This window comes from Papaver somniferum, unplaced genomic scaffold (assembly GCF_003573695.1).
Source record: "Papaver somniferum cultivar HN1 unplaced genomic scaffold, ASM357369v1 unplaced-scaffold_76, whole genome shotgun sequence".
Taxonomy (NCBI): domain Eukaryota; kingdom Viridiplantae; phylum Streptophyta; class Magnoliopsida; order Ranunculales; family Papaveraceae; genus Papaver; species Papaver somniferum.
The window spans coordinates 3,364,393-3,436,481 of record NW_020650526.1 but is presented as its reverse complement, the minus strand read 5'-3'; the positions used below and the strand labels follow the sequence as shown (position 1 = coordinate 3,436,481).

Genomic DNA, 72,089 nt, shown 5'->3' with positions numbered 1-72,089 from the left:
ATGCAATTTTCCCGCATTAACCAACATTTTTAATGGAACAACTTGTGCAATTCAACACATTAAATCTTATGTGAGGTGCATGCTACAATGGGAAAATCATGATGCGATATTGTGCAAATATTTCGCATCCAGCTTAACAGGAGAGGCGTTAAAATGGTTTGAAGGTATACCAAAGAACACAATAACCTCCTTCAATCATTTGCAGACCACATTCTTGGGAGCATATATAAGTAATAATTCCTTACGACCTAGTGTAGAAGATGTGTTTGGATTAAAACAAAGAATTGGTGAAAGCTTGAAAAACTTGACTAAAAGATGGAGAACCATGTGTGGAGAAATGGCTGGCCGTGTAGATGAGAGATATCTCATATTATCATTTATCAATGCTATGTTTGCAACAAACCTGTTGTATGTCCAAATTTTCAGAGTCAATAATACAATTACAATGACTGAATTGCGAGAACTTCAAGAAGAATACATTGCTTTGGAGGAAAGACAAAATGAAATGGAATCATATCCAGTTGCGAATACCAGCTGACAAGCAGTGAATGAAAGCTTATTTCCAAGCTAATAAATACGGTGGCGAATACTTCGCAAGTACAACAAGAAAAGGTGACAGGTGACAATCAGCAGAAGTTGGTAGATATGGGAAGTCGAGATCAAGAAGAGTATGAAAGAGAAATAAATTTCTACAGTCGTGGAAGAAATAACAAGATTCAAAGACTCGATCAACCGCAAGAAACTTATGGAGGTCAAAGACCAAACTTTAATAGAGGACAAGGAGGTCATAAGGTAGTATGGGAAGAAATCAAGATGCCACCTCTAAATGCAAGTGTGGAGAAGATATGGGAAGCTATAATCTTGATGGAAAATATACCAACACCGTGGAACATGGGAACGGAACCACCTCCAAATCATAGAAGTCGTGAATTTTGTTCTTATCATCATTTTCATGGGAATACCACAAACGATTGCAGAAATATAAAGAGGATTATTTTGAGAATGATAGATCAGGGGAAATTAAACGAATTTCTGGTAGGGCATCCACAACCTCAACCATTACCACCACCACCAGAACATCACAAAGTGAATACAATTAAAAAGAAAGAAAAAAATTTCATAGAAGTGGGTGCAAAAGCAAAAAATCTATTCTGTCACTCTATCGTACATTCATACAAGACAATTGAAGACTTTCATGATAATGTTTTAAGTCGAGTGTTCGCAAGAGATAATAATGGAAAAGAAATTATGAATATTGCGAAAATTTCGAAACTAGAGGAATGGCAGAAACAGATAATTTCCTTTACCGCAGAAGAAGTTCCCGAAGGAGAAGAGATGCATGAAAATCCATTGGTAATAAAATTAGAGATTAATCCAAAACCAAAAGAAGATGAGGATGATGAAACTGAAGATTCATGGGCAATCAATAGAATCCTAGTCGATACTGGAAGCTTTGTGAACATCTTATTTTATCATACTTATAAAACCATGGGTGGAAGAGATGATGATCTTATACCATCAACATATAATATATATGGTTTTAATGGTACTGCAAGCAAGCCTAAAGGGTAGGTTAATATGCAAATTCCAATGAAGGGAATATCTTCAGAAATCTCATTATGTGTTGTTGATGTAGAATCACCCTACAATGCATTAATTGGTCGACCTTGGATACATGGGATTCTGGGTGTAGCTTCAACTTTCCATAAATGCATCAAATTCCCTCACCCCAATGGTGTAGGAATCATAAATGGAGACTGGGTTGAAGGAAATAAATATTACGAACCTGAGATAGAATCTTGTGAAGGAAGAGCAAATAAGAAGGAAAACTGGCGACATAAAGTCAAGGATGTACAAAGAAGTGAGAAGTTGATGGTGGATACAATAGAAAAGAAAGGAGAAGAAATGTTACAAAATCAATGCTAGCTCAGGGTAAAAGGATAAACATACCATCACCAAGGAAGCAGTAGCAGAAAATCATAAAGAAGCAGAGGAGGGCAAAAATAATTAAAGCAAGAAATGTATGAATGATTAAGTTGTTGCGATAATCTCGCAATAAGTAAAATTCTCAAAAATACATTTGATTGAACAACAAAATTGAGATTGTGAAATTCAGATACAATGTTATGAATTGCGAGACTCTCGCAGAGATAATGAATGACAAAAGAGAAAGAGGCGAACCTTTATGGCGTACACCCTAGTTCGCGAATAAAATTTCGCAAGAGGCAAATGTAAGACCTAAAGTACGTCATATTAGGGGGTACCTATTGCATGACTCAGGGAAAGGCTACACCGCCACCGGAACCTGAGTCATGGAGATTTGGGGTCAATAAAGCCCATCCGGGAGAGGCACCTTGGATTCTCAACTTAAGCATATGACATAGGTTGGGCGACTAAGGTAATAAGAACTCTCCCAAGGAGTGCATATATGATCAAGGAGCCGAGGTACACGGTTGAGTCAAGAGTGTCGAGGGCGTTTGAAGCGTCCTTGCCATTCTTGACAAGTCTTGGCTTATACTGCACTCGTCCCGAAGAAAACCCCACTTAGGGTGCAGTCTCGTAACCATAAGCCCTATAGGTAAAAGGGATAAGAGTCTGCGAAAACAACTGGTTGTTGTTAAGACTGGATGGGAGGAGCTAACCTTGTATGGTAGAAGTACGCCTCCTTGAAGGAGAAACCAGGGGGAAGATAAGGGCGGCACCCTCTGTTAGGGAGATGATAAGTGTCTTAAGACGCAAATGTCATGAGGCTTATTATTCGCAAGGATAATTAAGGCTTGTCATATTTGTGCAACATTCCTGAAGAGGCAATAATACAAAAGAAAAAGATAAGATGAGATCAATGGGTTTTCTCATGAAAGTGCGAATACGTCCTGCGATTTCATCGCAAGACGGCAATGTCATGGGGCTTTATTTTTGCAAGAATATTTAGGCCTGTCATATTGTCGCAATATTCCTGAAGTGGCCATAATACAGAAGAAAAAGTTAAGGCAAGATCAATGGGTTATTGCATGAAAGTGCAAGGACGTCCTGCGATTTTGTCGCAATGACAAGAGGTGGCATAATAAGACCTTTAATTAGGAAGGCAAAATAAGACCACACAGGAATGAGATTTTGAAAAGAAACAAAATTCACTTCGCAAGAACTTGCGAAATTGTACAATAAGAAAAAGTTTATGAAATCTCTCATTTGGATTCAAATAACAGAGGCAAGTATGGGAATGTATGAAATTAGAAAATGCTATTTGTCTCCATATAAGAGATTTACTCAAAAAATTCAAGAATTAATGATTATATTGATTAACTGTATTGCAAAGAAGAATTTTTTTAGTTTACGCAGGCCAAAAATGAAAGAAACTCAAATATACAGAAAGAAGAAATAAATATACAAGTGCTACAAAGAATCAAAGAAGAAATAAAGACTATTTCTTGGTTAATCCTTCATTATCTTCATCAGACTTATTTCCTTCTTCATCTGCGTCAGAATCCTCATCACTATCAGAACTTCCATCACTATCAGATTCTTCATCGTCAGCATCACTATCAGAGATAATCAGATTAGGAGTATTCTGTGGGATTTCCTCTAAAAGACAAGGGTAATCAGAATGTGGGATATTATGATCATCACAAACCATCTGGATGGTTTGATTGCGAAAATGCGTAGCATCATTCTTAAAATTTTCAATGGTGATTTTGATTTGATTCTTAAATCTAGAATACTTGTCGTTGCGAGAAGAAAGATTCTTTGCGAGTTCCTCCTTTTCAGCTTCAAGTTCTTCAATCTTTTCACGATATCTATTTTCAGAATCTGCAAACAAAAGACAACCAATTATTAACTTGATGAAAATCTATAAGAAGCAAAAGATTAGTAAAGAAGAGCAATTAGAAACCTTCTCTGTCAGAAATCATGTCTCTAGTCAAGGCTGTATGTTCATCTTGGAGACTAACATTTACACATAAATCTTTTCTAGCATCATCTAAAATTTTCGCAGCCCATACAAATTCTTCCTCACTACTTATGAGAAGACGAGAACGAATTTGATTTTCCCTTTCGCAGAGTTCAATATTCTTGTGGTTAGCTTCATCTCGCTCAAGTTGACTTCAAGGAGAGTCTCTTGGAATTTCGCCAGAGCCTTGGCACCTTAATCAGAGATACGATATTTATCATCTATGAGACCGCTAATCTTGGTTCTCAACTCATTGGTTTTCTTTTTGGAATCAATAAGGAGACGTTTAAATCTTTTAGCTAAGCCTAAACTGGATCGATGATCAATTTCTAAGAGGCGAAATTGTGATCTAAGTTCATTTAGAGAAAGAGATGAAATTCTATCATTAGAAAAGCTATTTAAGGAATTGTTAAGACGTTCAAGAAGGGTATCATTATCCAAGGGATTAGGAAATGAACGAAGAAGGGTAGCTTCATCATAAAGACAATAAATGTCAGCAAAAAGGATCATTTAAATAAGATAAAACAACAAGATGAATGAATAAAGAGAAAAGAGAAAAGTAATATACCATAAAGTTGATTATTAGCTTGTTGAAGACTAGAAATTTTGTTCTTATAAGAGAAAGAATCAATTTCTAATTGTATATTCTTCTCGCGAAGACCTTTAACTTCAACTTCCAATTCTTCATTCCTTTTGCGAAATTGAAGATTCTTCTTTTCAAGAATTTCGCGTCTTCTCTTTAGATCTGAGGCAACCGCAAAAGAAGCTTTTCCAGCCTGCGAAAAGAAATAAAAAATATTAATATAGAAAGAGATTTTGAGTTATAACAATGAAGAAGTAAAAAGATGAAAGTATACCAAACTATTGATAGAATGCAAGAAGTCGGGAGTCACTTATCTAGAAACTCCGCGAAGAGAGCTATCACCATCTAGTAAAGGGACATCACAGAGGGTAGCAAGAGCTTTGCAGGTATTTGCGAACTGGCTATCTCCCATTCCTTGTAGAGAATCAGAAAAGAGGCCAGAAAGCTTAGCCATAGAAGATTCGGGAGGAGAATTTTCAGTTCCAGCGAGATCATCATTATCCTCATCATCCTTGTCACTTTCAGAATTCTCGTTAGGAAGAAAATTTGACGGAGAATAAGAACACACTTTTCTTTTCTTTGGAGGAGGACCAGTTGATTTTTCTCTACGAAGAGCACCTTTACCTTTATCGCTAATCTTCGCAGCATCAAAAAATTCTTCTACTTCAGCAATAATCTTCGCATAGAGATAGAAGTAAGAAATGGGAGCATGGGAATGACAGTACTATTTAAAGTCATAAGAGAAAATTTCTTACCTCATCTGTATATGAGCGAAGAGCCAACAGAGTACTAGATTTTCCAGTCCTGTTATAACTATCTTTTAGTTTTTGGATCTGCGGAATATCGCAAGAGTTAGCGAACATAATAGTAAAAATCAATGAAGAAGTATAAAATGAGTTAAAGGGGATAAATATACCTCCTTCTCCTTTTCGGGCCAGGAGAAAACCCAAGGTTGATATGCTGCGAGATTCACATGAAGGACGTTTGATCCAGCAATGTAAGTACCCTTTAGCATTAAAGGAAACACACACCTTTGTCATCTTTGGATTGGCGAGGAGTTTTGTTTTTACCAGAATGCCAGTCAATATCTTGCATAAGAATTTTAGATTCATCAATATTATCTTTTCCTCTTAATCGAATACCCCAGCGAGTATTTTCTTTCTTCATGGAGATAATGATTTGTTTTTAATTGTTGTAGAAAAAGTGGTAATAAGATTCGTTCAACTCGAATTTGTGAAGGGTTTTCGAAAATTAAATAAAGTTGTTTCAAAGATAATAAGAAAATACCGAGACCCTGGATTCCACCATTAACCAATTAAGTGAAAATTCTAATCAATATTCATGCAATTCTTTCTTTTAAAGTGATTTAATATTTTGCCTCTAATAGATTTTTGAAGTAATAGTTGTAATCACAAAGCATGAAACATCAAAAGTTTTAGAACCAAGCATGCTCCATCAAAACGATTCACAACTACTCAATAAAAATCAATTTTCTATAATAGTTCTATGCAAATAATCATGTAAAATAATTGCAATAAATAATTAAAATAGAATTATACCACTTTTCATGGAACAATGGCTTCCTCCGTTGCCTCGGATAAGGGATTTAGCTCCTCATATTAATCACTTGCTCAAAATACATGCTTATAGCCCAAAAGTGTTTACAAGAGGTGAAACAATAAAACAGAAAAATTGCAACAGAAATAACTGTTCCAAAGGCGCTGTTAAATTGTTACAGTGAAAGAAAAGAAGACAGTTCAGATGTTACAGAGAAGTGATGTTGCGAATTTGAGACGTTGTTCTTCCTTGCGACGTTTGTTCTTCAGCAGCAGCAGAAAACGGACAGTTCAGCTGTAACTTCCTGCAACTCGATCTTCTCAGCTTTGTGGTGCTCTAAACTACTCCAAACTATTTGTCATCCTTATAGGGGACCTAAGAATCCTATTTATACACAAAAGGGTCATTAAATCTTTCCCAAATCGCTTCGAAATCTCTTCTTTCCTTCCTTGGCAGTCACGACAATAATCTCTTCCCTAATTCGTTTCACGCGTTTCTGAGCTCTCCCAATTAAATCAAACTCTTCCTTAGATAGAATATGTATCTTTGGAATGAATTTCTTGCCTTTAATCTCTCTGAATGTCCAAAAACAAACTCGACAGGGGCCGTATTTCTTTTTTTTACTCTGTTTCCTTTTTCCGGCAATTCCAGCCCAATTAGATCGATCCAATTGCTTCTAATGAACTTGTTAAGTCACACCAAGTCCAGACCAATCAATTTCCAGTGTTTAATCTCCTTGAAAATGTTTCAGAAATCATTTCAAATCTTAACAGCGTAAACGAGTGCTTTCCCGCCAAATTCTATAATTCAAATCGTGAAGAAGGTGTCCCCCTATCCTGTGTTGTTCTCCCTTTAGCAGTTGCCTGGAAATAGGTTACCCCTTATCCAAAGCGAGAGTCCGAATAGCAAATGTCCTCCCAGGTGCCTTTAACAACTTTTCGAGCCAATTTCGCCGCAAAAGCTTGTTTCTCCAAAAACACCTACAAAGAGATAAAATGCCGAAATAAATACAAAAATGGGTACTAACAATATACACAATAGAGATGAAAATAGACACATAAATGCGTCTATCAGATAAGTTCGTAATTTTCAAAGAAATTCTCCACTGTATACTTCTCAGCAACTATTTCTAGGTTTGCGAATTTTGGATCCCTAAGTTCACTAGAGTAAAGAGATCCTCGACCAGCACCACGATTAGTGAACTCTAGCATTAAACGGATACAATCCCCACTTAGTTGGAAAATGGCTCGCGAAAATCCCGGATGAGCGAGAATTTCATAAAATAAAGGAATGTCTAGGTTATAAAGAGGAAGAGGGAGACCTGCGAGAATTTGACCTAGCGAAATTATGATTGATTGATCATCACAATTTTGTAAAGCTTGACAGAAAGAATTGATTTGGCATTCACATCAGGAATGGGGGAGAGTGTAAGACCTTTATTAGCAAGATCTTTTTGGACATCTTGAAGATTCTTCTCATATCTATGACCACTTGGATCCATGATTGAATAAAGGATATGGGAATGTATGGAAAGTAAAAAAATTGAAGGAAGAAAAAATTAGAGCAGAAGAATTTGCAGAAGAATGACAAAGTTGCAGAGATAAGAGAATAAAAATATAAGAGAAAGTAAAAAGAAAAATGGAAAGAGGGAGGGAGGGAGAAGAGTATATAAAGAAAATTTACTTCTCGAAGAAATAAACGCCATTAAGACGAAGAGACGTGATCGGTTGAAAAGTAGCGGTTACAGAAGACGTGTCAAGAAATAAGTGGAAGAGAGAGAGTACGTGTGATAAATGTGGAATATGAAAAGATAAAGAGTTGCGACATTTCTCAAATCATTCTCTACTTTGCAGAGAAGATTTGAGAAGAGGCAAGATGTAGGATCAGATTCTCGCAACAATTGTGTCTCAGCGAAATTATCAATGGAATTGCACAATAGCGTCGCAGAACAGTTTCAGAAAACAACGTCAGCAAATATCATGGGAAAGATGTGATAGTCTTTCGAAAATAAGAAAGCTTGCGAAGTCAACATTTGTAAGGTTGCGAGAATGTCGCAAACCATATCCGAAAATAAAGGATAGATTAGTTGTCATCCATTATGTATTTCCTTTATAGATAGTCATTAGAATTGTAAAGGAGAGAGAGATCTTTTTTGAGTGAGAGATAAGTAAATAGGAGAGAGAAAGTTGAGAGAAGTAATCATTCTTGATTTCTTTATTTTCCTTGTAAGAATATTCAGAAATTAATCAATAAAATTAAGAGTGTCAACCTAAAAATAGGCTGATCAACGATAAAATTATACGAGGGGTGTATTGTAGGATTTCCTGCAACTACATACATGGTCAATCTTATAATAAAGAATAATGAAACTAATACTGAATGGTTTCTTACTTGTTTGTATAGCTATTCTTATGACAATGAAAGATAGGTACAATGGAGGTTTATTCATGAAATGGGAGAAAATATGAATTTACCATGGGTCATTATAGGGAATTTTAACTCAACTCTCTATAGGTATGAAAGACAGAGCTACTCAATTCATCCAACTCAATCACACCCAGTTTTCACTAACAATGTCTCTGATTTGGGTCTCATAGACATCTCATTTACAGGCAGTCCTTTTACTTGGTCAAATTACAGAGACCAACTCAACCAAGTCAGAACTAGATTAGATATATCCTTATGTCTTTCTTCATGGATGAACATCTTCCCTAATGCAATCCTAAATAACCTCATCCCTTGTGGTTCAGATCATTCCCCCATTCTTTTAAATACCAATCCACAAAGTGAAAACCTCGATAAACCTTTTAGATTCTATGAACATTGGCTCTCAAAAAGTACCTGCAAAGAGGAGGTCAAAAGAAGATGGATTTGTTCTAATTAAGAAGGGCAGTGAAGCTTTCAAATTCACAAATAAGCTGAGAGAAACAAAGATGGGATTAAAAGTCCGGAGAATCAAAGAGTATGGAGATACTGATAAGAAAATCAAGGATACTCAAGCTCAACTCCAACAAGTTATCAGTCAACCTCAAATAAACATGGAAGAACATCACATATGGAAACAACAATTAAAGAATTTATATGAAGTGAAAAACGGAATTGTTTTCCAATAGTTAAGAGAGGACATTATAAAATACCAAGACAGAAACTCAAAAATCTTCCATGCTCAAGCCAACTATAAAAGAAGATGTAATAAAATCACTCTCTAAAGATGCAAGTGGAGAATGGAAGACTACAAGAGAAAAAATATCAAAAATTTTGCTGGATCATTTTCAATAGATAGCTTTAACCTCCAACCCTGATTAAAATGAAGAAATAATGAACCTCATAATATCTTGCATCTATGAAGAGGAAAATTACAAGCTCACAGAAGTTCCAACTACACAAGAGATAAAGAAAAGTTTTTCAGATAAAGTCTTGGTCAGCTCCAGGGCCAGATGGCTTCCAAGCAGTACTCTACCAGCAAAATTAGGAGATTGTAGGTAATGATGTAATCAAGATGGTGCAGGAATTCTTCAAAAATGGTAAAATCCTAAAAGAGCTGAATCACACTTTCCAAACCCTCATACCAAAGAATAACTATATTCAAACATCATCTGACTTCATACTAATAAGTTTATGCAATATCTCCTACAAAATTATCTCAAAAATCATGACAAACATACTAAAATCTATTCTTCACAAAATCATCTCCCCTTGGCAAGTAGCCTATATTCCTGGTAGAAATATAATGGATAATACGATCATTGCCCATGAAATTGTGCATTATATGAAAAACACAAGAGCTCACCATAGTGTTATTGCAGTGAAGCTGGATATGGCAAAAGTATTTGATAGAATGGAATGGAACTTCATCACTAAAATACTACAAAGGTTTGGATTTTGTGGAAAATGGTGCCAGCTGGTGAATCAATGCATCTCAACTGCCTCCGTATCTATTCTCCTAAATGGTTCTCCAATTGAAACAATGGTTCCAACAAGAGGGCTAAGACAAGGTGACAGTCTATCTCCATAGCTCTTCATAATTTGTATGGAAAGTTTAAGCAGAATGATTCAATCTGAAGTGGAAAGAAAGAGCATATGTCCCATCTATCCTGCAAGAAATAGCCCTCCAGTATCCCATTTATTCTTTGAAGATGAATGCATTTTGTTTTCTACAGCTAGAAGATCCTCTATAGAGAATATTAAAAATGTTATTCACAATTTTTTGCAAGGTCTATGGCCAAATGGTTAACCTCAACAAGTCAAGTCTGAACTTCAGCAAAAGATTAAGTGGAGAAATCAAAATAGACATCTGTGAAATAATGGGCATGAATATTATGTCTTTAGATGAGAAGTATTTGGGAATTAACCTCTTCATAGGCAGAGGAAAAGACTAAATACTTCAGTAATATTCAAGAAAAGATGCAGAAAAGACTTCAAAAATGTCAAGCTGGGATGGTAAATCAAGCAGGAAGAAGTACACAAATTCAGGTCAGTTACAAATTCAATGTCTCAGTTTCAGATGGGGTGTTTTATCCTTCCACAACAGACAATAAATCAGTTAGAAGCAACTCAAAGGAAGTACTGGTAGTACAAAAGAAATGGAAAAGGCTTTTACTTCATATCATGTAGTGCTGTCTCAATTCCTAAAAGATGCGGAGGCTTAGTTTTAAAAACTTTAGAATTTTCAATGAAGCAATTATCACAAAGATGGCTTGGAGATTAATACAGGAAAAGGATAAGAAATGGGCTCTTCTTTTAGAAGCAAAATACTTCAAACAAGACAATATTCTTCAAGATGACATCTCTCACAAAGGCACTGCTATATGGAAGAGTATATATAAAGGCATTGAATGGGTTAGAAAATTTCATATCTGGTTAATTGGAGATGGAAAAATAATCTATGCTTTTAGAGACAATTGGATTCAAGGTTACACCGCTCAGCAAATTCAATAAAACTTCAATGAGAATGAGGTGGTTGATAGGTGCCTAAAACACCTTGATATTTATCTATTGTTTATGCATTCTTTGGGAGTTTTCTTGTAAATTATGTATCTTATGTTTGCTTTTGAGTTTATTAGGTGCAATGGAGTCGTTTGAAGCAAAAGAAGGAGAAATTACTCATTTGGAGTAAAAAGGAAAAAAGATCAATTCGCAGACGAGCTATACTTGGAGTTGGCTAGGATGCGCATAAAAGAGGTGATGAAAGAACTGTCATTTTCCCAGAACTTGTAGGACCCAAATATCGCACAATAATAAGATCTCGCGAGAATGTAAGGAAGCTTGCTAGAGAACGTAGCATGTGTGCAAATTAAGATCCAACGTGAGCCTGCGAGAACATCGCACGGTGATTCCGAAATTAGGGAAAATGTTAGCTGTATCCCACCACATATGAGTTGTCATCCACTATGTAAATATCTATATAAAGAGAAAGGTATGAGAGAGAAAAGGAACGGGTATTATTATTATCTTTTTATTCTTTCCCAAAAACCAGAGAGAGAGAGAGAGCTCCAAATACTCATTAATGGAGTCTCAATTGTAATCCATATGTAATTACAAACAATCATAGTGAAACCTAACTCCATGGATGTAGATCAAATTGATCGAACCACGTAAATCTTGTGTCTTATTTTCTATTTTCATTATTTTTATCTTTATTTTCATATCAAATAAGTTTAGATCTAGAAATTATAGTCATGATAATACAAGGGGTGTGTTGTGGGATTTCCTGCAACTACATAATGGCGCTAGAAACAGGGATTCGAGTAAAGGATTTATCCTTCCTGTAACTTGTTGATTCAAGAAATTTTCATGAAGATTAGCTACTGTTCATATTTTTCTAGATCTACAAAATTTAGGTTCAAAAATGGAAATTTTATGGAAGAAATCACACTTTCAGGGAGTAAACATCATCAACAATTCAAAGACATGAAAAGAGTGAGAGAAAAAATTAGTTGTTGTGGTGAAATTTAAGGAGAAAATGGAAGTTTCAGTGGAAGATTTTCATGTTCAGGAGAAGAAGGAAAATGTGAAAGAAGTTAAGGAATGACGAAAAAAAGATAAGAGGCAGATGCTGCAATTTCTATTACAAACAGAAATTCGCATAGATGGTTTGAGCTGGAGCGAGAAAGCGATAGGTCACGGGTTCAAATTTCGCAGAGACACATATTTTTCATTTTCTTCTCATTTGCATGGGAGAATAAAAGAATAAGAGAAAAACATTGTGCGTTTATTTCGCAAAGAGATTCTTGAACAGTTGGTCAAGAGAACAATATGTACGTTCGTGGTCGCAAGTTCGAACTTCCCTGCGAGCATAGTTTTCTTCTTTCTACAAATGGCGAAAAAATGAATAATTTCGCAATATTGTTTCATTAGTTCGCAAACAAGAGGTAGCACAGTTGGTCAAGCTTCGCTAGAGTGAGTTGTAAGACTCGAGTTCGAATCCCTCATCAAGCTTAATTTTTCGCACATTTTTGAAATCCTAAAGGCGAAGAAATGGAATAAAGTACATCATTGTATGTTTCTTTCGCAAGCAACAAGTAGCGCAATTGGTCAGAGAAGGAGTATGCAAACTAGAGGACATGGGTTCAATTCTCCCTGCGACCAAATAATTTTTGCTTCGCAAATATTCATTTCGCAGAGTTGATATTTGATTACTTCGCACAGTCTTTGATTATTTCGCAAGAGAAGTTGGAATTTGATTACTTCGCAAGAACTTTGATTATTTCGCAAAAGAGGCTTAGCATAGTTGGTATGGTGCGAGAAAATACAAGAAGAAGATCAAGGGTTCAAGTCTCACTTCTCACACTTCTTTTTGTTGCGCGAAATTCATACATTTCAAGGCATTTATTCACTTCTTTGACAACAACAGCGACTCACATGAAAGATAAGTACCACTTCCTTGAACATTTTACTTTATACTAAGAACGAATAAAAATATTTTTGATTTGATTTACAAAATAAAGCGATTCAATCGCATGATTACAAAGATTTCAAGATTTCAAAGATTATAAAGATTACTAAGATTTCAAGATTACAAAGACTTCAAAATTACAAAGATTGCGAGATTTCAAAATTACAGAAAACTGAGAAAATTTAATTTATATGTTTCTCTAGAATATTTCTTTTATAGAGAATAAAAAGATTTTTGATTTGATTTACAAAATGCGAAACAATCGCAGAATTACAAAGATTTCAGAATTATAATGTATTAGAACTTCTCTTGAATATCTACTTTGCTTCAAATGACATGATATTATGAGAATGAAAGAATGAGTGAAAGAATAAAAGAACAAAAAAACGCGAAAATTTCGCAAGAGACAATCTAAGATCCATAAAAATCTAAGATTAGAATGGGGAGAACCTTTATGGCGTACACCCTAGTTCGCGAATAAAATTTCGCAAGAGGCAAATATAAGACCTAAATTACATCATAGAAGGGGGTACATGTAGCATGACTCAGGGAAAAGGCTACACCGCCCCTGGAACCTGAGTCATGGAGATTTGGGGTCAATAAAGCCCATCCGGGAGAGGCACCTTGGATTCTCAGCCTAAGCATATGACTTAGGTTGGGCGACTAAGGTAATAAGGACTCTCCTAAAGAGTGCAGAATATGATCAAGGCGCCGAGGTACACGGTTGAGTCAAGAGTGCCAGGGGCGTTTGAAGCGTCCTTGCCATTCTTGACAAGTCTTGGCTTATACTGCACTCGGCCCGAAGAAAACCCCACTTAGGGTGCAGTCTCGTAACCATAAGACATATAGGTAAAAGGGATAAGAGGATTCGAAAACAACTGGTTGTTGTTAAGACCGGATGGGAGGAGCTAAACTTGTATGGTAGAAGTACGCCTCCTTGAAGGGGCAACCAGGGGGAGATAAGGGCGGCACCCTCCATTAGGGAGCTGATAAGTGTCTTAAAACGCAAATGTCATGAAGCTTTTTACTCGCAAGGGTATTAAGGCTTGACATATTTGTGTAACAATCCTGAAGAGGCAATAATACTAGAGAAAAAGATAAGACGAGATCAATGGGTAATTACATGAAAATGTGAAGACGTCCTGCGATTTCGTCGCAAGACGACAATGTCATGTGGCTTTATTTTCGCAAGAAGATTTAGGCCTGTCATATTGTCGTAACAATCCTGAAGAGGAAATAATACAAAAGAAAAAGTTAAGGCAAGATCAATGGGTTTTTGCATGAAAGTGCAAAGACGTCCTGCGATTTTGTCGTAATGATAAGAGGTGGCAAAATAAGACCTTTAACTAGGAAGGCAAAATAAGATCACATAAGAAAATGAGTAAGCAAGTAAGCTTGCGAGAATGATTATATGTAAGCAAACAAGCTTGCGAATATGTACATGGAAATGAAACTGAGGCAGTGAAAATGCCGCAGACTTGATATTATGATCATACTGTTATGAGATATTAATAGTGCAGGAAAAAGGAAAGATGAAACACAAGTAAGAACTTGTGAGGAACAATAACTACACGAAGAGGAATGCATACACTAAAGAAAAAGCCAGAGAAATGAAGAATGAAGGAAATTTAAAGCTACATCAATTTTAGCGTGCAAAATGAGCTAAGTAACGCAAACATTAGCTATACATTGCAATAGATAAGCATTCTCATCATACAAACATCATACTCGCATCATAAAAGCATTACATAAGCATTTCATAGCATAAACATCGCATACACATTTCATAACATAATCATCACATAAGCATTATATTCGCACAAGTACTTTACAAAACTGTACGGAATAATATTACAGAACTTCGCACTAATATCGCAGAATTATTCAGAATTTCGCAGAATTTTTCAGAATTTCGTAAAATGTGTCAGAATTTCGTAGGATTATTTAGAGTTTCATAGGATTATTCAGGATGTGTCAGAATTTCGCAGAATGTGTCAGAATTTTGCAGAATGTGATTATTTCGCAGAATGTGATTATTCCGAACGATATGATCATTTTGCTCAATTATTTCGCACAATTATAAGCAACTTGAAGAGATTATACTATCGCATGAGCACAAAACATGAGACAGAGGAAAGATGAGAATGAAGAAACAATTCGCACATTCAACATTTTCTCAAAGATTCTACCCTCATAGATAAAGAACAGAGGCAACTATGGATTACCAAGAAAACATTTTATGTTCTTTATCTTCTCGGCAAGAATCACCAAAAATGGAGTAATAATTTTGCATGAATAGAGGCAATACTTATTATTCTCATTCAAGGACGGATACTTCTTACATTTCGAGAATTGAATATTTCTTATACTTCATCAAGGATACTTCATGCTTCTTATACTTCTTCAAGGATACTTCATACTTCGCATACTTCAAAAGATGATACTTCTTATTTACTTCGCAACATTCCGGAACTTCACAAAAGAATAGAGGCAAGTACGTACTTTTCAAATCCAGTATTCTTTCGCTCGTTCCTTCATCAACAAAGATTAAAGACTACTCCAACAACTTCAACAAGACGGATTTTTCCTTAAAGATTGTTCTTCAAGCAATATTCAAGAAAAAAGAGGCAAGATGTAGGCCCAAATATCGCACAATAATAAGATCTCGCGAGAATGTAGGGAAGCTTGCGAGAGAACGTAGCATGTGTGTAAATTAAGATCCAACGTGAGCCTGCGAGAACATCGCACGGTGATTCCGAAATTAGGGAAAATGTTAGCTGTATCCCACCACATATGAGTTGTCATCCACTATGTAAATATCTATATAAAGAGAAAGGTATGAGAGAGAAAAGGAACGGGTATTATTATTATTATCTTTTTATTCTTTCCCAAAAACCAGAGAGAGAGAGAGCTCCAAATACTCATTAATGGAGTCTCAATTGTAATCCATATGTAATTACAAACAATCATAGTGAAACCTAACTCCGTGGATGTAGATCAAATTGATCGAACCACGTAAATCTTGTGTCTTATTTTCTATTTTCATTATTTTTATCTTTGTTTTCATATCAAATAAGTTTAGATCTAGAAATTATAGTCATGATAATACAAGGGTTGTGTTGTGGGATTTCCTGCAACTATAGAACTGACAGTTAAATAAGAAAACATGCAGTCATTTCAAAAATGATAGTTGGTGGCCCTTATCCAACTGCTCGGCGCCTATAGTAATCTCATTCATTAGCCTGCAATCTAGACCTTCTCTTCTCATTATTGTGTCGGTCTGAGAGTTAGAAATGAGAAAAAGCCATGGCGGCTGCTTTAAGAAAGAAGAAGAGAAGATGGTGATGAAATTGAGCAATCTGGTGATGATGATTGCTTCATACTGATGGAGTTGGTAGGGTTTGAATCAGATCGAGAAGAAATTAAATGGGTCTTGAATCTGGTAGCCGTTGTAACGAGATCGAGGGGAAGATGTTGATTTTCATGGGTTGAGCTGTAGTAAAAGATCGATGGAGGTCGAGAGGGGTTTAACCTAAAACTTATCGAGAAGAAGAAAGGTGATGTTGTTCTGTTGATTATCATGTTAACAGGGAAGAACTGAGGCTTGAGCTTGTGAATTGAGATCAGAAAGGGGATCTGGAGTTGAATGGTTTTTAAATTAAGGGAGATGAGTTCGAGTTGGGTTCTGTGAGTTGTTGGATTAGAAAAGAGGGAGCTTGGTGGTGAATTAGGGTTCTGAAATAAGGTCTAATTGAAATGAATTTGCAGATGGATAGGATTCAGATGGTGTTTGATGGTTTGAGGAGGAAACTGAAGTTAGGGTTCGATCTGTGAAGAGTTGGTGATGACCTGATGTTGAAATGGCAGTGGATTCTAGTGTGTATCTATGAGATTTGTATGGACCGAATCAGGAATTGTAGTTGTTGGTGATGGCTAAGCAGTTAAGCTGGAGTTGCAGCTGCAATGGTTATGCAAGGCAGAAACCGATATGGTATGGGTCAATGGAGTTACCAGTAAGCATGTTATGGAGTTGTGATGGACGAGAAGACCTTGATGTTGTATGAACAAAGGAGAAGACAAGAGTAGATGATATTGCTACTGAGAAGTAGGTACTGGTGCAGTTGGAAGAAGGAATGGGATTGTTTTGGTCTTGAATTAATTTTTGAAGCTGATACAACTGGTGGCAGAAGCTTGAGGTTGTGGAATGGAGATGATGGACCTGACAGATGAAGGTGGTCTAATGCTGCATTGCAGTGAGCGGGTTTTGCAGCTGCAGTTTGTGTTGGTGTTTTGAACACTGAAATGAGCTGCAGTTTGAAGTGATTCTGGTGGTAATTTGAGATTGCAGGTGATCCATGATGGAATGTAAACTGGTGCAGCTTGCTGGTGATGGCAGTCGAATGAAGCGGAGTTGATACTGGTGCAGTTGCAGTTGGAGATGGGATTGTGTTGTTGTTACAGGTGTACTGGTTGGCCTGAGATGCAATTGCAGCTGAGAACTTGGCATTGCTGTTGATGAAGTTATTAGCTCGAGAAGCCAGGAATGAATGAATGAATGGGAGTTTGTGCTGGTGATTGACAGTTCAAGAAGTTCTGATGCAGTTGCACTTTGGTTGTGCCGAATAAGAATCCGTTGATGTACTTGGTTGTTAATAAAATGAAATGGACAATAGATGAATGTTTTAGGACAGGTACAGATTGCAGTTCAGATTGTGTGTCTTGGTCCATGAGTTTCGGTGCAACGGAGTTGCAGAAATGGCTAGACTCTAGTGGATTTGGTCTGTAGTGTTGGCTGTGGCAGCTACAGGTGGTGCGAGATTTGAGGTCGCAGGAACGCAGTGATTTTGGTGCTGAGTTAGAATTGGTATCGTGGGCTCAAGCTGACAGTCATGGAAGCTGTATAGGATTGCAATCGAGAACCAGCAACAGATGGAGAAGTTGTGTGTGCAGCTGAGACAGTAATCGTAGTCGCAGTGGTGGTTGAAATGCAGAGAATGGTGTTATGGAGTAGTGGGTTGAGTTGGTTCTGCAACTGGAACAAGGAAATGGGGAATTGCAGAATGACAAGACTAGGAAGAACTAAAGCTGCAGAGAAGGTGAAGTCCATAAAGGCGCAACACCAACTACAACATGTGAAAGACTGCAACAACAATGGTTTTGGCCAATACCAACTCAGCCCACTCAGATGAGTTAGCTGATCTGACTCGGTCTTAACTCAGGTCTGACTAAAGCCTGACTCAATCTACCGTTATTGACCGTTAGTCAGTCGTTAACTTTAAGGGTTGACTGTTATGTTTGACCGGTGGCCGGGTGGACTTTGCCAATCACCTGAGCTCTTTTCCGGCGACTTCTCCGGCCAAATTACGGCCGTTTACCAGTTTCCGGCAACCTCTTTTGGGACATACTTTCTACATGGGTATTTTCACATATGGGCTTAGTGGACCACATTGGATATGGGCTTTTGGAGGATTGACCTAGTTTTGGAAAGATGAAAAGCTACAAAAGGAAAAAGTTTCTACTTTTTTTTATCACGTATTTTCTACTTGGAATTTTGGAGAGCGGCGATTCTACTAGGGTTTGCTTTCGTTTATTTTTCATCTTCTTGAATTTATTTTTGATTATGATTATGATGAACTCAAAATCTATGAGTAGCTAAACACAATTATTGGTTATGGGATAAAAGTTGATTTCTCAAGCATGATATTTGAATCAATTTATTAGTTTTGTCTCAACTTTATTGTTTATGATTCGTGGTTTATATTGTTTTATGATTTGATTGCTAGTTTGGTTGAGTCCGGAATCAATTAGATTAGTCTTCATCTCTATTGCTAGGTTAGGGTTATTATACGAAAAAGTGATAGTTCCTGATTATAAGTAGCATAAATGTGAGTAGTGCTTGTAGTGATATATCCTACTAGTCACATATGAATCATAACCTTTGTTAAAACGAATTAGTGCTTTTACACGTTTGTTTGCATTGATTAGTCTTATTTCATAGAACTTATTGCTCTTAGGGAGTTAAATTTAATTGTCCTTTTACACTTTAGGTTGCTTTCTAGGTAGATTTCACAATAGCATCTTTTAATGTTGTTTGTGATAAAATCGGGAAATAAACGGGATACTCTTGCGATCAAGATATCCTAGGACTTCTAATAAATGAGAGACTAAAATATCAATTGTAGTCATTGATGAAAATACATGTTTGTGAATGATATTATCTCGTGACCAATATCTTCTCCTTATTGATTATTCAAATTATTTTATTGCTTTCGATTACTTTTATTGCTTTGTTTATTTAGATAAAACAAAAATCCCCCCCTTTAGTTACTTAAGAATCTGAAAATTTGATAATAACAAAAGCCTCTCTGTGGGAACGAATTCTTTCTTATCACGTACTATATTTATATCTAGTTGAGTGTGAAAGTGAATTATTTTTAACGCATACGACAGCGATCAGTTGTTCCTTATCACATGAAGGTGGCTGACTTCATTGATATGAACACAAGAAACTGGAATGTGGGTCTTCTACAAATCTGCTTCACTCAAGATCAGGTGGAGAAAATATTAAACATAAAGCCTTCATCCAGCATGAAGACAAAATTCAGTGTTCTCTCACAAGCAATGGAATGTTCACTGTCAATTCCACTTATAAAGACATTCTCTGTCACTGCAGTCAAAGTCTAACTAACAAAGAAGAAGAAGCTAAATTTTGGTTAGGATTATGGCATCTCAAGATACCCCATAAATGCCAGTTATTCTTATCAAAAGTTGCTCAAGACATTCTCCATGTCAACCAAAGACTCACCAGACATGGCCAGATGCAAGATAGTAGATGCAAGAGATGTCAATCAGAAGTAGAATCCATCACTCACCTTCTAGCCCATTGTACTTATGCCAGGAGTGTTTGGAATGCCATATCTCCAGACATTTCTAAGGAAATAAGCAATATCCAAGATATGCAACAACGGATAAAATCTTGGGACAACACAGGCTCAAGAATAAATTTTGGAAAACAGCGCACTGTAAATCTCATTGTGATCACAATGTGGTTTATATGGAAGCCTAGGTGTGAGTTGGTATTTGAGAACAAAAGATGCTCTGTCAATAGCATAAAGAGCAGAATCCATACTTTCTACACTGAGAATAAAATTCAAACTAACAGATACTTGAATCAGCCGTAGGTCTTATGTTATAGCAACAAAACAGTTGAGAGTATAAGTATAAACATAAATAATTGGAATCCTCCTCACAGAGGAATGCTGAAAATTAACGTTGATGCCTCTGTTTTACCTGGTAATCCTATTGCTGGAATTGCACTAACTATTAGAGATATTTTACAGGTCAATTGGTGGAAGCATGGACCTTGGTAGAAAGATTCAGGGATGTCAATCAAGCTGAAGTTGCAGCTCTTAAAGCTCTCCAATGGATTTCTCAACTGCAACTTCAGCATGTCATAGTTGAGGAGGATAACAAGAAAGTGATGGATAACATCAATGGGATGTACAAGATACCTACTTGGGAAGATGGTAATCTTATTAGAGAATGTCATCATCTAGTGAATTGTTTATAGGTATTGTTGTTGTGTGTTTTAGAAATAGAAAAAGTAATCAAGTGGCAGATCTTCTTGCCAGGTATGCTAGGATTAATAATTGTAATAGGAAATGGAATGTGAACCTTCCAAATTATGTTAATGCTAAACTAGAAGCTGAAAAATCTGTCATGTAAGCAAGCTTTATCAATGAAAATCTTTGTGTTTTTCTTTCAAAATAAAAAAAAATATATAAGGAACGCCCTATCCAATAATCTTGTTGAAACAGATACGAACGTCAATTTAAATATCTACAAGAAAATTATGAGATTTCCAAAAAAAAAAAAAAATCTTATCTAGATTCTAGACGGACACGTTATGGGCCATTACCATTTCGAAAAGCACGGTTGACAACCGGAATATCTGAACATATAGTGTTCACCGTCCTTTGCTTCATTACTAGGGCCTCTACCTCATTCATTGTGTGTTCATTTCGGCCCACCCATTGTCTTGCTCTTAGTCTTAGTAGCTCCTTTGATTGAAAGCGGGTGGCCTCTTAATTCGGGTTCCAGCGCTTCTCAGACCGAGTCCGAGTCTAAACTCCAACTTCCGACCAAATATCTTTCGCAAGGTTCGCACTTTGCGACTTAAAGCTACAGCTGCTTTGGGTTTCTATCATTTGCGGCTGTGGAGTGTTAACTCTGAGTCGTGGAAATAGCATTCCAAATTAACCCTAATTACAGCTTTGGCTTAGTAGAAGAAGAAAGGGCGGTGGTGGAGTTAATTACAGAGTTGCAGTAGGTTTTTGAATTTCACTCCAGGTAAAACCCTAATTTTGGTTTTGTTCAATCTAGGGTTTGTACTTTGTATACATGACCAAGCGTAAAGATTCCAATCCTTTAACAAGTCCTTTCAATCTTCGTAAGCGAATCGAAACACTAGAAAAATCATCGAAACATAGTAAATTAGGAGTAAATGAAATTGTTGAACATCTTCTAACTGATTTCCCCGAATACACTAATCAAGAAGAGGTTGGGGAATTTACTGAACGTGTCCAACGAGTAATGAAGTTGAAACAGAAAAGAAATTCAGGTTCTAAAAGAGGTAATGATTTTGACGACAATGATATTGCTGCCGCTTCTCCGATTCCTGCTAATAAAAAGGATAAGAAGAAGAGGAGGATGAAGGAAAAGCATTGCCCGTCAGGGTCGGTATCTTCTTCAGCAAATGATAATGCTTCGGAAGTAGAAAATCGAGGTGATTCGACATCTGACAGTGACGCAATTTATGAGCAAAAAGTAAGACCTGAAACCGATTTGATGAGAGATATGCTTAGGTTTAATCAAGGGGGTGGTTACCGTCCCAGGGGTGAGAATTCAGAAAAGAAGAATTTGGAAATCGAAGTTGATACTGAATCAAAGAAGAAGACACAAATGATGGGAGTGGGACCAAGTAAAGGTGAAACAACAACCGGGAAGGGTAATTCGAGCAGGGGTTCAAAGGGTGTTGTTGGAGATATAGAGGCAAAGAATGATGACGATAAGGTGGTGAAGGATGGGCCAATGTTTAAGGATATTGGAGGAATTAAAGGGATTCTGGATGAGTTGATCAATGAGATACTTGTTCCACTTTGCCATCCAGAATTGCCTCAGCGCTTGGGAGTTAAGCCTCTGTCTGGGATTTTGTTACATGGACCACCTGGATGTGGCAAAACCAAGCTTGCTCATGCTATTGCGAATGAAACTGGAATTTCATTTTACAAAATATCTGCTACTGAAGTGGTTTCTGGTGTCTCAGGTATGAATTCCATTGCTATGCTTGTTTGATACAAATTAACATTTTAATCTCTTTGTAATTTGTCTTTTACTTTTTCGGGCTTTGGGTCGGCACTTATATATCTTTGCAATAAGAATATAGAAAACCAGACAGGCAAACCACATAAAACACACGCTCCAATGAACAACTAGTATTTGGTTTCCTCAGTGCAATGTGGCTTATTCCCGTTTGCTCTTGCATACGTTTGTATTAAGTTCAAAGGGTTTTAGATTCTGTTTATTAAATCTTTTGTATGTATATTGAATGATTTCAGGTGCATCTGAAGAGAACATACGTGATCTGTTCTCAAAAGCATATAGGACTGCTCCTTCTATTGTATTCATTGATGAGATTGATGCTATTGCTTCTAAAAGGGAAAATCTACAGAGGGAGATGGAAAAACGAATAGTGACACAGCTATTGACTTGCATGGATGAATCATACGAAGTCCTAGGAAAAACTGATGCAGATTCTGGCTCAACAACTTCTGGAAAAAAACCTGGTTATGTTCTTGTAATTGGAGCCACAAATAGACCTGATGCTGTGGATCCTGCTCTCAGGAGGCCTGGACGATTTGATCGAGAGTTTGCTTTGGGTGTTCCTGATGAAAAAGCACGGGCTGAAATCTTATCCTTGCTGTCACGTAATCTTAGACTTGAGATGGGTTGTAATTTTGATCTTGCGAAAATTGCTAGAGCTACACCGGGCTTTGTTGGAGCTGACTTGTCAGCATTGGTTAACAAGGCTGGTAATCTTGCGATGAAAAGAATAATTGATAGCAGGAAACCCATTAATGAAGAGACCAATGTACAGTGGTGGAGGCAATCGTGGGAAGCTGGGGATATGGAAGGGCTCAGCATTAGCATGGGTGATTTTGAGGTAACCTCTAAACTATCAATTATGTAGTGATCAAATAGAATTTCGGGTTAAATTTTCACGTGTGCAAACTCATATATGCAATAGTGCGACCTATCTTTCTCATGTCCTATGTTCTGTGAGGGAAATTGCTTCTCTTAGTATATGACTGCCTCATATTATTCATGATGCTATTCCTTTCATTATTTTCCATTTGTAGTGCAAAAATGTGCAAGAATGTTATCACTCCTCGCACCAAGAGTGGATAAAGATACTTTTCTGTTAATCCCGAGTTGTGTCTCCGCATCAGTATATTTCGTTGCAAAATTGTTGTATGAAAAGCATCATAGGTTTATTTGAGTATGAGACATTTTATTTATCAAGTTCCTCCAAATGTGCAGGATGCAGTAAAAATGATTCAACCATCATCAAGAAGAGAAGGATTCTCAGCTATTCCTAATGTTAAGTGGGAGGATGTTGGAGGGCTTGATCTTCTGAGAAAGGAATTTGACCGGTATATTGTTAGCCGTATAAAACACCCCGAGGAATTTGAGGTAAGTTCTATGTTTGCAACTGTAAGTGTCTACAGTAACTTAATACTGAAGTTTAAGGATATAATAAATACTCCTCTCTTTATATGATTGGCGTATTCTTGTTTTTGCACTTTGTCCTGTGAAACATGGAAGCCAGAGCATGATGCAATGATCTCTGTAGCTCTATGTCCTCCTATGGCATGAAGCTCTTATTGACTCACTCATAGCTTTATGTCTTCATGGCATCAAGGAAAATCCATTTGTCTAATTTGTATATATTTTATGCAGTTTTTTTTTTAAATCTTTTTGCTATGCCTTTCCGCTGAATTCCATGTGCTTCTGATGATGTTACTGCCATGTTTTCTCGTCCTCCGTTGGCCGCACAAATACACACTTAAGTGCGAATTTAGTTTTTCTGTCACAAATTTTCTGCACCTTGATAGATATCTAGTTACTTGGGTTGTCAGCATTTTTTATATCTTTCATTGGCTTTGATTCTTCAGGAATTTGGCGTAGATTTGGAGCAAGGATTTTTGCTTTATGGACCTCCTGGTTGTGGTAAAACTCTAATTGCCAAGGCCATAGCAAATGAGGCTGGAGCAAATTTCATACACATTAAGGTCCCTCCCTCCCTCCCTCTCTGTTTTTCCTTTTTTTGTTCCTTAGAATTTGAAATTGGTTGGTAGTTTGTTTTGCTTAAGATTACATATTAACTTTGGTCACCAAATAAATAGGGACCTGAACTTCTGAACAAGTACGTGGGAGAGAGTGAGTTGGCAGTACGAACAATATTTAGTCGTGCTCGGACATGTTCTCCATGCATTCTTTTCTTTGATGAGGTACACAGGCTCTTCTTACAACTTCTCCAATTACCATTAGTGTTGTCTTATAAGGCTAATAACACCTGATATATCTAACTATGGCACAATTCCAATATTTTAATTCTCACTTCATGAATAGTTGAATTGTAAAATGTGAATGTGGAATACTGACAGTGGGTGAAAAGAGTGCTGCCTTCATAATCTATGTTGCAGAGCCTGATCATATGCTTCTTAATAACCCATGAAATTTATAATCGGATCCTCTCTTGAAGCTTTTGTGAAGAAAAAAAAAAGATAAACGAGATTGATTAAGTTACTCTTCTTTCGAAATTCAAAAATAAAGACTTTCTTTTTGCATCACTCCTTTGTCATGTGCACCTCGCAAGTTTTTTGTTCCTTTCTTTTTTTGTCTATTTGTTTCAGTACACAGTTGTTACTTTCTGCCAGTTGTTGAACTCAACACTGTTATTAGACCCCTTTATGTTCTTTCACTCCTATATTTCTGACTCAATAAGGTATTGTGTTTATCATTATCTGTTAGCGATAAAGTTTATAATATAAATTCCTGAGTTTGTAACTCGCGGAAGACGTTGCTATTCTTGTCAGGTGGATGCTTTGACAACAAAGCGGGGAAAAGATGGGGGATGGGTTGTTGAGCGGCCATTGACCCAGGTTAGATACTATTCAAAGCCAGTCTGTTATATTTTAGTATTTTACACATTTTGTATGTTAATGTAAATGGATCGGATCTTCCATTTGCATTTCAGCTACTTATAGAGCTAGATGGGGCTGATAAACGACGAGGTGTGTTTGTAATTGGTGCAACAAACAGGTTAGAATCTTTCAAATTTCTTACTGTCCTGACTCAGAAAATAATTGTGAAGGAAAGAAAAACATAGTAACTTCTGTTCTTCTTAGTATTTGACATCTTGCTGTGGTACGTACCTGTAGACCCGAGGTGATGGACGAAGCTATCAAGCGACCGGGTCGGCTGGGGAAACACATGTATGTCCCTCTTCCGGGTCCCAGAGAACGTGGGTTGATTTTAAAAGCCATTGCCAGGAATAAACCCATATCTGAGGATGTAGATTTGGCTGCAATTGGGCAAGAAGAAGCTTATGAGAATCTAAGTGGAGCTGATCTTGCTGCAGTGGTATGCATCCCATGCTCTAAAGTTGCATAAATTTGAAATCCAGCTTATCAGCTTCTCTATTATTATTCCAAGCTTCACTGTTTTGACTTTATGCTTTACAGATTAATGAAGCTGCCATGATTGCCCTAGAAGAGAAGCGAATGTCAGGTGAGGGCAGTTTTGAAATGAAGAAATGGATGATCAACAAAACACACTTTGATCGAGCAGTGGAGAAGATTGCACCATCTGTTTCAGACAAGGTGACCTATTTCAAAGTTTTTTATTATCATGCTGAGTGAGTTATCTCTTTTACTATTAACCATTGATTTTGTTTTTTCTTGAAAGCAGCAAAGAAGATACTATGAGAAACTGTAAAGGCATTCAGGCGTTGGTGATTAGAACGATAGCGTGCACAAAGATCCAGATTACACATACATTAAAGCATAATATACCATGTTGCCAGATGAATTAGCAAGAGCAATCCTAAGATGCTTTGACAAAAATGAGGACCATCAACTTTAGCTGGCTGCTAGAGCTTCTGATCCAATCACAGTCTCGCTGAGTGTTCAGCTCATCAACCATCAACATTTGTAGCAGAAAGCGTGATCACATGAGTCTACAGTGAGCATTAAGGTGGCAAAAAGAGACGACTGGAAAACATGGAAGTTAAAAGAAAATCAAGAAACTAATTTATTCTACATATAATTTTTTTCCCTTCTTTGAATACATAAAATAAAAATCTGTATACATCATCTTTTTCTTTGGCATGGAGCATTAAAGATAAATAGAGAATTCACAGTTGAATTGCAAGCAACACAAAATACAAATACAAAAGGCCAGCAGACACATACTAAAGGGAAAAGTGACATTTTCATATGGTGTAGATTCAGTGGTACCTATAGGCCATCTGAAAACACAACACTGATGAAAACCAACCTTTTGCTAAGAAAAAGATTCTAAAACAAGTAAAATAACAGGGTACCATAATGCCATGGTAATTAGAAAGTCATGATAGGATGGACTGCCTGGTATCTTCAGTATGTTAATTATGTCCCACTGAAACCTGTTAGGAAAAAGATTGCAAGATTTGTCTTTTTTGATCGTTGATCGGTAATAATTCGGTGCCGGCGAGTTTCGAACTCAAATCACTTGTATCACCACCCAATCATTTGTCACTCAAGTCGCTAAAGTGATACCTACACAATATAATAGATATTGCTTGCCCTTTTGTAGGTGTCGTGAGGAATCTTTATAGCATATGCCGATCGATTACAATTTTACCAAGGATGTTTGAATTTTTACCTTTATTTGCTTAAAAGAAGAAAAGAAAGAAAAATATCTACCGCAACTCTTTCAAGATAAGCAGTGATATTTTTTTTATTTTTACCTAAAAATTGGTATAATTGAAAAAAGGGAAGGTGTCACTTTTCACGAAGCAAAGGAAGTATTATAGCCGCTCAACTCTCTCTTCTCTCTGCGAATCGGGCGACTTTGATGTGCTGACTCAGTTACTTTCAAATTCATGAATCTCTCAATTTTTGATCGTAAAATGAGTATCTCCTTTAATCTTTTCTAATATCTTTTGAATTCTTTGGTTTTCAGTAGAGCATTTATAACTTATCCTTCACATTTTAGTGATTATATCTTTGCATAAGTTTTTCAAATTTATTATGTGTAACTAATTCTCCTTTTTTCTTCAATCATGTGTTTGCATAAGATCTGTGATAGATTTCTTGGTTTTTGGCGGAAGAAAACTCATTTTAGTCTCAACTCAGTAACCAGGTCTAGTACTATAGTCCACCTTTCCATTTTTTCAAAAAAAAATCAAACTCAAAGTCAAACGGAAATTTTGGCTCGTCCTAATACTCGGTCAGCCTTTATCCAGTTGTAGTTACCTTTGTTATATGAGCCAAATATCTCCTACTATTAATTCGTATAATACGGAAAAGAGTGTAACAATATCATGTTATTAATTAGCCAAAACACTGCTACGTTATTTATTTCTGCTGATTTAGGTTTTTACTATCAACAAAATTCTGCAAACCCTGAAACTCTCAGCATCATAAAGATGGAGGAGAATTGGTTACAACTTCAAGCAAGCATCTCTAGATCTGGGTGACACTAATGAAATGGTAATATTTCAACAAGATAATAATAATGAAAAAGAAGTAAAAGGAAATGCTTGGGAAGCCAGTGCTATTGGTAAGGTTATCATTAAAGGACGCATGAATCATGATATGGTGGAGAAGTACATCCAGTTCACATGGACTTTTATGTCTGAAGAAGATCGCAGAATTGTCGAGATTGATCCAAACATTTTTCATCTTTAAGTTTAGCAACTGGTCTCTTCTAAATAAGGTTATTGATGAACGTCCATGGAGCATTAACAAGAGACTACTGGTGGTTCATGACTACATACCTGACATGGTCTATACAGAAAAATATTGGGGATTTCAACAATTCTGGCTTCAACAAAAGTTTCTGTTACCTGAGCACATGAATGTAGAAGTTGTAACTAAAATTGGAGAAATCATGGGGTGAAGTTGTGGCTATCGAACCAAAAGACGTCATACCAGTTAGAGGAGTTCCTGTTAAAGTCTGTGTCAATATTGACTTAACAAATCCGTTAAGAATAGGAGTAAAAGCTATCACTAATGTAGGCTTATCTCGATGGATAAAAAATGGATAATTAGAGTTTGGTACTCAGGTTTAGACCAACACTAGGCTTTGGTCTAACATTTGTCCAACGTTAGGCTTTGGTACCTGGACCAGACGTTGACCATATTGACTAGGTTAAGTTCTAACTTCTGTTTAGTAATTATTAGAAAATTAATACAAAATTTAATTATTAAAGAGTTTACTATAATACCCTTCAGTTTTCTTAGTATTTACAAAAAATCTTAACTTCTTAACTTCTCAATACAGACAATCCATAGTGCAAAACTAATCTTCCATCATTTCCTATAACAAACTGTATACAAACTCATAAATATCACCCTGTTTATAAACTCGAAAGACCCTGCAATGAATCAACACATCTTTAAGACAACACCATCAGCATACCCATCTCTTCATTGTCTTCAGTTTAAGATACAACCCAACTCTCCAACTATGATTATAGATTATACCCACTTTCTATATCCCTTCAAAACTCAGAATACTCATCATTCTTCATCTATGTTCTCAATTAACAGATCTCATCCTTCAAATGGAACCCAGATTTCACTAATTGAGACACTTCGGAACTTTTGCTCTTCTCGTTCTGATTCATCTTCATCAGCAACTCTATCTTCTTTCTTTCCTCATCTCGGTATCTGAGTTTGTCTTAATCGTAAATCTCTCTTAACCCATTGTCGGAAGATACTCTTGGTGAGATGGGTTCGATGTTGTTCCGAGATTAAATAGGTTTTTGCTTTGAATATGAGACAGGGAAAGAACAGTGTTGCTGATATTGAATATCAACGGAAACCGAGCACTTACAGCTTCTCCATTCACTGGATCATCCATCAGAACAACTCCTTCACACTTGAGTGTTGTCCATGACGTCTCCGACACTACTACCGATCGCTTTCTCTGTTACTTTATCACTGCCATTACAACCACCGTCACAACTCCATTTCACCTTCAAACCCTAATTATGAATTTTATCTTCAATCACTATACCCAGACTATAATTCCTTTTTTTCAATCATTGATTGAACTTCAATCGAATTCCTAAACCCTAACTCCTCAATTATATTCTTGTTCTTCAGACTTAAAGAAACCCTAATTTCTTCGATTCTTAAACAATCAACACCATAACATCAATCAATCGATAACCCTTTCGTTCTTAAGCTATCAATAACTCGACTATCCTATCAATTATGTTCAATCTCAAAAATTGATTTAAGAATCCTAATATTATATTTCATTTGCATCTCCACGATCTTAATATTGATCTATTCTAAAATTTACAACAACCTCATCACCTTCAACGTATATACACTTACATCAATTTGTATCCCCCATATGAAATCTCAATCAAAACTCACAATCGCCGCTCAACTCAGCAACAGAAAAGAATAACGAAGAAACGAGAAGAGGAAAGAAGAAAAATAGAAGAGAGAACTCCTCGATCTGGTTTTGGTTTAATCCAAGACGATAAAATTGAAGGGTACAAACAGTTAATCCTAGATTCAATTTATGGGTATATTTGTAAGCTAATAATTTTAAAATATTTTTATTTTATAAAATTAAGTGAAGCATGGTCATAAACAGTCAATGCATGTCAACATCTGGTCCAGGTACCAAGCCCTAACGTTGGACAAATGTTAGACCAAATCCTAGTTTTGGTCTAAACCTGAGTACCAAACTCCAATTATAGGTAGCCTAGTGGCATCTGCACTGACTGTTACATAATCAAGCATTACAAAGACGTATGTAAGGATGCAACAGACTTTCTTGTAAAGGCTCGTGAAAAGCCTTATTTTTTTAGTAAAGTCAGCAAATTGAAGAATACCATCTTGTCTAATCCTACTACTAATGCTCTATCTCCTAGGAAGAACCAAAAGAATTTCACTAAATTTACTACCTTCATTCCTCCTAAGGAGGATGTTCCCATCAATATGAATTTCTTATTGAGTCAAAATGAGTCCAGTGGTGTTGATGATACTAGGCAAAAGAACTAGAATTTCAAATGATCCTTCTACTGTTCACAATGAAGCTGAGTCTTCTTCTACCAATACCAGTTCTGATGTCATCACAGAATCCCTGGAAGCTCATAGGTGCACAACCCGAGGAGAACATCTTGAAAACGCATTAATGAAGAGTCGGGTAATTCTTACACACTTTTATTTTTTCTTAGTTTCTCTATTTTCGAGATTTATTATTGCAATAATCATTGCTCGTCAATTTTACATAACAGAAATTAAAAACACCATCCTCATTTATTTCACATCCACTTTTGCATGCACTTACTACTACATTAGGTTTTACGTTAAAAAAAACCATAAACTTAGTCTTCCCAGTGTTTTAGGTATCGTCTTTTATTTCTCAATTTTAAGCTGCAATTTAAATTTCGATAGCACAATGAAGATTATCTCCTGGAATGTTCAAGGTTTAAAGTCTGTTGCAACTAGGAATCATCTCTCTGATCTTATTAGAACTCAGAATCCTGATATCATTTTCCTTTGTGAAACAAAAACCTGTCAGGATAAAAGTAAACCTCTCATAAGTCACTATCAATACCCTAATCAAGCCTTCATTGAACCAGTAGGCTTATAAGGTGGTTTAGTTATTTTATGGAAAAATGGTTTCACTTGTGAACTACTGTTTAACTTAGTTGTTCAACATGACCCCAGCAAACCTGAATTTTTACTTTCATGTGTGTATGGCTATCCTAGCTTTGCTAAGAAAAAATACCAGTGGAATTACATCCAACAGATAGGTAGCAATCACAATGGTCCATGGATTCTTATTGGTGATTTAAATTTTCACCTTCTAGATGATAATACTAGAGTATCTTCTTCAGCCGATGGGTTTGTTAATGGCATTATTAACTATTATGGTCTTGAGGATATTGGGTATGTAGGCAAAGACTACACTTGGACTAGAAATAATCTAGGTACTGGAACTAGAAGATTAAGGATAGATATGGCCTCAGGGAATGTAGATTGGAACCTAAATTACCCTAACTCAAAACTAATGCATCTTACTCAAGATGGCAGTGATCATAGTCCTATAATGCTTGTTTCTGATTCTAGCATTCCTAATTGTTGGAAATCTTTTAAGTTTTTTCTTACTTGGTTGAATGATGAATCTTGTGTTGCGGTGATTGAGAAAGCTTGGAAGATTAGTATTTCTGGATCTCCTGGTTATCAACTAATTGAATGGATTCAATCAACAAGAAAAGAGCTATCTTTGTGGAATAAGAGTCATTTTGGTAATGTTAACCAAAAAGTTTATGAGTTGCAAAAAGAACTTGCTACCTTACAAGCTCAACCTCCTTCTTATGTTAATCACAGCAAAATTCTCAGCATTAACAAGGATTTAAACAATTGGCACAAAAGCAAGAGTGAATTCTATCATCGAAAATCCAGAGATCACTTCAATAATGATATGGACAACAACAGCAAGTATTTTCATACAAAGACCAACAGAAGGAAAGTAAGAAACAACATTGACTCTCTGCAAGATCACAACAATAACTGGCTCCATACAAGAGAGGAAATATCTCATCATCTTACTTCTCATTTCAAATATATAAGTACATCTGTTACTGTTAATCTTGATGAACATTTATTCAGGATTCTTCCTGCAATCATATCTGAGGATGGCAATCTTCTTCTTATGATCATTCCTTCACATCAATAGATTCATGATACTCTTAAAAGTATGGAGAAATGGAGTGCTCCAGGACCTGAGGGATTTCAAGCAGGTTTCTATAAAAGACAATGGAATATTATTGGTGAAGATGTTTGCCAGATGGTCACTATATTCTTTGAAACCAAGCATATTCTGAAACTGATAAACAAAATTTACATCCCTCTTACCCCTAAAAAGAAAACGCCTACTTGTGCAGCTGATTATAGACCAATTGGTCTATGTAATACCACTTACAAGATTATATCCAAACTCATTGTCAAAATACTTAAGCCTTTAATGGAGAAAATTATATCACCATATCAGGCAGCTTATGTCACTGGAGATTAATAAGTGATAATATCGTTATTGCTAAAGAAATAATTCACTCCATCAAAAAGAAAATAAGAAAAATTGGTTGGATGGCATTAAAGCTTGACATGTCCTAGGCTTTTGACAGATTGGAATGGGGTTTCTTGATCAAAGTTCTTAAGTTTTTTGGATTCAGTGAGGACTTCTGTGACCTTATACATCAATGCATCAGCACCACATCTCTTTCTGTTATACTTAATGGGTCCCCTTGTGAAGAATTTCATCCTGTTAGAGCACTGCTCGGTCTAACTCGCAAGCGTTGCTATCTCAAGCTTGTTTCTAAAGTTTAGTTGCCAAAACTATAAGTATTGATTTCTAGTCTACTTATAGCTAAGTCTCGGATTAGGATAGAAAGTGTAGTTGAGCATTAGACTTCACGTCGTCCGTCGATTGAAGAGGAAGAACTACTAAGGGGAGCTTGTGGAACTTCATCAACAAAAGGTATGTGGAGACTTGAACTCATCTATCACTCAAAAGTCTATCTACTCTATCTCCTATTTGAGACAAAAGGTCGTATAGCTATATAGACTTCGATTATACACATTTGATATTTCGAGTTAAGTTTAACTCGCTTACATATTTCTCGAAATATGTGTTGTTAAGCTTTCGCTTTAACCAAGTTCATCTTATATTCTTGACGAAAGTCAAAAGATGATCATGTGAAAATCGTCTTGTAACATCTTACATGATTTGTGTGAGGCGGTCATTTGATGTAGACTCGGAATGTTTCGTATGATCATTCGATCACTTGAAAATTGCTTTGAAGCTAATAGTTTGTGTGAGACAGTTATTGTCGTCTTACAAGAATGTTTCAATGACTGAAATGGGAGTTTAGAACAAATAACTATGATTGGATATAACACAATATGCGTACTTATATGCTAACTGTTGCAAGTTATTCCAAGTCCAAGAACCATAGTATCCATACACATATGCGTGCTGGTTGGCTAATGAAAGTCAGGGAAGCTAGTATGCATACCGGTATGCATACTGGCATGAGTTTCAAGTTCCGGAAATTCAACTGAGTTTGGAAGGTATGCGTACTCGTTCGCATACTGGCGAACTCAAACTTAGTACGTCCACTTAGGTATGCGTACCCGTTTGCATACTTGAGTAGGTTATGTTCTAAAATCGATTTGTTGATGAACTAATACATTTATATAATAAGAAATGCAATCTTTTGCAAACCGTGGCTGTAATGTTCATGAATTGATTCAAGTGAATCAAAATCGATTTTGCTTCAATTGTGTCTTGTATACTTCTATGAGAATATAAACAATTGAACAACTCTAGAACTAGTTCCATTTGAGTCATTTGAACTAGTTTTGGTTAAGATGAATATGGTTGATATGAAAGTGTCCATATGGCTAACTTTGGTTAACTATTGTTGATCCAACAAGGTGTACACGTTTAGGTACGGTTACTCATATCTAAATGAAGTCACTTTTCATTTGTGTGTAACAATCTAAGTTCGATCTAACGGTTGAATACTTTGTTACCAAGGTAACATTGATTGCAAACCTTTATTTGAAGACTATATAAGGGAGAACTCTAGCAACTGGGAAACCTAATCCCCACACCTCATGTGTGATACTAGTTGCGACTAGAGTCAATTCTCCTTTGACCTTAGATTTTTCCAAAACCCAGCAGGTTAACAACTTGAAGACTTCATTGGGAATGTGAAGCCAGACCCAACTATTTTCTCTGTAGTTGCTTTTTATGATCTTGTTGTTTTCTATCGTGTTGAGTACTATCTTCTCTACGATTTTCTCGAGATTTAATCTCCGATAGGAAAGATAAAAAGTAGTCACAAACATCTTCGTCTCATCGTTTGTGATTCCACAATATCTTGTTTCTCTACCATACGATTAAGATTATTGTGAGGTGATTGATATTTCTAGGTTGTTCTTCGGGAATATAATTTCGTCATATCAATTGGTTCATGTTCACCTTGATTTATCAAAAGACGGAACAAAACTCATAGGTATTTCTGTGGGAGACAGATTTATTTATTCAATAGAATTTTCTGTGTGAGACAGATTGGTTTATCAAGTCTTCGAATTTGGGTCATAGCAACTCTTAGTTGTGGGTGAGATCAGCTAAGGAAATCAAGTGCGCAGAATCCGGCGTGGTTCTAGAGGTGTAAGGAACGCGACTATACGTTGATCAGTGTGAGATTGGTTAGGGATCAACTACATTCCAGTCTGAAGTTAACTTAGAGTAGGCTCGTGTATGTAGTGGCTTAATACAGTGTGGTGTTCAAATCTGGACTAGGTCCCGGGGTTTTTCTGCATTTGCGGTTTCCTCGTTAACAAAATTTCTGATGTATGTGTTATTTCTTTTTCGCATTATATTTTTTATATAATTGAAATATCACAGGTTGTGTGTAAGTTCAATCAATTGTGAATCCAACCTTTGGTTGTTGATTAAATTTATTGACACTTGGATACTGGTTTTTGATACCGTCCAAGTTATTTCTTATATTCAATCGGGCTCGCAAGTTCCCATTTGTTTGATTGCAGATTGAGTTAAGAAATAGAGATATAACTCTTGGATGTACTTTTCCTAAGATTGAGTTTGACTGTCTAGTTGATTCTTTTGAAAGTATATTGGAGTTTGTCCATACAGATTGCTAAGCAAAATATTGGGTGTGGTTGTTAGACCCCCGCTTTTTCACATCCAACAAGAGGAGTTAGACAAGGTGATTCTTTATCACCATATCTATTTATTATTGCAATGGAATTTTTATCAAGACCATTAAAGGTATTAAATCGGCTACAAATTTTCCATCCATTAATCATTTGCTTTTTGCAGATGACTTCTTGATTTTCACTGAAGCAAATATTACTTCAGCTAACAATCTTTTGGACCTTCTACATAACTTTAGCAATCAGTCGGGTTAAGTAATTAATTTTGAGAAGTCCTCAATTTATTTCAACAAGAAAACAACACCTGAAGTTGTTGAAACTCTCACCCATTTACTTGGTGTTAACCTATGACCTCCAAAGAAAGATATCTTGGTTCCCCTTTTCTTCTAGGACATTCAAAAAAAGAAGTTTTCAAAGCCATTTAAGAAAATTTTATGCGCAGATATTCAACTTGGTCTTCTACATCTCTTAATCAAGATGGCAGATCTACTATGATTAGACATGTTCTTAACTCAGTGCCAATTTACCAAATGGGAACTTTCAAGCTATCTCATCTGCATGAATCTTGCATTACTAATAATAATTTAAATGCTATCATGATATCACAGTGATAACCACCTTTTCCTGATGTTTTTAAACTTAATGTAGATGCATCTTTCAGTCATGAAACTAATATGCTTGGAACTGGCATTGTGTTACGAACTAATACAGGAAATTGTGAAGGATCAAAGGAAGCTTCGCAGATGGAGTTCTGAGTCCTGAAGCTGGAGAATGCATGGCCATACGTGAAGCTTTAACATGGGTGAGAGAAACGCAACTCGAGAAGATTCATATAGAGGCTGATGCTAAGCTGGTTATTCAATTAATTACTGAAGATGTTCTCCTCATCCAAGGGGAAAATCGGAATATTATGAAGGAAATAAAACACTTAAGTTTAAGTTTCATGCATTGTAATTTTTCTTTTGTTAGTACGAGGGATAATCAAGTAGCTGATGAGGTTGCAAAGTCTGTTAGAGAATCTACTACAAATATAACCCTCTTTAATAATTTTGCTGCAAGTTTTTGTAGTCTCCTGGCAAGACACGGTGACAATTTGAGCAGTTAATTCAATGATTTTCTTTTATCAAAAAAAAGAAAAGAAAAAAGGAAGTATTATAGCCGATTTTCCAACCTAGACCAAAGTCCAAACCAGTTAGTCCTGCCTGCAATAAGGCTCACACAAAGCTTGCGCAAGTGGCCTAGTTAACTTTATTTATAAAATAAAATAAGGAAGACCAAGTCAAAGGACCAAACCCGTAGTCCTAATAAGACCAGCAAATTTGGACAACTAAGAAAAAAAATTAAAATTAAAATTTCTGGTTTACCAATTACTGTTTCTGTCTGTTAAATCTCCATCACAATTTTTTCTCTTTTTCTTTTTTTCTCTCTTCTCACAGAGAGGAGGAGGAGGAAGGTGGAGACATGGCTACTCTGAGAAGAGCATTTCTTCTCACAACCAAAGGAGGAGGAAGAAGGAGAAATTCTTCTTTTTCATTAATCCAGGAATTACTTCACAATACCCATCCCAGAGAAGAAGAAGAAATCATTGAATGCCAAGATGAAGATAAAGAAGATGATGATGATGATGATGATTCGGATTGCTGGTCTAAAATGTTACCGGAGATTCTCGAAAACATTATTCAACGAGTTGAATTGAGCGAAGATCGATGGCCGATTCGTAAAAGTGTTGTTTCCTGTGCTTGTGTGTGTAAGAGATGGAGAGATGTTACTAAAGGGATTGTTAAATCTCCTCTTCAAACTGGAAAAATTACTTTCCCTTCTTCCCTCAAACAGGTGAATTCAATTTCCATGCCCCCAGATCTGATTCATTTATTGAATTTAATTTCCATTTCATTTGTGTATTTTATTATTAAATTTTATGATGAGAAATGCAAATTGATCTAGTTTTTGATTTGGGCATTGTGTGTAAATCAATCAAATAGCTTACATCTTATTCCAATTCTGATGTGGTATTATTGCATTTGATAGTTCAAAATTAGTGTTGTTGAAACAAATTTAGGTGTGTTAAATTTGATGTAATGGGCATTTTCATTTTTTCGATTTCAGCCGGGACCTCGAGATTTTCCGCTACAATGTTTTATTAAACGGAACAAGAAGAACTCTACGTTTTATCTTTATCTTGGACTTACCCCAAGTAAGCACTAAAAGAGATCTTTACTTAATATATGTAGATTACTTTTTCCAATGTCTTCACATAGTAAGTTGTCTTTTGGGGTTTGTTCTTATCTCTGCAGCTGTAGTAGTAATAGTTATATTTGTATGATGGCTAGTTTCCTGTGGGACTTATATAGCTGCTCAAATTTGACTTTTGTGCGCATTTTGATAGTTTTTTTCCGATTTGACTTAGCCCTGTCAAGGTGTCTAAGTTTGGATCATGTGAATTAGTAGTTTCGTAAAAGGGATTGTGTTTATGCTTTCTTACTATAATTTCCCATCTAGTCTTTGGATTTTAACTTCATTGTAATTGACTATATGATTGCTGGTAGATATAGGTATCTCATACCTTTTGGTGATCATAGATTTTGATTAAGCCCGTCTAGTTTTACTGGGTATATTGAGGTTGTGTATGCATTCTATGATTTATTGTAAACATTTCAAATGGAACAGATAGTTGGAAGATTTAGGCTGTCACCCACACTTGATGACTTACTTTAAAACTGACAAAATTCACTACTGAATGGATACGTAGGGAACTGTCGATAATACATTCTTAGACCATAGAAAAAAAATAGTTATTTACCAATTAGAATGACATGTGATGTGATAAATTGACCATGAGCATTTGCAATTTGAATAAGCAGATTAGTATAATCAATGGAGAAGGATTGATTAGACTAACAACTTAGCATTTTAGTCTAAGCAGTTTGTCTGGATTAAAACATAACTCTTTCAACATAAATGATTCGGCAAATCAATGAAGAAGACTTTGGAACCCTGGAAAGAAAGGAGAGAATTCTGATTGATTATGACTGGAAAGAAATGAATTTGAGCTGGCAGATATGGATTGGCCAACTATAAAACTAAGAAATCCTGAATATATGTGACATGTTAGTAAGTGAATACAAGGATCTAATTAATTAGTAGATGAAGAGAGTGATAGTGGCGTGGTCCAGTTTCATGGGGTCAGTCTCCTTGTCTTTCAAGGTTTGATCCATTCATAAGTATGTTGAGACTTTAGGTTTAACGCTGTCATGCAGACCTCAAAATCGAAAATAAGTGTTGCATCTTTTTGTATGTTTAGATTGACTAGTTCTCTAACTTTTATTCTCAGTCTATGAGTTCTTGTGCAGTTGCTTCTTGAACTGTTAAGGTTTTATCTCATTTGAGTTACTCCCGCAGCTTTCATGGATAAGGGAAAATTTCTCTTAGCAGCACGAAGGTTCAGGCGTGGTGCCCATACAGAGTATATTATATCACTTGACGCAGATGATATATCTCAAGGAAGTAATGCATATGTTGGGAAGTTGAGGTCAGATCATTTTTGTTGACTCTTCCTTTTCATGTTATAACCAAAAATGACATTTAGATTTCCAACCGATAGTTTAAGTTGACAGTAATTTCCATTAGGGAATTCAAAATATTTTTTTTATCTTTTATAGCTCGTATTATTTCTTTATATCAGTACCTGCAACCAGGGAAGGAGCCACCTTGAAGCTAAAGGTGGCCCTAGCCTCTCCTTAATTTTGGAAAATCCTCATATCGTATATTTTTCCTACTTTGGAAAAATAAATCACTGAAGGCAACCCCAAAATTATTATGGAACAGACTTGTATATATTTCTGTCTATGTTAAAATTTGGCTATCCTTTTGAAAAAAAAAACCCTGCCTGTGAGATTCTCATTCTGATGCCGTGGTATTTCTAACATCATCTAATGCTTCCAAGTTGGTAGATAAAACCCTGTGTTTGTAACTAGATACTGCGGTGTGGACTGTATAGTAGTGTATTGAATGCTGGTTTATTGCCTACCAATAGTAATTATAATTGTATGATCAACCCTGTTTACATAACCACAGAATTTATAATTTCATGCAGCTCCGATTTCCTTGGGACCAAATTCACAATCTACGATAGTCAACCTCCTTTTAATGGTGCAAAGCCCTCGAACTGTCCGTCAACCCGCCGTTTTGCTAGTAAGCAAATAAGCCCCCAGGTTCCTGCTGGCAACTTTGAAATCGGCCAGGTATCTTACAAGTTCAATCTCTTAAAGTCAAGAGGTCCAAGAAGGATGCTGTGCAATCTGCGGAGTTCGGAGACAAAACAAGTTACTGACGAAGAAGCGCAGAAGAAGGATGTTGAGTTGCAGGGTGTGACAGCCACTTCTGACTCTATGGTTCTGAGGAACAAAGCTCCAAGGTGGCATGAGCCCTTGCAGTGCTGGTGCTTGAATTTTCATGGTCGGGTAACAGTTGCTTCAGTGAAGAACTTTCAGTTGGCTGCGGTAGTAGATCCTAGCCAACCAGGAGGAAAAGGAGACGAGGATGTCGTGCTCTTACAGTTTGGAAAGGTTGGTGATGACATGTTCACAATGGATTACAGACAGCCTCTATCCGCTTTCCAAGCATTTGCCATCTGCCTCACTAGCTTTGGAACAAAACTAGCCTGTGAGTAAAGAAAGAAAAAGAACAAAAGATACTTTTATTATTTGTCCGTCTCCCTCTATCTATACTACGACTGCCTACTGGCTTATATTAGCTACCTCAAATGTATTCAGATGTTTATCTTCTCGATATCAGCTTTTGTTTGTGATATTTATATTTCAAAGAAAGATTGTTGTATAAATATGGAGCAGCCAACCATCCTAATGTTGGCCTTGCAAGTAATGGAAATTTTGATTTTCTGAATATGAGAATGATTAGACAATCAATGGAAACCAATGATGACAGACTGTTAATACACATAGGGAAGTTATCTTCAGAGATGAAGGCGGTTACAGCAATACAAGATTACTGTTGATTGCCGAGAATGGGAGAGATCACAAGTTGTATATTCTGAGCAGAAATATTAACAACTTGGACAATCTCCTCTTGGCCTTTTCATCTCTAAATGAAGGTGATAAAAGATAGAAAAGGTGGCAGCTGCAATAAAGATCACTGCAAGCACCCCCACCCACGATAGATCGACTAATTCACAAAAAATTATTTACAGCTGCAACTTCTTTCAACTAACCAGATTATAAAATAAGATGAACACATTGCAGAAGTGGAAAGCCGTAAAAACACATCACTAGAATGATGAAGAGTAAGGCACAGTATAAACAGCACACGTCATTCTTCTTTAGAATCCTGCCCAAAAGACTGCTTTACTCCATAAAACACAGGATTAACATCATCGCCCACTTTTTAGGGGTTTTTTCAAATTCATGGATACTGAAAACTAAATTCGTTTCATATTAGTAATAATAGCAACAGAGAACCCTACTGAAGACTTTCAGTATCCTTCTTCACTGCGGATTTTGTTTTACTTCTTTCCTCGGAGCTTCACACCAAGAACCCTTTCCAGCTTTGTAATTATCTGTTGGTTTGGTATGGCCTTCCCAGATTCATACTCCTGGACAATTTGTGGCTTCTCATTGATCAGCTGCACAACACACAAGGTATCTCCATTAAGTATTAATCAAGGAACTCGAACAAATGTTAACTAAACAGGGAACTTGAACAAACTTCTTCAGACTCCAGAGGGAAGGAACTACCTGTGCAAGTTGAGATTGAGTCATTTTCTTGTCCAAACGAGCCTGCATGATGTTTTTCTTTAGTTCAGATGGTACTCTTTCATCTGTGTTCACATCGAAACAGGATCAGAAAATCTGATGTGTTAGCCAGATTGCAAGTAAAAAAACAAAAAAAAACCTAGCAAACGCAACTGCCATGGAAGAAAATTAAAGAGGAAATACTCACGCGCAAGAACGTCTGTTTCTTCATCAAGTTTCCTCGTGTTCAATGAAGTTCCGCTGGAGGCAGCTTTATTTGTTCCCGCAGTAGCTAAAAGAAATAGATAAAAAGATAAGAAATATGTTTCACCAAAAAATAGATTAAGGCCATCGAGAAGATATATCATACCAGGAGAATACATGAATATAGCAAAGGGGTGACAACTAAAATCATAATATAACGTTGTTGGATATGAGTTTGGGATTAAAGGCTAAATGGGTATTGAAGGATTTGAAAATTGGCTCAACCGATGGTTTAAGAATACTGAGAATTTCATTACTCTTAAAACTTTGGTCATACACAGACCTTTGTTTACAAAAAGACTCACTTCTTGTTACTCTAGAACTTATTGTACAAATATTTTCACAACCAACTTTGATTAGCCATAGATAATTCTAGGCTTATCTATTTATCTGACAGTACAATACTAGAATAATCTAGACTTGTTAACTAGTAGGACTAATCTAGAATTCTCTGGGTATTCTACAACCAACCAACCATGTCTAGGCAATTCTAGATATTTCTAAATTTAATTAATCAACCTTAAATTACAACAAATGTAAGTATCAGTGAAGAGAAGCAATTACGTGAAGCAAACATATGAAACGAAATGGTAGTATATGGGTCTACCGCCTACACATGAATCTTCATCGCTAAATTCAAACTAAAACCCAAACCAAATACTTTTTCCAATAGCTCTTTCAATTAGCAAAAGAAAGTCAACATCTTGTTATGTTTTCAATAACCAATCATAGCAGGCACACAACACAGCAAATAAGTCTTGAATAAAAAGATGCAATGCCATAAGCTGAACTAGTACAAAGGGAACAACAAAGACACAATCCACAGACATAATTTTTCTAAATACCACAAAACCCCTGCTACTGGCGGTGTGATAAACTAGTATTTGAGCAGGCATGTGGCACAAACTATCCTTCCACCTCTATCTCTATTATATGATTGAACAGCAGCTGTCACTATGATCTTAATGTCAAACCTTTTAATGAATTTGGAGAAAACTATTAAAAGCCTAAACAAAGAAGATAACTAACGCAGATTTATGCTTACTCTAGACAAAGAAAAGACATCCAACGATACAAGTCTTTATAATCTTAATATTAATATTAAACCTATGAAACTATCAAAAGAACAACACTCAAATTATATATCCCAAACTATAAAAAACAATCAATAGTTCTGATTAAAAAAAGAAAACATCAACCTAAGATTTAGCGCGAAAACTAGTTGAATTTACCAACGACCTCATCACCTAATCACAAATCAAAACTTCACACACACAGGAATAAACAGATCTTCGATAAAAAAAAAAAGCCTATAATCAAAACATCAATTCATAACAGCGATTAAACATCTAAATCACAAAAACAAAGAGAAAAGCAAGAGGGAGATAAGGATGGATTGATGATTACATTTCTTAACAGTTTCAATCTCTGCACCGGCACGTCTGGCAGCGTTCACAGCTTTCTCATCTTTCTTAGCAGCGGATGTTGGTGCTTTCTTACGGATCACAACTGGTTCCCAATCTTGTGTGAATCCTGACATCTTTCTTCTTCTTTGAGAGTTTGTATCTAGGGTTTCTTCGTTTTGTTTTAGCAGAGAGAGCTTTTGTTCTGTGTTTGTGATAAGAAGGAACAATTTTATTCTTTTTCTTTTCTTTCTGGGGAGGATCAGATTTTATTTATTAGTGTCAGCCCTGCCCTATGAGTAGTAGTACGTCATCCCCGTCTATGTCTTGAATCAGATTCGGCCGCGTGGCGGGTATCGGCTAGTGATGTGACTCGGTTAAATATCTTTTGAGTCGTGACTCAGTCATGGATAGATGCCTGTCTATCCACGGGGACAGATTCTTGAATCGCACTAGTGATGGAGATTGCAGCTGGCTTATCGGAGAATATGAAAATTATGTGGAAGACTTTTGATTGTGCATTATTTTTATTTAACTTGGTCCAATTCAACCATATCAAGAGTGAAGTCAATTGTGTGGCTCGCACTCTTGCTAAGTTCACTTTGTTGAAATATACTTTCGGTGCGCGAGTTATAACCCTAAAGGTTCACTATCCATCAATAAAAAAACCCGTCAATACAAAAATAACACAAAAATCCTAAAAAAATGAAATTTTGGTTTCATCGTAAAATTTGATGAAACCAATTTTGAAATTTGGGGTTTTTGTATCAATTTTTTTAAAATTTGGGGTTTTCGTATCAGTTTAGTTTAAGATGGAGTTTTAATGAGTCTCAACATTTGAGTGGGGTTTTTGTACCACAAGTTTGGTCATCTAGGGTTTTTATGACTAGTTTTGATATACCTTTCTAAAGAACGCGCAATTGGGGATATCAAAGCTAATTGGGGGATATGAATTACTTCCTCCAACCAATAGTGCTTGCTAAGGGGTGTTTTTGAGGGCAAAAATACTAAAATACTCTTCCTTCGAAATAAAAATCAAAAAACAAAATCATATCCCCATTTCCATCTTCAACTCTTATTAATCTCTTTTAGGGTTAGGGCTTTGAAACCTAAATATTCCCCACTCCCTTTCAAATTCTAAATTTTCCCGACTCCCTTTCAAATTGTCTTCTCCTTCTCTGCCGGTTCCTCAATTTGAAATCGATTTTTTTTTTTACATTCGGAACATGAATACCATGCCGGAAGTGATGAATACCATGCCGGAAGTGATGAAGACCATGCCGGAAGTGATGAAGACCATTCCGGTATAGATGAAGACCATGCCGGTAGTGATGAAGACTATGCCGGAAGTGATGAAGACCATGCCGGTAGTGATGAAGACCATGTCAGAAATAAATTTTTTTACACCGTCGGAAGTGATGAAGATCATGCCGGAAATGATGAAGACCATGCCGGAAAATGGTGCCGGCATGCTTGATAACTAACATTCAATGTCGTAACTAAGTGCCGGCATGCTCGATAGAAATCTATTAATGCCGGTACTTAAGTGGAAATTTTTTTCAAGTTTCTGGATACTTTACATAATGTGCCGGCAAAGAAATTCAAGCAACATATCATGCCGGTAGCTGTACCGGCATGCTCGAGAATTAACTGACTATGCCGGCAGTGGACTGAAAATCAGGAAAAAAAAATCAAAACGGACTGAAATTCAATTTTCTCGTAGAAAAAATTCAAAACGGACTGTGTCGTTCAGGTCGATCACCGAAAACTCTTCGTAGAGGCAAACATTTATGAAAATTTCCAACATATGACGGCACCGAGCTTTTTCAGAGAAAAACAATGGAGAATTCAAAGAAAAAAAACTTCTTTTTATAGTTGAGCTAAAGATTCAACAGCAATTCTCTTTTCACTATCATCCACCATTTTCACCAGAAAAACTTCCCTCTCAAATTTTTTTCCCTCCTTCAACTCTCACCTCACCCAAAACTAAATAGTACACTAATCATTTATCAAATAATCTTATGATTTTCCTAAGTATAATTAAACACTAAACCTGATTAGTGAGGGGTAGATTAGGAATTAAAAAAATAATTAGATAAGGGGTGACCCTGATTTGATATTTGGATCCAGTTTTTGTCCTTTTCTTCTATCCCCCAATTAGTTTTGATATCCCCCAATCGCGTGTTCTTTCTAAAGCCCTGACAAACTAGTCCCTTTACTATGGGTAAAAGGTTCAGCGATGGAAATGCTATCGAGCGATCATATCTACAGCACCAATGATAAATATTTTATCGCTGGCGATTTAGTCTATGTCGCTATGTGGAAATTCTATTTCCAACAGCTCTTTTTTCTGTCGCCTATAAAATAGGTGATTCTCAAATTTGTTTTTTTTCTGCACCAAAGTTTTTACATAGAAAAAATTTCCCTTTCTAAATCTCAGAAAAATTTAAATACTAGAATTTAAAACCCAACTTGATTTTTCTAGAGTAGTACTTAAAGTTGTTGTTAACAAGATATGTGATCGTTATAAAGAAATAAGTAAATACCAAAGAAGTCTGCAAGATTTGGATATTTAACCAAGTCAAACCTGCATCTAAAATGTAAAGAAAAGTTCGAGACAAGGAAAATCAATGCAGAGAAAGTTAACCATACTAGTCAGAAGAACAAAGGAAAATCTCCTCAAAATCGTATCAAATAGAAGTTTCTAGAAATGAAAAACTCCAAGAGGTCAAAGATTGACGGAGATTTTTATTGAAGTCTTTATTTAATAGGTTTTTATTGTCCAAGTTTATATCTTATATAATGGCGCAGTATTATTAATTAAATTGAAGTTTATATCTTATAAAAAAGGCATAGTTGCTAATGAATTCAAAATTTTGACTTAAAATAAGAAATGTTGTTAAAAATTAGTCTGGCATCTTTATGGGCGACCCGAAAGAATTAGGGGCGATTTTTTTATTCCCATCTTATAGGTGTGGCTATGGGATGTCCTAATAGTTAAAAAATACCTATATACCCTTTTATAATCGGTAGTTTAGTATTGGTTTTATCAACCGATTATGACTGTGTTCTCTTCTTTGCTTTGTTTCGAAAATTTTGAATTTGAGGCTACTAGCACAATCGATAGATAATGAACATCACGAAACTACCGATTGTACATTCGGTAGATAATAAATATCACGAGTCTACCAATTGTGAAAATAGAAAAATGCAAAATTCCACTAGTTTTTGAAAATTTTGAATTTGGGGCTACTAGCACAATCGGTAGATAATGAACATCACGAGACTACCGATTGTACAATTGGTAGTCAATAAATATCACGATTCTACTGATTCTGAAAATAGAAAAATGCAAAATTCCACTAGTTTTTGAAAATTTTGAATTTGGGGCTACTAGCACAATCGGTAGATAATGAACATCACGAGACTACCGATTGTACAATCGGTAGATAATAAATATCACGAGTCTACCGATTGTGAAAATAGAAAAATGCAAAATTCCACTAGTTTTTGAAAATTTTGAGTTTGGGGCTACTAGCACAATCGGTAGATAATGAACATCACGAGACTACCGATTGTGCAATCGGTAGTCAATAAATATCATGATTCTACCGATTGTGAAAATAGAAAAATGCAAAATTCCACTAGTTTTTGAAAAATTTGAATTTGAGGCTACTAGCACAATCGGTAGATAATGAACATCACGAGACTACCGATTGTACAATCGGTAGATAATAAATATCACGAGTCTACCGATTGTGAAAATAGAAAAATGCAAAGTTCCATTGGTTTTTGAAAATTTTGAATTTGGGGCTACTACCACAATCGGTAGATAATGAACATCACGAGACTACCGATTGTACAGTTGGTGGATAATAACCATCACGAAACTACCGATTCTGCGTATCTATTTGAACAGAAAGGTATAATCGGTTGATAAAGTACTTTATTATCTACCGATTCTGAGACTTTAATGGTGTTGAATGCATTTAATCATCTCTTTAATCAGTATTGAACCCTGAACATGATATTCTTCATGATGTTTTTCACCTTCTTCTTTATACCCATCCATGTTTGTTGTTGATTTAAGAAAAAATGATATTCTCCACCAGTTTTTTTCTTTCATCTACTCTAGAATCTTAATACTACAAAACTAAAACAATTTTCCTTTATATAATCTAAACTACCGAGTGTAAACTAAAATACTGATTATTAAGGGTAGAATCGACATTATGAAAAATGAGAGATAACGGGTGGCTTCATTTTACGTTTGGGTGACCCTATTTTGTCTTATTAGTCGCTCTTAATTCTTTCGGGGTCGCCCCTAAAGACGCCGGGTTATTTTTAACTTATCGATACTTAACTAAAACTTAAATTTAATTAGACTATGTTATGTACCTTTGGACTTGGTCCTGGGTTATTGGGCCTGATATTTTCTCATGTTTCTTTTAGTTTTTTAGCTTATTTAACAAGGTCATTTTAATGAACTTTTCGGATTAGGTTAGCTTTGATCCAACGGCCGGATGTGGTTCGTAAGAGTTAGTGAGAGTATTTATGGAAAATCGTTATATGGAATCTGGGTAAGAGTAAAAATAAAAGTTACTGTATTATTAGACTCTTCCTTTCAGGAGAAAAGGTTATTGTTCGATTTCCATGGATGAGCCTGAAAAAGAAAAGGTTTCTCCAACTACTTCTGTTGACACTACTATGGAGATTTCTCTCCATCCATTGATTGGATCTTGTTACCAAAAATACTATTAGAGTCCCATGCTAACTTAATAAGAAGGATATTTTGGTTCTTTTAGACACTGATAGTACCCATATTTTTGTGGACGCTGCACTAGTTGACTAGTTACATATATATATATATTGAACCAACTGGGCATATGTTGGTCACAGTGGCATATGGTGATACCACAATTAGTAAGAGTGTGTGTAGAGGACTTGTATGGTCTATGTAGGGCTATCGATTTTCTGGTGACTTAAGGTGAAGCACAATGCATTGGTAAGCGGTTTTGTTTCGTTATAGCTTAATTGTAACGAAATCTAACTACTATATATGGTCTTTTGTGCCGCTTAAATGTAGCGATATCCCTTAGATACACTTTAAAGTTCATCAGATCTGATGCAGGTTGTATCTAAGCGATTGAAAAATATACTTTACAAAAACTTAGTTTCCGTGTGATTTTCAATAGATACTTAGTTTCCGTTTGGGAATTTTCAATTTTAATCTTTATTTTTCACTTTTAACTCTTTTATTTTACCAAAACTCTTTTTTCCCTATTATATCTCCATTTTTTTCCTCTTAAAACATTTTTTACCCATAAATAATATTTATCTAAATCCGAGGAAATAAAATTTGGAAAAAAAACGGAAACTTAATTTAGTTTCCGTGTGATTAAGCTAAGGGATGTTCATCACCTACAGTGCGGTTGGCCTCAGATCCATTTCGCTTAGCTTCAAATGAGTTGTAGGTAAGGGAAATCCTTGACCATTGTGCTTGGCCTAAGAGTTCTCCCTCTTGGTTGGTGTGACATGGTTTTTGGGGTTGATTGGTTGAAGCAACTTGGTGATGTCATGTTCAATATGGCTGCATTTAAAGTGCCCTCATGCATAAGGGAAAGAAAATCACATTACAAGGAAGTTCTTCTACCCCTTCTTGCAGCGTGCTCAGTGGTGAAACATTGTCGAAATTTCTTAAGAGAAAATTTCCTGTATTAATTGGTTAGTTTTTCTCCATCCCTGCCATTCCAGTTTCTCGTATTCTATTTGCAATTACTTCTTTGTTGGATAATTTTAAAGATGTGTTTGCTGAACCAACTTCACCTCTTCCACCAAGAGAGTTTGACCATAAGATACCCTTAAAACCACGTTTAGCTCCTACATCACAGAGACCTTACAGATGTCCTATATTCAAAAGTTGTTATGGAGAAATTAGTTTAGGGTATGTTATCTACATGACTCATTTAATTAGGACACTTTTTTTAAGGAAAAAGGCAATGCCTCATAATTTCATTAATATGAAATTTTGATTACATCATGATCAATTACATCAGAAAACAGAAAATAATAATTAGTACTAAATTTATAAATTTCGAAACTTAAAGAACCGAAAAGCGAAAATTGTACTAAGATTTTACATTCTGCAGAAGAAATTGACATCATGATAATAGTTTCAAACCATTTTGTTTCTTTATCTTTTGAATCTTGATCATTGATATCATATATGTCAAATGCTTCCATAAAAAAGAATTAATATTCCCACAGTTCATAAATATGATTGTTGGATTAGTTGTTATTTCCTAATCCATTAATAATGGATTTGGAAACTTAATTCATAAATGTGCAAATATATTACTTCATTTCCTGTTTCAGTATTATGCTATCAATCACCGCTCACATTGCGTGATTAAGAGATGGTAATAAAAAAAATATAGTGATACATATATATATATAATTATATATAAAGATCATAATCATCTTTGTATCTATCTATTCAATTAGTAGAAAATCTCGTTTACCCACCAGAAAAACAATTGCAAGCATGAGTAGCAGATGCACAAATATTTTACCCACTATAAAATTGCGTTTTCCCCGTATATAAAGATTAAGTACTTGTCTTGCATATAAGTGTTCGCTTAGGCACCTTAGTCGCGCCTAGGCGCTAAGGCATGAGGCAACGGGCTTGGCGCCTCGCCTCGCCTAACGCCTTTTGCAACATAGACGAGTACAAAAAATGCCCAAATGAATACAACGATAAGATATCAAATTGAATAAACCATAAAAAATGCGTTAAGTTGTTGAGCACACCCATATCAAAATATCAAAGGCTTTACATAGCCAATACACAATCATAAACATAATGTTAGAGCATTGCTCGGTTAAACCCACTAGCGTTGGTATGTCAAGTTAGTTGTCAATTTTAGTTGCCAAAATGCATTGTTGATTTAGTATATTAAAGATAGTTTCGGACTAGATTAGGTCTAAGAAAAACTACTCTTAAGGATGAAGACTGAAGATTACAAGAAGACATCAACAACGACTTCATCAACAAAGGTATGTGGTAATTGATTTCATTTGGATTCTTGTTCAATTCTACTTTTGTAGTCTATCCAAACAAATGCTCACTCTATGGAACAATTCCTATGACAATAAATGTACATTTATATATATACACTCGAGGTTATTTGAGCCACGACTTTTGTGACAATAACCTTTATCCCTGGAAAGGTTCTCATGTTATAGTGAATGAGCTTATGAATTCCACGAGTCAAGAATCACTCAATTCTGAGTTATTACGATGAAATTATGAGTGATTTATTAAAGTAACAATTATAAGTGTTGTTGTAATTGTTACAGTTCGTTAGTAGGAAACAATCCATGGGCTGCTTGTAACGGTTCACGGACTTGGGCCCAATTACGTGACTAGAAGTCTTTTTTAGTCAAATTGGTGATGTTTCCTTATCTAGATAAGATGGATATTAATCCAAACATATTTGATTATCATTTTAAAGTATTTGTGATAACTCTTAATTCCTGCCTAAGTTAAAATGTGATTTATTCACATAAATACAATATTTGCTAATTATTTTGGCAAGAGTTGTAACTTAGGAATGACTCCCAAATTTAGGAGAGTCTTGAAAAAGGAAAATAGCTTTGCTTAGATTTGAAGCTATCTTTCACTATAAATAAAGGGTTCGTTTCTGCTACACGTTTTTTATCCCCTTTCGAAAATTGGTGTAAGCTCATAAGGTTGTTTTCCATGTCTTCTGTTCGTCCTGAACAAGAGTGAGATAAAAGTCTTTATATTGGGATCATAAAGCCAAGTTGGGTTTAATCTTCGTGATTGTTTATACAACTTGTAATCTAGGTTTTTCACCTCTTGTCTATTCTAAGGTTTTCTCTTCTAATATAAAACCATTCAAGAGTTGTTGATCATAAACCCTAGGTTTTGATAGATTCAGTTTCCGATAGTACACCAACACTTGTTAGTCGAAATCGGAAGATAGAAAAAAAACTTCAATTTAGGTATCTCGTAAAAAACCTTAAGAAGTTTTAAACAAGATATCTCTAGATTTATTCTAGTTGTTCTTGTTGTAGAATCATTAGGTTTCTTTTCCTATATTGAAGAGTATAATAATCCCTAATCTACAAGTTTGTTTGATATTACTTTTACCTAGTAATTGTTTTTATCAAAATAAACACAAGATTTCCAAAACCTTGATTTACATCTAAAAGGAAATCAAATCGGTATTTTGTGCAAACAAAAGATCTAATCGTATCAATTGTGTTGTTGTATCTTCTAAAGAGAGCCTTTGGTTCTGCTAGAAGATTTACGAGAAGAATTCATAAAGACAATCGGTGTTGTGCTAGAAGATTTATTAGTGCTGAAGCAGGTATTACATCTTGTCCGAATAGGTAGTAGGAATCTGGTGAAACAACTTATAATCAGTGTGTGTTTATTCTGGACTAGGTCACTGGGGTTTTCTACTTTTGCGGTTTCCTCGTTAACAAAATTTCTGGTGTCTGTGTTATTTCTTTTCCTTATTATATTTTATTTATATAATCGAAATAATACAGGTTGTACGTTAATCAATCATAGTTGTTAAATCCGACCTTGTTTGTTGGATAAGACTTGATTGATCTTGAACAATTGATTTTTTTATTTTCACATTGTTAGACCAGTCTGGACTAACCCTGTTTCAAGTGGACACTGTGTTGAAATATTCCTTTAGGGATTGTATCTTAAAGAGGTTTATACACGGTGGATATTGAATAGGTTGTGATTAACACAAAAGATTTTGGTTCAAGAGTTTCAAACTAAAATCAAGTTTACAGACTTGTTTCTGTTTAACTCTGATTGTGCTGAAATAGAGATATAGATATTTGGTATACTTTCCTTTAGATTGAATCTGACTGTCCAGTCGATTCTCTTAAAAGTATATTTAAGAAAGTTCTCTCAGATTTCCAAACGAATTGTTGGGTGTGGTTTTTAGACCCCCGCATTTTCAATTGGTATCAGAGAAGGCCAACACGCTAAGACCTCATAAGTCTGTGTCTGTAGCAATCTGATTCTATGGACAGAAGTGCTATCTCTATACACGTACCACCAGTCTTCGATGACACGAACTATTTATGGTAGGAAATTGCTACGCGTGCTTTTATACAAGCGCGAGATTTTCAATCATGGGTTCGTATTGTTAATGGCTATGATCCTCCATTAGTTACAGTAGACGGTGTAACTGTTGCAAATATTGGTGATTATGATAAACTTGAGATTCTTGCTGCAAAGCAAAATTCTGACGGATTAAATTCTATCATCCATGCCATTATCCCAGATCTTCAGCACCATGTTACTACATGTAATAAGTCTAAAGATGCTTGGGATATCTTAGAAACCGTATTCGAAGGGAGTGCCGCAGAGAAAGAAGCAAGGCTTCAAAATCTAGCTTCTGACTGGGAAAACCTTCGCATGTCTTATGATGAAACCTTTGATGAGTTTAACCAAAGACTTTCTTAAATAGTTAACTCCTCATATAAATTAGGAAGAACTATTCCGGAGAAAGTTATTGTGTCCAAAATTCTCAGGTCTCTACCATCAAGATACGAGTCTAAGAAACATGCCATTGAAGAAGCAAACGATCATTCTACACTCTCCAGAAATACTCTTGTTGGAAAGTTAAAGATCTTTGATAATGAACACGCATCTAGAAAAGAGGTGATTTCTCTTAAAGCTGCAAACAATTCTGAATCCTCTAAGGATAAATCTGGTTCGCCAGATGCTAAGGATGTTACTCCACGACAATTTAGAAAACTCTTGAGAGACAGGAAAAAGAGTTTTTCTAAAGTTACAACATCTCCTAATGATGATGTACAATGCTATAACTGTCGTGGTTTCGGGCACTTGTCTTCAGTATGTCCTAGCTGGAGTCATAAACAATCGGCATATGCAGCAGCTTTGCTTACTCTTGATGATGGACCCGAATATTATGATCACCAAGAGAACGCAGGCGAGGTTGCATTATCTTCTAAAAAAATTCTTTCGGATACTGATTTTGATTCTGTCGAAGAAGTGTTCCATAAAGATCCAGTTGCTAATAATCTTCTTAAGGAATGTCATCCAAAACTCTCGGAAGCTGAAAGCACCATACTCAGTGAGAAAGTTAAATATGAAAGACTTCGTTGTCAGAATAAAGACTTGCAAGACCAACTTGATTCTATTGGTGCAAGAGATTATCTCAACGAAATACGAATGCTTAAAGAAGAAATTGTCGGAAGTCGAGATCGGGAAAATATTCTTCAAGCAAAGCTAGATAACTTGGAGAACATTGAGATGAACTTGTTATTTGATTCAGAACGAGAAGATCTTAAAGTTCAATGTGAATCATCCAAGAATGATCTAGTTATTGCGCTCGAAAAGGTCAAAAGGTTGGAAGAAGAAAACTCGAGCTTAAAAGAGAGTCTGTCTAGAAATAGCAGCTCAAGAAAATTAACCTCGATATTGGGAGCATGTAGAATTCATCGTGATACACGAGGATTGGGCTATGAAGAAATAGACGGTCCTGGTATTAGCAAAGAGGTAAAATTTGTCAGAGCTAAAGATTTTTCTAAAGAAAAACCTTCCACGGTTGACAAAAGTGAAGGATCTCTACCAACTGCCGATGACGAAAAGAGGAAATTCTGTCAAACTCCAAAGAAAGCACATACACATTCAGTTAACACTAAACATAACTTTTTTCATTTTACTAAACATTGCTTTTATTGTGGAAAACCAGGTCGCTTGCAAAGGAATTGTAGATATCTTAAACGAGATAAAACCAGATCTAATTCTGTTAAGATGACAAGATCTGATGTTCCAAACTAGAGAAAAACTGAGACTCATAATTTCAGTTCTTCTAGTATTCCCTCCAAGAAGTTTCATAATTATATTGGGGAGAAAAAGAAATATGTTGCTCCAAAAGCTACTCATAAATGGGTACCAAAGAGGATTAATAAAGCAACGAGTACTATTAAGAAGGATCTTCCAGACAAGAGTTCGACAAGGGATAACATCTTAAAAATGTATGGAACAACTATTGAAAGTTTCAAGAAGTTGTTAAATTCCTAGAGTCCATGCATGATTTTGTTTCAAATACTTGTGGTGAGTAAGATTTTGTTCACCTCAACACAACCTGATTGTGTTCGAAGTGCATCCTCACTAAGAAGGCCTAGTACATGCAGTGAGGATTGCAAAAGAATCGGGGCGCACATATTATGTTGGGTAATTTTTGAATATGTGGAACAATTTATTGTTTCGAGCTGAGTCTAACTCGCTTACATATTTCTCGAAATATGTGTTGGTAAGCTTTCGCTTTGACCAAATTCATCTTATATTATAAGAAAATTTCCGAGTAACATCTTACATGGTTTGTGTGATACAATCATTTGGTGTAAGACTTGGAATGTTTCGATAATGATTATTTCAATATATTGAAAATTGCTTTGATGCAATAGTGTGTGAAAACGGTTATTGTCATTATAGAAGAATGTTTCAATGATTGAAATAAAGAGTTAAGAATGTAACCATGTTTGGATATAAGCATATATAGTGTGTTCGCACATTAGTGTATAAATCCACAAACCGGGAACCAAGTGTATGCATATGTGTGTATACCAAATTGGTGAAGGAGACAAGATAATTATGCGTACCCGTACGCATACTGGCGGAAGTTTTCGAACCGAAAATATCTGCTGAGTTTGGGAATTACAAAATCCTAAACTAGTCACCTTAAGTATGCGTACCCGTACGCATACTGGCGGAAGTTTTCAAACCGAAAATTTCTGCTGAGTTTGGAAACTTAACAAACTCAAATCTGGTTGCTTAAGTACGCATACCCGTACGCATACTAAAGCTGGTTACTTTGTCAAATCGGTCAGTTCATGGACTTAAACATTTAAATCATAAGGAATGCAATCTTTACAAACCGTGGCTATAATGTTCATGATTGATTCAAGTGAATCAAACCGAGTTGGTTTCAATTGTGTTTTCTATTGCAATTGAACAACTCTTTAACTAGCTAGTTTCATTTGAGTCATTTGAACTAGTTATGGTTAAGATGAATATGGTTAAATACCACGCGTATGATTCTTAATTACCTAACTTGATTTGTGATTAAAATTCTTAAGCATAACAGGTTAGAAGCAATAATCAAAACCATTGGATGTTGGTTTTTATTGTCAAAGAATATTTTTCATACACTGATGGTAACCATTCTTGGTGTAAATCCTGGTGAAAAATGTTATTCTTCCTTCTAAGCATATCAATTTTTGTTTAATTTATACAAGTTTGTATCTTAGAAAAGATGATCACAATACTTGATCCTCATGATTATATATTGTGTATTGTTACCATGAGACAGTTCTATTTATTTAGTAACACGATCTCATGAGAGACTTTCAATGATTGGTCCTTAGCTCGTATCTCCTTGTGGGATTTCTAAAATCCAATATATAGATCCTTGTCCTTGGAGAAAGGTCACTCTTGTTGTTCATTCGGGAATGATATTTTATGGGGGAGAGTTAATTTTGAACTTGTGCCTAATTTCCAAATCTTTGTGGGGAGAAGCGGTTGTGGAACATGTAGGGGTTAACTTGTATCTTAATAAACTCCTTGATGAAGTCACTAAGTTTCGACTCTGTGATATCATCTAAAGTAAAGTTGATATGTTTTATTTTGGTCAAGAAGTTTCTCTATGAAAATTTCATGAGGATCCCACTTGTTTTCGTACCTTTGCCAATTTATATTGACAAAAAGGGGGAGAATTATCTTGTAATTCACACTACATATACAAATAGTTTACGGATCATTATGTAAGGGGGTGTGGTTTTCATGTCTAGATGAAGTATTGACTAAGGGGGTGTGATACATATCACCGTAGTATTATTGTCAAAGTTGTGATACAATTGAACTTTGATATTGTGTAATAATACTATGACGGATCTTCAACAAGTACAGGATGAGCACACGCATAGTTGAAGAACCAAGGAAATCAAGCATGTCAGATTTTGGAGCTGTAATGAGTACAATCCATATGTAAAATGGTTTTGTCACTAAAATTGACAAAGGGGGAGATTGTTAGAGCATTGCTCAGTTGAACCCACTAGCGTTGGTATGTCAAGTTAGTTGTCAATTTTAGTTGCCAAAATGCATTCTTGATTTAGTATACTAAAGATAGTTTCGGACTAGATTAGGTCTAAGAAAAACTACTCTTAAGGATGAAGACTGAAGATTACAAGAAGACATCAACAAGGACTTCATCAACAAAGGTATGTGGTAATTGATTTCATTTGGATTCTTGTTCAATTCTACCTTTCTAATCTATTCAAACAAATACTCACTCTATGGAACAATTCCTACGACGGTAAATGTACATTTATGTATATATCCTCGAGGTTAAAGAACCGAAAAGCGAAAATTGTACTAAGATTTTACATTTTGCTGAAGAAATTGACATCCTGATAATAGTTTCAAACCATTTTGTTTCTTGATCTTTTGAATCTTGATCATTGACATCGTATATGTCAAATGCTTCCATAAAAAAGAAGTAATATTCCCAAAGTTAATAAACATGATTGCTGGATTAGTTGTTATTTCGTAATCCATTAATAATGGATTTGGAAACTTAATTCATAAATGTGCAAATATATTACTTCATTTCCTGTTTTAGTATTATGCTATCAATCACCGCTCACATTGCGTGATTAAGAGATGGTAATAAAAAAAATATAGTGATACATATATATATATATATAACTGTATATAAAGATCATAATCATCTTTGTATCTATCTATTCAATTAGCAGAAAATATCGTTTACCCACCAGAAAAACAATTGCACGCATGAGTAGCAGATGCACAAATATTTTACCCACCATAAAATTGCGTTTTCCACATATATTAAGATTAAGTACTTGTCTTGCATATAAATGTTCTCTTAGGGCACCTTAGTCGCGCCTAGGCACTAAGGCATGAGGCAACGGGCTTGGCGCCTCGCCTCGCCTAACGCCTTTTGCAACATAGACGAGTACAAAGAATGCCCAAATGAAGACAATGATCGATAAGATATCAAATTGAATAAACCATAAACAATGCGTTAAGTTGTTGAGCACATCCATATCAAAGTATCAAAGGCTTTACATAGCCAATACACAATCATAAACATAATGTTAGAGCATTGCTCAGTTAAACCCACTACCTTTGGTATGTCAAGTTAGTTGTCAATTTTAGTTGTCAAAATGCATTCTTGATTTAGTATACTAAAGATAGTTTCGGACTAGATTAGGTCTAAGAAAAACTACTCTTAAGGATGGAGACTGAAGATTACAAGAAGACATCAACAAGGACTTCATCAACAAAGGTATGTGGTAATTGATTTCATTTGGATTCTTGTTCAATTTTACCTTTCTAATTTATCCAAACAAATGTTCACTCTATGGAACGATTCCTATGACAATAAATGTACATTTATATATATACACTCGAGGTTATTTGAGCCACGAATTTTGTGACAATAACCTTTATCCATGGAAAGGTTCTCATGTTATAGTGAATGAGCTTACGAATTCAACGAGCCAAGAATCACTCAATTCCGAGTTATAACAATGAAATTATGAGTGATTTATTAACGTAACAATTATAAATGATGTTGTAATTGTTACAGTTCGTTAGTACGAAACAATCCATGGACTGCTTGTAACGGTTCACGGACTTGGGCCCAATTGGTGATTTTTGCTTATTTAGATAAAATGGCTATTAATCCAAACATATTTGATTACCATACTAACGTGTTTGCGATAACTCTTAATTCCTGCCTAAGTTAAAATATGATTTATTCACATAAATACAATATTTGCTAATTAATTATTTATTTAATTATTTTGGAAAGAGTTGTAACTTAGGAAAGACTCCCAAATTTAGGAGAGTCTTGAAAAAAGAAAGTAGCTTTGCTTAGCTTTCAAGCTATCTTTCACTATAAATAAAGGGTTTGTGACTGCTACACGTTTTTTTATCCCCTGTGGAAAATTGGTATAAGCTCATAAGGTTGTTTTCCATGTCTTCTGTTCTTCCTGAACAAGAGTGAGATAAAAGTCTTTGTATTGGGGATCACAAATCCAAGTTGGGTTTAATCTTCGTGATTGATTATACAACTTGTAATCTAGGTTTTTTACCTCTTGTCTATTCTAAGGTTTTCTCTTTTGATATAAAGCCATTCAAGAGTTGTTGATCATAAACCCTAGATTTTGATAGATTCAGTTTCTGATCGTATACCAACACTTGTTAGTCGAAATCAGAAGCTAAAAAGAAAACTTCAATTAAGGTATCTCGTAAAAAACCTTAAGAAGTTTTAAACAAGATATCTCTAGATTTATTCTAGTTGTTCTTGTTGTAGAATCATTAGGTTTCTTTTCCTTTATTGAAGAGTATAAGAATCCCTAGTTCACAAGTTTGCTTGATATTACTTTTACCTAGTAATTGTTTTTATCAAAATAAACACAAGATTTCCAAAACCTTGATTTACATCTAAAGGAAATCAAATCGGTATTTTGTGCAAACAAAACATCGAATCGTATCAATCGTGTTGTTGTATCTTCTAAAGAGAGCCTTGGGTTCTGCTAGAAGATTTACGAGAAGAATTCCCAAAGACAATCGGTGTTGTGCTAGGAGTTTTATTAGTGCTGAAGCAGGTATTACATCTAGTCCGAATAGGTAGTAGGAATTTGGTGTAACAGATTATAATCAGTGTGTGTTTATTCTGGACTAGGTCCCGGGGTTTTTCTTCTTTTGCAGTTTCCTCGTTAACGAAATTTTTGGTGTCTGTGTTATTTCTTTTCCGCATCAAAATCATCAAATTTTAATTAATCTATTAATTTACAACTTTCAAAGGGATAAAATACAAAAATAAATATTTCAGAAAATTAGAAGGAATCCTAGCGACAAGCTGGTCTCCAACTCCTTTCTGAATAAAAATCTCTAATCTGTGGAAAAAGTCATTAACTTTCTTCGCAGTAACATCAAACCTAGACAGATGGTTATGCAACCTATTCAATAAAACCACCAGGTCATCACCCAAATCACCGAGTGTCGTAAAATCCAATGCGCCAAAACCATAACCTTGATCTAAACATTTATCAAGATATTTTTTATTTTTACGAGTAATAGCATTGCCCAAAGCAACACCTGGATGAAAACTACTAGCCCAATTACCAGTGAAAGGCGAGACCCCAGTGACATCAAAACACACATCACGACCATTGTCCCAGTTGAGAACCAGAATGTCAGCAGGACGCAACCCATTTCCCTCATTGGACAAGAAACCTAAATTGACTTCCTTCCTGGAAGGGACTCCAGCACGGAAAAGCATGTCAACAACAGTGTCACGAGCGATCATGAAGATATTTAATCCCCACATCCTTCGCACAATGCAAGTAATGATCTCCAAAGCATTCCATATCTTTACCACATGAAGTACATGAGCTATTTTCGGGAAATAAAGGAATACCCAACTGATAGATCAAAACAGCACTAAATTGTCTGGCACCAACCCTCTGATTAAGACCTTCAATAAGTAAAGCCTTGAGGAAATCTTGAGCATGACTAGCTTTGTTACATTGCCAAAGGGCACTGTCATGGATAGTCATAGCAAATTTGGATGGAAACTCCTTCATGACAACGTCAAAATATTTGACTGCCAAAGTGTTCATGGGATGGGGGGCAGTTAAATCAACGTTGACTTCAGGACCACAAACATTCGAGAACAACTCAAGAGCATGCTGAAGACCTATATCGGGACCTTGGAGAGAGGTGTTGTGAAGGATGACATATTGGAGAGGCTGTGTTTGGATACATGACGCTAAATAACAATAGTGCATAGCATCAGCCATAAAATAAATACCTAGTCCACCGTACCTGAGAGGTAAAGAAGCAATCTGAAGCTACAACAGACCCAAGCCAGGTCCATCATTCGTGACAATGTGACGCAAGTGCTGGAACAGGTGTGTGTCGAAGGCGACTTGAGAGTCAGCTAGGTACTCCTGCCTAGTAGTTCTCATGGAGAAATACAATTTAGAAACCCCTGCACAGCTTCTCAGTAGGTGTAACTCGCACTGTGGATCTTCTAATAATTTCAACACTGCATCCATCAAGGATGTAGTCTTGTTCACCCTATTACGAACCAAATTACTGCAAAAATTGTGATCCAAGCTAACCTGGCCACCAAGAAGCTTGACACCATGAAACGGCCTGCTGACTTGAGGAGGAAAAACACTATCACATCTAGCGTCTACCGAAGGCCAGAAAACCTCGGTTTTGGAAACGTTCAGGTGAAGCCCAAATTTACCTCCTTCGGTTTGAATGATATTGAAATCCTTGGAAACCATTAAAGTATCCCCAATCAAGGTTCCATCGTCTAAATACCAAGCCTGAAGGTCCAAATGGCACCGTTCAGTAATCATTTTTACCAAAGGATGAGACCGAGAGGGTCACCCTGTTGAACCCCTTGTGCTGACAATGGGTTCTAACCTCTTGCAACATAGCAGTTCTATTCACCATATTAAAGGAGTTGCGAAAATCCACCAACAACATTGACATGGAAGAGCAATGACCTTTTTCTAGGATAAGTCGGTTAACAGAGTGTAATATAGCTTTACCACCACAGGGACTCCAACACCAAACTGGAAATCCTCTAAATAAGAACACGTTTGCTTACCAACTGCTTGCGATGGAACTTTGGAAACAAGGCGTCTCCACACGGTACCAACATCGATGGGTCGAATGCCCCCATCAGGCTTAATAAGAGGCGTAATAGGTGCACTAGCTACGTATTCTCCCAACTGTGTAGGGCATAAACCCTCAAGCCACGGATTTATCACCCCGTTAATGGAAGTCAACAATTCATCAGCGACGGCCTCGGCAGATCCATTAAGAGCATCCAATAGGTGTTGAACCCTTAAACCGTCTCTATCGCAAGAAGTACCCCACGGAAAACTTCGAATTCTTCCAAGGACCATCTCACAGGATGAGACAACACTGCCAGTAACCGCAGGCATGGTGGGGATGACGGGAGGAGGTGCATATGGATGTTTATCAATCAAACCCTTCAAAGTGTCCTCTCTAGTAGGAGCGATACCACTAGAGGTTAAAACCTTAATAGTAACAGTAAACAAACCATTCCTGATCTTTTTCTTACACACCCTAAGGTTTAAAACTTCCTGGCTAACTTTCTTACGCTGCGTCTTCTTGGGATGTCGATGTTCTGCCAACAACTCGTGAATCAACTTGAAACAGCCATTAGGATCATACCATTGTGAGATAGAGCGATTGATAGAAGTTGCCTGCAACTTCTTTCGAACACCCGACTTCTCCTCTTGACTGTTTTTGGGAATATATAAATGCAACACACAAACAGGCAAGGGCAATAATTGAACCCAATTAATGACATCCCTGGGGTTTGATAACACTCTATCTAAAGTAAACTTCAGTACTCTAGAGAATTGTAGTTTACATTTAGGAGGAATGTTCTTAACAGTTTTAAACTGTTTTTGAAAAACCCCATTTAGAAGTTCCAAGTCGAGGCAAGCAGGACTAGTGTGTAGTTCATCCAAGTCATTACAAATGGCAGGGAGCGCCAACATAGGAGGAGGGGAAGGAGGGAAGGATATACCGTGGATAATGAACTCAGCTTCTCTGCCATTACAAGGTCCGGAAAGAAAACCACCAGGGTGTAGCTGAGACTTGCAATCTCTACTCCAAGAGTGAATCTGCATACAATCGCCGCATAACCACATTTGGAGCTGAGACAATACCACCTCATAACCTTGATAAACATCATGAACAGATTCCATCCTGTGTCTACAACGATCAGTTTCTTTCCCATTCAGAAAACGTTTATCGTTTAAGTGCTTAATCAGAGACCCCCTGACATAACCTCTGCCTCCAACCCCATCACTACAACTATCGTATCCCTTGAAAGGACAATGGAAGAACGAACCAGTTTGTGATGATGCCTGGGAATCACACCTGCCATGTGAAAGGATAGTTTTAGGCATAACCCTAAAAAAACAAACCCTAGGTTGATGCTCCGCAGAAGGGAAGCAATCGTTTGGAGAAGAGATCTTCCACCCAGAGAGGAATCACAGAAGAAGAAAGAGGGTTGATCAAAGAAACCCTAAATCCTTCACCGGAAACCTCACGGAGTCGCCTTCACGGAGTCGCCGGAGACTCTCTCTCCAGTTGTTTAAATGAATGAATTATATTTTATTTATATAATTGAAATGATACAGGTTGTACGTTAATCAATCATAGTTGTTAAATCCGACCTTGTTTGTTGGATAAGACTTTATTGATCTTGAACAATTGATTTTGTTATTTTCACATTGTTAGACCAGTCTGGACTAACCCTGTTTCAAGTGGACACTGTGTTGAAATATTCCTTTAGTGATTGTATCTTAAAGAGGTTTATACACGGTGGATATTGAATAGGTTGTGATTAACACAGAAGATTTTGGTTCAAGAGCTTCACACTAAAATCAGGTTTACGGACTTGTTTCTGTTTAACTCTGATTGTGTTGAAATAGAGATATAGATATTTGATATACTTTCTTTTAGATTGAGTCTGACTGCCTAGTCGATTCTCTTGAAAGTATATTGAAGAAAATCCTCTCAGATTGCCAAACGAATTGTTGGGTGTGGTTGTTACACCCACGCATTTTCACATAAAAAACAAGTGAGTTCGCAATAATTAATCTACTGTGAAGGTCCAATTCACCAATTGTTTAAGTTTATCAGAAAATCACCATATCATCCCGAACAATCTTTAAGGTTAACATTGATACGGAATGCCCCTTATGGGCCCGACAAACTCAGCAGTAGGGTTGATAACCAAGAGGATGCTCAACACAATTTATAAATAGTTCGCAAACATCGTTAAATACGAGTATCGAACAAATCATCAACAAATATTGATGAAAGTAACTTACCTAAGATTTATCCGTATAAAACAAGATCATAAAAACATGTAAGTATTAAATCATAGAGCTGGGCATAAGCTCAGAATTCGTCAAATGCACCAAATCATTGAGTTTGTGCGAAAAACCTGTTTTAAACCACTTACACTCAAAAATTTCCATGAGATTTGTACAAGTCATAAACTAAACCAATTTTTTTTATCATATATGAAGCCTGTTTTAAAAACTATATGAAGCCTCTATTCATATAAAAATTACCAGGAAAAAAAAAATAAATTCAACATCTCAAAGAAATAACGACGTAAGTATAAAACATCAATAGAATTCAAAAATTTCAGATTGCAGAGCATGTACTCAAAGAATTGTGTAAACTTCGTTACGCGACAAAACTGAATGGTTCTTGGCTCATTTTTAAAGAAAAACATAAGCTACCATATAAAAGTTACATAAAAAAATAATAAGCTCGGGACCAAGTCTAAAACACACTAAAAAATTCTGTCAGTAATATTTCAACCAGAAAAACTATTGATCTAATATTACTCACTCAAAAATTCGTACACGCTTTGTTTCTCATGTGAATCCATTGGTTCTTGGCTCATTTGAAAGAAGAAAGGTTAAGCTATCATTTGGAAAAATATAAACGAAAATAATAAATATAGTAACAAGGTAGGAAATCTCTGGAAAAATCAGACATAAATGTTTACGGAAAGATATAGTTTTAAGAGTTCAAACTTGAAATTTTCTTCCCCGACTTCATTACTTATCGGAATCTATTGATTCTTGCACAATTTTAAAGAAGAAAACGCCCTCTTTCATATGAAAAATATAACCAAAAATATAGGTTAAATGAGATAGATGTAAAACTAGTTTTAAAACAAGACAGAAAGATGATTTCATCAATCTGTGAAATGCTTTAAATCAAATTCCAAGATGAAGTAGTAATTATTTCCAATAAATTCAAAGAACCCATGGATAGATTTACATGTAAAATAGGTCAAACATCAAGTTAGATGAAATGCCTAACTTAATTCATGAACCCTAAATTTGAAATCAAATGATAACAAACATGCAATAGCTCATCTTACAACATTTCATAAGAACATGAATTAAATTAAACATGAAACCAGAGAATAAAATTTCATCAAAGTGAATTTAAAGTGGTTTCAAGTAAGAAATTCCCCCTACATTTTGTACAATTGAAGCTTCCAAAGAAGTAAATCAAATCGATTGATTGCAAGATATAAATGAAGCTTCAATTCCGAGTTTCAATTTCGTGATAAAATCTCTTTGCTTTGCTATAGGAAAGAAGAAAATCAAGAATGAAAGGAAAGAGTTGATTTCGTCAAAATTTCAATAATGAAAACTTTTTAAAGCAAACAAAATATCTAAAATGCCCTTACTTCATATTACATTCGACGCATACCCCAGACAGGTGTCGCTTTGCGGAAATTCGAGTTTAAATAACTCTATTAACGTCCGTATACGCTACGAGCAAGCTCACACGAGGAGAAATATAGTTTTCTCAAGCAAAACTCAAAACAACTACACACTACATATTGCGTTATTTCTAGTCTCCCAATCCAAATGGATTGGGCTCGCACCCTAATATTTTATTAAAAAATATTTGGATATTACGACATGCTTCAGCAGTTAGTGTCATTGTAGTATGTTGGGTACTTACAATAGGGCTAAGGGATACTTCTACTAGCCCGAAATGAAGTAGGATATCATGCATTTTGTTGCCAGTTGATGTTTGTCAGTGCAATAGACATGATCATACTTCTCCCGTCGATCTTCTACAACCTTTACCTATACCTAATACTGCATGGCAACATATCTCAACGAATTTTATCGAAGGACTTCCATTATCTAATAAAAAATTTGTAATTTCGGTGGTTGTTGACATGTTGACAAAATATAGTCATATTTCATTGCTTTAAGCTATCCCTTCACAACCATTTATGTAGCTAAGGAGTTTCTTCACCACAACTTTAAGTTACATGGCCTTCCATCTTCCATGGTTTCTGACAGAGAAAAAAAATTTATCAACCTTTTTTGGCAGGAGTTATTCAAATCAATGGGTTCCATATTAAACCTCAGCACAACTTACCATCCTTAGATTGATGGCCAAATAAAGAGAACCATTGCATGCGTGGGACTATACTTAAGATGCATGACATGTACCACTCATAAACTTTGGGATAATTGGTTTTTTGGATGTTGAGTGGGTAGGAAATCTTGAGGACAAATGGTCAATTTAATAGATTTTGTTTATTCTTTAGTGATAATCCAATTTTTTGGTCTTTAAAGAAACAACTCACCTTTTATCGTTTTTCGACTGAAGTAGAATATCAATCACTTGCTCATACTGCTGTTGGGGATTTTTAGGTTTGCAAGATTCTTAAAAATTTACATGTATTTTCACCTTCATCTCCTACTATATCCCGTGACAACAATGGTTAAATTGCCCAGTCTTCAAATCTTGTATTTCATAGTTGAATGAAACATCTACTTTTGACTTCCACTTTTTATGGGAATTACTGAAATCTCAATCTATCTAGGTAACATATGTATCTACACATCGTCAGGTGGAGAATGTGTTCACGAAAGGTCTTGGTGCTCCAAAATATGAATTACTTTGTGACAAGCTGAAATCTCCTATTCAGCTTGTATATGGATAATAACAGTCTTTATTTTCTAAGCATGTCTCGTATAAGAGTCTGTATCTTATCCTTATATAGACTAATATATAGATTACTCCTCTTGATTTCTCTCACTATCACTATCATGCTTTTACCGTGAAATACTACTTTCATCACTCAAAAAGTGTATTTTTCACCACAAACACAAAGTTATATCCATAGCAAATACCAAATTAGTAACTACTCCAAAGATAAACTAATACCGTCTTTCCTCACAAATATAAAGAATAAAAAGCAGAAAATTGATTGTTTTCCTCCACGATTTATATGGACTGATACCATTTCATATAGGACAAAAATTCTCAAACAATCCTGATCGTTGGATTCACTAAATGGTATGGGTCCCTAGTAGTGTCGGTATCATCCCATATAAATCATGATTTTCCTCCCACAAAAAAATAAGTCTTTCACTCTTTTAATTTTTAACAGTAGTCACACACAACTCCCTAAAGTGCGAGTCAATCCTGAACTCGATTGTTGAAGATCATCACTACCAAACCCATACCAACAAAGACTAGCAGATTAGATTAGAGTGTTCTCATCAAAAAATACAAACAAATAATTAGATTCGATTCTTATATAAAAAAACCCCAGTGTTGTAAATGTTTATGATTGTATTAAGGAATCTGATTCAGTTTGACCCCCGCAAACAAGATCTTTGTATTTCAAAAAATAAGAAGAAGATCTGCACGTGGAAGCTTCCCAGTAATATCCTCCCAAACCCATAAATATTGTCATTTCTAGAAAAGACTTTTACCTTAATCGGTGAATCAAGTGCACAAAGTCTTCAGAGATTCAAGAGGCTAACTGTACCTTAATTGGTGTGAGACTTGGTTAGGCCTCAACTACATTCCAGTCCGAAGTTAACTTGTAGTAGGCTAGAGTCTGTAGCGGCTTAATACAGTGTGGTGTTCAAGTCTGGACTACGTCCCGTGGTTTTTCAGCATTTGCGGTATCCTCGTTAACAAAATTTCTGGTGTCTGTGTTATTTATTTTCCGCATTATATTTTTTTATATAATTGAAATATCACAAGTTGTGCGTTTTTCAATCACAGTTGATAAATCCGACCTTATTTGTTGGATATAACTTGATTGACACTCGGACATTGGTCTTTGGTACCATCCGAGTTATTCTCATAACAATCAGGTTCACGGATTTCTATCTGTTTGATTTACTGATTGTGTCGAGAAAGAGATAAAGCTCTTTGATATCTTTCTTAATTGAGATTCATTAATTAATTTGGTGCGCTCGGAGTTATATTGGAATTTAGTCCATACGGATTGCCGAACGAAATATTGGGTGTGGTTGTTGTACCCCGTGTTATCTGTCTTTGCTAAGCCTGTCTCGTATAAGAGTTTGTATCTTATCCTTATATAGACTAATATAAAACTCCTTTTGATTTTTCTCACTATCACCATCACGCTTTTACAATAAAATACTACTTTCGTCCCTCAAAAAGTGAATCTTTCACTTTTCTGGATTGAGTTTAGAATTGGCTCGCACAATATAAAGTTGTGTGCTTAACCAATACCAAACTAGTAATTACCCCAAACCTAAGTACTATCCTTCCTCGCAAATTTGGAGAATAAAAAGAAGAAAATATACTATTTCCCCCACAAAAAGTGATTCTTTCACTTTTTTAATTTTTAATAGTCACACAGAACTCCCTAAAAGCCAAGCACTATGATGCTTAGTTAAAGCATATATAACAACCTCACTTAGCTATATATAGCTTAGTTAAAGCTAAGGGAAAAGGGTCTCAGGACAACCTCACTATGATGTTGTGCCGTCCCTTAGCCATACTGCACGAAAACTCAGATTCTGTTGAAATAGTGGAAAACAGAAACTGAGTTTCTTTTTTCTTTTTTTTCCCCAATTTTTTTCCGTTGGAGTAATCGTATAGGTTAATATATAGGTAAAAGAAAGAGTTTTAGTAAGAAAAAAAGAGTGAAAAAGAGAAGTTTTAGTGTAAAACTTTGAAACCAGAAACAGATACTCAATTTCCGTATAAAATCCCACGAATACACAATATCCGTTTCAACTAACAAACGAATACTCAGTTTCCGTAAAACAGAAAATCACGCGATCATTTCCTTCCTTACAAGGTGTATTAAATGTGATCCACTTTTAAATAAATGTAGCTAAGGAATATCGCTACACTTAAACGATATGAAAGACCATAATGTTTAGATTTCGCCTACAATTAAACTATAACGAAGTGAAATCGCTTTCCATGGTAGTGCTTGGCCTAAAGTCTTGACCCATGGACTAGAAGATTAGATTAGAGTGTTGTCATCAAAAATATAAACAAATACTCCCTCCGTTCTTAAATAATAGGCTGAATTACTTATAGATCCTATTATAGTGTTCTTACTTAGTGGCAGGTCCACCCACTAAAGCCCAGTAAGCGGAGGTCCATAATAAAAAGAAAACAGAAAAATGGACCCAACTTTTTAAGCCCTGGTCCTGCACACATGTGGAACATATGGAACGTATTTTTAAATACCGAAAACACCCTCAAGTATATAAAAGCAGTAACCAAATCCATTTCTTCTTCATTTTCTCGATCTATTCTTCTTCTTCTTCTTCTTCTTCTTCTTCTTCTTCTTCTTCTTCTCATCTGTGGTTCGGTGAAGAGCTCCGGCTATGAAGATCTTCTGAGGTGTTGATCAATTCGTGAACTCAAACTAAGATTAATCGGTAGGTTCACTTCCTTACTGTTGGTATAGTTTAGGTTAGTTTAGGTTTTCATTTTTCCTTTCTTCTTCAAAAGCTTATTTTAATTTAGGTTTTTTTTCTTCTCGGATTAGAGAAATTTTCATGTTTATAGCAAAATCTAATGTTTAGGTATTAGATCTGATGTTGATAGTAAACTGGAAGAGTTTACTTTCGTCGATTTGGTATGATCTCTGAGTGTGTTTGTGTTGCACCGCGTTTTTTAATTGATTTTTGGGTTCGATCCATGAGTAGGTATATGTAATAATGAAATATTTTCTTTGATTCGGTTATATTCAGAGTTTTGTCATTGTTTTTGGGTTCGATCCATGAGTACGTATGTGTAATACTGAAATATCTGCTTTGATTCGTTTGTATTCAGAGTTTTTTCATTGTTTTTGGATTCGATCCATGAGTGTATTTGTGTTGCACCGCGTTTTTTAATTGATTTTTGGGTTCGATCCATGAGTACGTATATGTAATACTGAAATATCTGCTTTGATTCGTTTATATTCAAAGTTTTGTCATTGTTTTTGGGTTCGATCCATTAGTACATATGTGTAATACTGAAATATGTGCTTTCATTCGGTTATATTCAGAGTTTTGTCATTGTTTTTGGGTTCGATCCATGAGTACGAAGATTTTTAGAACATCTTGATCGATTCAAGAACCCAAATAGATTCTAGCCTTTGGTAAGTTGATTTTCCTTATTAATACTTGGATTTTCCAAATAAGGATACATGTAAGTTTGACTTAGGGAGGTGTTCTACCTAGATTGTAGAGTTAGCTGTTTGATGCTTCCCAACCAATAGCTTGACATGTATAGTTTCCAATAAACATTAAACAGCATGGTGGCCGTTTGCGATCCTCTTAGTCACTTCTGCCGGTTTTCAAGAAATTCTAAGGGTTTTCTTCCGAGTGTGTTGAAATTTATCCAATTTTGTACTAGTTAATGTTTATTAGAAAAAGTCGTTTTTATCAGTAAACCTCAGGATGTCTTTTCAAATTCCTTCTAGGCAGAATTCAGTTTTTCAATTAAGGAGACATGTAGGGAGGTGTTCTGCGTAGAAATTATTGTAGAGTTAGCCGGTCAATGCTTACCAACCAATAGCTTGAAATAAAAAAGTTTTTCTGTTCTTCTCTTGTTACTTGCAGTAGGAAATACTAAGAATGTCACTGCTAACTTTATTCTGTACAGGAAGTTGGAAGATATCCTGGATACTTTTGCTGACAGAGTTTCTAAACCACACCTTTATCTGACTGATAAGATGCAAATCGCCCTTGGTAAGATCTGTAGATAGTTTTCTTTTGATCTCCTATTTCCCCATGAGAAGCTTTATCGCTATTGCTAATCTGAGAACTTACTACCTATTTTAGTACCAAACATTTGTTAGCTTTTTGGTGTTTGACTTGGCGAGTCTGTAAATATACGAAGCAAACTATCCACATCACATTGCACTTCATTCTTGAATGATTTGCCCAATTCAAATCATATTGTAGTTTTATTTACAATTTGCCATCTAGTTTAATGCAAATTTGAGGATGTTTTTATAATGAGTCATAGGAAATCTCCAAAGTTCAAAATGCAGTTTTGGGCACATCTCTTTGATAGGGCAAATTATTTGGTCATTTCACTTGTTCAGCTTGTGCCATTATAACTAGCTCTGCAATGTTGGGCATTCCAAAGTTCTGATGTCCTGTGCCCCGACTTGTGTTCTTTTAGAGTTAGCCAATTGCTCTGCAATGCTCTCATACTCTTGAACCTCAGTTTTCTTCTTGTTATCTGTGTGCTTACTTCATTGAATTTGCTTTGCAGCTGGTGGTTTGGGTCATGGTGTGGCCCATGCTGTCTTTTTCTGTCTAAGCCTGTTGACACCTGGGTTTGGTAAGGAAACATTTTACGTTGAGAGGTGCTCACCGATGCCATTTTTTCTCGTCTCTGGTGAGTCACTTCCTTGCCAGTTTTTTATTTCTTTTCCTGGTTTTCTTACATAATTTGTTACCTCCACACGTTCTCCATGGTTATAGCTTTCAATGGGTACGCAGAAGGGAACAAATCAGACCAAATATTCGTCCCAGCAGTTCATCTAATTGCAGTATCAATGGTTAGTATAAATTTTATATAAATTTTTCTGTGTTTACTGTGGATTTGTAGGTTTTCCTTTTTTTTTCCTATGATTTAATACTGTACTGAAGAAATATTATAGATTAAATTGTATGATCCTACAATATATGTGATGTAATACGTTTTCTAATTTATTTATCATTGACTCTTACAGATTTGTACTCTACCTGGAAGCAGTGCAGCAAATATGTACTCGAATTTGTAAGCATTCAGATATATAATCGGATTTGTAAGCAGTACGACAGATATGTACTCAAATTTCTAAGCAGTGCGATAAATATGTAATCAAATTTGTAAACAGTGTAGCAAATATGTAATCGAATTTTTAAGCAGTGTACCAGATATGTACTCAAATTTGTAAGCAGTGTAGACACACACGTTTGGTAGTAATGGGTATTATGGACATTTCCATGTTTTAATTAATTTTGGACCTCCGGATAAAAAAAAGATCCGGTTGGACCCTACTATAAATAACTATATGGGCCTAGGACCAAACAAGAAAATAAATGTCTAAAAAAATTAGGCTGGTTTCCTAATTAGGAAAGTCAAATGTTAATTTAGTTTTCTGGGACCACTTTTCTCTTAACTTTTTTTTATAACAAGTGTTATGTGGACCATTTCATTATACTTCTTTTGGTGACAAGTGTCATGGGGACCATTTCACTTCACTTCTTTTATTGACAAGTGTCATGAGGACCATTTTCAATGATTGATTCACGTAATTTCCTTAGTTTTTTCTAAAATAAAAACCAGCCTATTAAAAAAGAACGGAGGAGAACAAATAATTAGATTCAAATCTTTTTAATCATATAAAAAACCATCCTTTGTTTTTATTTTTAAATGTTTGTGATTGTATTAAGGAATCTGATTCAGTTTGACCCGCAAACAAGATCTTTGTATTTCAAAAAAAATAAATTAAAAAAGGATCAGCACGTGGCAGCTTCCTAGTAATATCCTCGGACCCCAAATTTTTATTTCACTTCTAGAAATGACTTTTTATCGTAAATAATTCAATGCCGCGAGGCTTATATGGTAAAATCGAAACAAAAACAGTAGTTTTTTTAATTATGATAGAAATCTGGTCAGACAAAAAAAGGGAGATGAGGTTCTTAATAATTAATTATGACCGTCTGACCCTCCCTTCACTCGATGAAATGAATCAAGTACTGAGATCTTCTCCCTTGCTTCAACTACCAAACCCAACGCCACCACCACCACCATCCTTATCCCCCAGGTACGTCCTCTCTCAGACACATCCTTTTCAATTCCTCCTCCTTCTTCTTGTTAGGTTATTGATATCTGAGGTTTCAATTCCTTAATTTATCGCTAAAAAAAACTAAGATTTCCCTGGCTAGGGTTAATCTTTCTTCTTCTACTTGTATACAGGTTTATTATAAAGGTAATTGGCAAAGATGATGAATTGGAAATTTCAGAGATACCGAATGGCGTGATTCATTTTCAAGGTTCCAGTTAAGAAGAAGAGATTAAATTGATTTATTTATTGAATGTAATCCATCTCAAATTGGTTACTATTTTTATTTATTTGATTTGGATCTTAGTTGTTGTATTACTAATCTTTGCGTACAGAAAGATTAGTAGTAGTACGACTTGTCCATTTTCATAGGAAGGAGGAGGAATTCGACATGCCGCCTATACAGAAATTATATGAGGCTTGCAAATTATCGTTCTCTCCTAATGGACCTATTTCTGAAGAAGCTCTCCAGAAAGTAAGGGCGATGTTAGGTAAGTGCTTTTCATCTTCAATTTCATTACTTATTTTCTGTAAATGTATGTAAACATAATTAGTTGCTATTTCCTTGCGTAATAATCCTATGTTAGTTTAGTCTATAGGCCGGTGATAAACATTCTGTTTTGTCGTTTTTTTGCCGAATCAAATCAACTAGTAGTACACTTTCCAAGGAAATAGGTTGTAACTGCTTTCATAATTTCGAATACCAATGTTTTTCTGTTATTCATTTAACAAGAGTAAGGATATGGATAAGGCTCATATGGTTGTACTTTTTAAAAGACTCACAGTTAGCTTATCCCCTAGTTATCATGTTTTCACTATATAACCTTTTCCATTAGCTACACTTGATATATTTGA

The 72,089-nt window shown here is 35.7% G+C and overlaps 5 protein-coding genes across 5 annotated transcripts in view; 4 read left to right on the top strand and 1 right to left on the bottom strand.

Moving 5' to 3' along the window:
• The first annotated feature begins 21,149 nt into the window (after positions 1–21,149).
• LOC113344397 (cell division control protein 48 homolog C-like) lies at positions 21,150–26,475 on the top strand. The gene is made up of 10 exons (XM_026588378.1): positions 21,150–22,306; positions 22,599–23,203; positions 23,581–23,733; positions 24,216–24,332; positions 24,447–24,551; positions 25,140–25,205; positions 25,301–25,365; positions 25,485–25,686; positions 25,788–25,925; positions 26,014–26,475. The coding sequence occupies exons 1-10, from the start codon at positions 21,382–21,384 to the stop codon at positions 26,038–26,040; spliced, it is 2,403 nt and encodes an 800-aa protein (XP_026444163.1). The 5' UTR covers positions 21,150–21,381; the 3' UTR covers positions 26,041–26,475.
• A 9,908-nt stretch (positions 26,476–36,383) lies between these two features.
• On the top strand, positions 36,384–39,928 carry LOC113344401 (tubby-like F-box protein 1). The gene is made up of 4 exons (XM_026588380.1): positions 36,384–36,857; positions 37,131–37,218; positions 38,424–38,553; positions 39,118–39,928. The coding sequence occupies exons 1-4, from the start codon at positions 36,486–36,488 to the stop codon at positions 39,692–39,694; spliced, it is 1,167 nt and encodes a 388-aa protein (XP_026444165.1). The 5' UTR covers positions 36,384–36,485; the 3' UTR covers positions 39,695–39,928.
• A 312-nt stretch (positions 39,929–40,240) lies between these two features.
• On the bottom strand, positions 40,241–42,718 carry LOC113344402 (multiprotein-bridging factor 1a-like). Its single transcript, XM_026588381.1, has 4 exons — positions 42,443–42,718; positions 40,980–41,063; positions 40,775–40,857; positions 40,241–40,662 (listed from the first exon to the last, which is right to left on the bottom strand). The coding sequence occupies exons 1-4, from the start codon at positions 42,573–42,575 to the stop codon at positions 40,543–40,545; spliced, it is 420 nt and encodes a 139-aa protein (XP_026444166.1). The 5' UTR covers positions 42,576–42,718; the 3' UTR covers positions 40,241–40,542.
• Positions 42,719–68,485: 25,767 nt separating this feature from the next.
• LOC113344416 (gamma-secretase subunit APH1-like) lies at positions 68,486–70,051 on the top strand. The gene is made up of 6 exons (XM_026588390.1): positions 68,486–68,489; positions 68,705–68,775; positions 69,027–69,141; positions 69,674–69,799; positions 69,835–69,962; positions 70,013–70,051. Exons 1-6 carry the CDS (start codon positions 68,486–68,488, stop codon positions 70,049–70,051), a joined length of 483 nt encoding a protein of 160 aa, XP_026444175.1.
• A 1,038-nt stretch (positions 70,052–71,089) lies between these two features.
• Positions 71,090–72,089, top strand: part of LOC113344415 (plant cysteine oxidase 4-like) — a 4,627-nt gene continuing 3,627 nt past the window's right edge. The window contains exons 1-3 of the mRNA XM_026588389.1: positions 71,090–71,216; positions 71,369–71,451; positions 71,570–71,725. Of these exons, the coding sequence (XP_026444174.1) occupies positions 71,137–71,216; positions 71,369–71,451; positions 71,570–71,725 (319 nt within the window). The 5' untranslated portion in view covers positions 71,090–71,136. The remainder of the gene's footprint in view (positions 71,217–71,368; positions 71,452–71,569; positions 71,726–72,089) is intronic.

Coding starts and splice junctions, on each gene's coding strand:
- LOC113344402 (XM_026588381.1), bottom strand. CDS start 42,575: ATGTCAGGATTCACACAAGATTGGGAACCAGTTGTGATCCGTAAGAAA. Junction 41,064..42,442: donor GATTGAAACTGTTAAGAAAT/GTAATCATCAAT, acceptor TATTTCTTTTAG/CTACTGCGGGAACAAATAAA. Junction 40,663..40,774: donor CTCAATCTCAACTTGCACAG/GTAGTTCCTTCC, acceptor TGTGTTGTGCAG/CTGATCAATGAGAAGCCACA.
- LOC113344401 (XM_026588380.1), top strand. CDS start 36,486: ATGGCTACTCTGAGAAGAGCATTTCTTCTCACAACCAAAGGAGGAGGA. Junction 37,219..38,423: donor TTATCTTGGACTTACCCCAA/GTAAGCACTAAA, acceptor TTACTCCCGCAG/CTTTCATGGATAAGGGAAAA. Junction 38,554..39,117: donor GCATATGTTGGGAAGTTGAG/GTCAGATCATTT, acceptor AATTTCATGCAG/CTCCGATTTCCTTGGGACCA.
- LOC113344416 (XM_026588390.1), top strand. Junction 69,142..69,673: donor TAAGATGCAAATCGCCCTTG/GTAAGATCTGTA, acceptor TTTGCTTTGCAG/CTGGTGGTTTGGGTCATGGT. Junction 69,800..69,834: donor GCCATTTTTTCTCGTCTCTG/GTGAGTCACTTC, acceptor TTTATTTCTTTT/CCTGGTTTTCTTACATAATT.
- LOC113344397 (XM_026588378.1), top strand. CDS start 21,382: ATGACCAAGCGTAAAGATTCCAATCCTTTAACAAGTCCTTTCAATCTT. Junction 24,333..24,446: donor CAAATTTCATACACATTAAG/GTCCCTCCCTCC, acceptor CCAAATAAATAG/GGACCTGAACTTCTGAACAA. Junction 25,687..25,787: donor GAGCTGATCTTGCTGCAGTG/GTATGCATCCCA, acceptor TATGCTTTACAG/ATTAATGAAGCTGCCATGAT.